We start from the raw sequence: 72089 nt of genomic DNA, 5'->3' as shown, positions 1-72089 counted from the left end.
AGATCAGCGTGCACACACACTCAGATCAGCGCGCACACAGATCAGCGCACACACACAGATCAGCACGTGCACACACAGAGCAGCACGCACACACTCAGATCAGAGCGCGTGCACACACAGATCAGTGTGCACGCACACTCAGATCAGCGCGCACACATTCAGATCAGCACGCTCAGACAGATCAGCACACGCACACACTCAGATCAGCACACATGCACACACTCAGATCAGCGCGCACACACTCAGATCAGCGCACGCACACACACTCAGATCAGCGTGCGCACACACATAGATCAGCGCGCGCACACTCAGATCAGCATGTGCACACACAGATCAGCGCGAGCACCCACTCAGCTCAGCACGTGCACACACCTAGATCAGCGTGTGTGCACACACACAGATCAACGCACACACAGATCAGCACGCACACACACTCAGATCAGCACGTGCACACACACTCAGATCAGTGTGTGCGCACACACAGATCAGCGCACACACACACAGATCAGCACATGCACACACACACACACTCAGCTCAGTGCACACACACTCAGATCAGAGCGCACACACACAGATCAGCGTACACACACACACAGATCAGCCGCACACACTCTGCTCAGCTCGCACACACAGATCAGCGCGCACACACTCAGTTCAGCGCATGCACACACTCAGATCAGCGTGCACACACACTCAGATCAGCATGTGCACACTCAGATCAGCATACGCACACACACTCAGATCAGTGCACACACACCCAGATCAGCGTACACACACACACACTCAGATCGACGCGCAAATACACACTCAGACCAGCGTGTGCACACACACATCAGCGCACACACACACTCAGCTCAGTGCGCACACACACTCAGATCAGCGCGCGTGCACACACTCAGATCAGGGCGCGCGCACACACTCAGATCAGTGCGCACACACCCAGATCAGCATGCGCACACACTCAGATCAGCGTGTGCACACACTCAGATCAGCGTGCACACACACAGATCAGCGTACACACACACACTGAGATCAGCGTGCGCACACACACAGATCAACGCGCACACACACACTCAGATCAGCGTATGCACATACACATCAGCACGCACACACACAGATCAGCGCGCACACACACAGATCAGCGTGCACACACATTCAGATCAGCGCACACACACACACTCAGATCAGCGTGCGCACACACACAGATCAGCCGCACACACTCTGCTCAGCTCGCACACACAGATCAGCGCGCACACACTCAGTTCAGCGCATGCACACACTCAGATCAGCGTGCACACACACTCAGATCAGCATGTGCACACTCAGATCAGCATACGCACACACACTCAGATCAGTGCACACACACCCAGATCAGCGTACACACACACACACTCAGATCGACGCGCAAACACACACTCAGACCAGCGTGTGCACACACACATCAGCGCACACACACACTCAGCTCAGTGCGCACACACACTCAGATCAGCGCGCGTGCACACACTCAGATCAGGGCGCGCGCACACACTCAGATCAGTGCGCACACACCCAGATCAGCATGCACACACACTCAGATCAGCGTGTGCACACACTCAGATCAGCGTGCACACACACAGATCAGCGTACACACACACACTGAGATCAGCGTGCGCACACACACAGATCAACGCGCACACACACACTCAGATCAGCGTATGCACATACACATCAGCACGCACACACACAGATCAGCGCGCACACACACAGATCAGCGTGCACACACATTCAGATCAGCGCACACACACACACTCAGATCAGCGTGCGCACACACACAGATCAGCCGCACACACTCTGCTCAGCTCGCACACACAGATCAGCGCGCACACACTCAGTTCAGCGCATGCACACACTCAGATCAGCGTGCACACACACTCAGATCAGCATGTGCACACTCAGATCAGCATACGCACACACACTCAGATCAGTGCACACACACCCAGATCAGCGTACACACACACACACTCAGATCGACGCGCAAACACACACTCAGACCAGCGTGTGCACACACACATCAGCGCACACACACACTCAGCTCAGTGCGCACACACACTCAGATCAGCGCGCGTGCACACACTCAGATCAGGGCGCGCGCACACACTCAGATCAGTGCGCACACACCCAGATCAGCGTGCACACACACTCAGATCAGCGTGTGCACACACTCAGATCAGCGTGCACACACACAGATCAGCGTACACACACACACTGAGATCAGCGTGCGCACATACACAGATCAACGCGCACACACACACTCAGATCAGCGTATGCACATACACATCAGCACGCACACACACAGATCAGCGCGCACACACACAGATCAGCGTGCACACATTCAGATCAGCGCACACACACACACTCAGATCAGCGTGCGCACACACACAGATCAGCCGCACACACTCTGCTCAGCTCGCACACACAGATCAGCGCGCACACACTCAGTTCAGCGCACGCACACACTCAGATCAGCGTGCACACACACTCAGATCAGCACGCACACACTCAGTTCAGCGCACGCACACACTCAGATCAGCGTGCACACACACTCAGATCAGCATGTGCACACTCAGATCAGCATACGCACACACACTCAGATCAGTGCACACACACCCAGATCAGCGCACGCACACACACTCAGATCAGCGTGCGCACACACATAGATCAGCGCGCGCACACTCAGATCAGCATGTGCACACACAGATCAGCGCGAGCACCCACTCAGCTCAGCACGTGCACACACCTAGATCAGCGTGTGTGCACACACACAGATCAACGCACACACAGATCAGCATGCACACACACTCAGATCAGCACGTGCACACACACTCAGATCAGTGTGTGCGCACACACAGATCAGCGCACACACACACAGATCAGCACATGCACACACACACACACTCAGCTCAGTGCACACACACTCAGATCAGAGCGCACACACACAGATCAGCGTACACACACACACAGATCAGCCGCACACACTCTGCTCAGCTCGCACACACAGATCAGCGCGCACACACTCAGTTCAGCGCATGCACACACTCAGATCAGCGTGCACACACACTCAGATCAGCATGTGCACACTCAGATCAGCATACGCACACACACTCAGATCAGTGCACACACACCCAGATCAGCGTACACACACACACACTCAGATCGACGCGCAAATACACACTCAGACCAGCGTGTGCACACACACATCAGCGCACACACACTCAGCTCAGTGCGCACACACACTCAGATCAGCGCGCGTGCACACACTCAGATCAGGGCGCGCGCACACACTCAGATCAGTGCGCACACACCCAGATCAGCATGCGCACACACTCAGATCAGCGTGTGCACACACTCAGATCAGCGTGCACACACACAGATCAGCGTACACACACACACTGAGATCAGCGTGCGCACACACACAGATCAACGTGCACACACACACTCAGATCAGCGTATGCACATACACATCAGCACGCACACACACAGATCAGCGCGCACACACACAGATCAGCGTGCACACACATTCAGATCAGCGCACACACACACACTCAGATCAGCGTGCGCACACACACAGATCAGCCGCACACACTCTGCTCAGCTCGCACACACAGATCAGCGCGCACACACTCAGTTCAGCGCATGCACACACTCAGATCAGCGTGCACACACACTCAGATCAGCATGTGCACACTCAGATCAGCATACGCACACACACTCAGATCAGTGCACACACACCCAGATCAGCGTACACACACACACAGTCAGATCGACGCGCAAACACACACTCAGACCAGCGTGTGCACACACACATCAGCGCACACACACACTCAGCTCAGTGCGCACACACACTCAGATCAGCGCGCGTGCACACACTCAGATCAGGGCGCGCGCACACACTCAGATCAGTGCGCACACACCTAGATCAGCATGCACACACACTCAGATCAGCGTGTGCACACACTCAGATCAGCGTGCACACACACAGATCAGCGTACACACACACACTGAGATCAGCGTGCGCACACACACAGATCAACGCGCACACACACACTCAGATCAGCGTATGCACATACACATCAGCACGCACACACACAGATCAGCGCGCACACACACAGATCAGCGTGCACACACATTCAGATCAGCGCACACACACACACTCAGATCAGCGTGCGCACACACACAGATCAGCCGCACACACTCTGCTCAGCTCGCACACACAGATCAGCGCGCACACACTCAGTTCAGCGCATGCACACACTCAGATCAGCGTGCACACACACTCAGATCAGCATGTGCACACTCAGATCAGCATACGCACACACACTCAGATCAGTGCACACACACCCAGATCAGCGTACACACACACACACTCAGATCGACGCGCAAACACACACTCAGACCAGCGTGTGCACACACACATCAGCGCACACACACACTCAGCTCAGTGCGCACACACACTCAGATCAGCGCGCGTGCACACACTCAGATCAGGGCGCGCGCACACACTCAGATCAGTGCGCACACACCCAGATCAGCGTGCACACACACTCAGATCAGCGTGTGCACACACTCAGATCAGCGTGCACACACACAGATCAGCGTACACACACACACTGAGATCAGCGTGCGCACATACACAGATCAACGCGCACACACACACTCAGATCAGCGTATGCACATACACATCAGCATGCACACACACAGATCAGCGCGCACACACACAGATCAGCGTGCACACATTCAGATCAGCGCACACACACACACTCAGATCAGCGTGCGCACACACACAGATCAGCCGCACACACTCTGCTCAGCTCGCACACACAGATCAGCGCGCACACACTCAGTTCAGCGCACGCACACACTCAGATCAGCGTGCACACACACTCAGATCAGCACGCACACACTCAGTTCAGCGCACGCACACACTCAGATCAGCGTGCACACACACTCAGATCAGCATGTGCACACTCAGATCAGCATACGCACACACACTCAGATCAGTGCACACACACCCAGATCAGCGCACGCACACACACTCAGATCAGCGTGCGCACACACATAGATCAGCGCGCGCACACTCAGATCAGCATGTGCACACACAGATCAGCGCGAGCACCCACTCAGCTCAGCACGTGCACACACCTAGATCAGCGTGTGTGCACACACACAGATCAACGCACACACAGATCAGCACGCACACACACTCAGATCAGCACGTGCACACACACTCAGATCAGTGTGTGCGCACACACAGATCAGCGCACACACACACAGATCAGCACATGCACACACACACACACTCAGCTCAGTGCACACACACTCAGACCAGAGCGCACACACACAGATCAGCGTACACACACACACAGATCAGCCGCACACACTCTGCTCAGCTCGCACACACAGATCAGCGCGCACACACTCAGTTCAGCGCATGCACACACTCAGATCAGCGTGCACACACACTCAGATCAGCATGTGCACACTCAGATCAGCATACGCACACACACTCAGATCAGTGCACACACACCCAGATCAGCGTACACACACACACACTCAGATCGACGCGCAAATACACACTCAGACCAGCGTGTGCACACACACATCAGCGCACACACACACTCAGCTCAGTGCGCACACACACTCAGATCAGCGCGCGTGCACACACTCAGATCAGGGCGCGCGCACACACTCAGATCAGTGCGCACACACCCAGATCAGCATGCGCACACACTCAGATCAGCGTGTGCACACACTCAGATCAGCGTGCACACACACAGATCAGCGTACACACACACACTGAGATCAGCGTGCGCACACACACAGATCAACGTGCACACACACACTCAGATCAGCGTATGCACATACACATCAGCACGCACACACACACATCAGCGCACACACACACTCAGCTCAGTGCGCACACACACTCAGATCAGCGCGCGTGCACACACTCAGATCAGGGCGCGCGCACACACTCAGATCAGTGCGCACACACCCAGATCAGCATGCGCACACACTCAGATCAGCGTGTGCACACACATTCAGATCAGCGCACACACACACACTCAGATCAGCGTGCGCACACACACAGATCAGCCGCACACACTCTGCTCAGCTCGCACACACAGATCAGCGCGCACACACTCAGTTCAGCGCATGCACACACTCAGATCAGCGTGCACACACACTCAGATCAGCATGTGCACACTCAGATCAGCATACGCACACACACTCAGATCAGTGCACACACACCCAGATCAGCGTACACACACACACACTCAGATCGACGCGCAAACACACACTCAGACCAGCGTGTGCACACACACATCAGCGCACACACACACTCAGCTCAGTGCGCACACACACTCAGATCAGCGCGCGTGCACACACTCAGATCAGGGCGCGCGCACACACTCAGATCAGTGCGCACACACCCAGATCAGCATGCACACACACTCAGATCAGCGTGTGCACACACTCAGATCAGCGTGCACACACACAGATCAGCGTACACACACACACTGAGATCAGCGTGCGCACACACACAGATCAACGCGCACACACACACTCAGATCAGCGTATGCACATACACATCAGCACGCACACACAAAGATCAGCGCGCACACACACAGATCAGCGTGCACACACATTCAGATCAGCGCACACACACACACTCAGATCAGCGTGCGCACACACACAGATCAGCCGCACACACTCTGCTCAGCTCGCACACACAGATCAGCGCGCACACACTCAGTTCAGCGCATGCACACACTCAGATCAGCGTGCACACACACTCAGATCAGCATGTGCACACTCAGATCAGCATACGCACACACACTCAGATCAGTGCACACACACCCAGATCAGCGTACACACACACACACTCAGATCGACGCGCAAACACACACTCAGACCAGCGTGTGCACACACACATCAGCGCACACACACACTCAGCTCAGTGCGCACACACACTCAGATCAGCGCGCGTGCACACACTCAGATCAGGGCGCGCGCACACACTCAGATCAGTGCGCACACACCCAGATCAGCGTGCACACACACTCAGATCAGCGTGTGCACACACTCAGATCAGCGTGCACACACACAGATCAGCGTACACACACACACTGAGATCAGCGTGCGCACATACACAGATCAACGCGCACACACACACTCAGATCAGCGTATGCACATACACATCAGCACGCACACACACAGATCAGCGCGCACACACACAGATCAGCGTGCACACATTCAGATCAGCGCACACACACACACTCAGATCAGCGTGCGCACACACACAGATCAGCCGCACACACTCTGCTCAGCTCGCACACACAGATCAGCGCGCACACACTCAGTTCAGCGCACGCACACACTCAGATCAGCGTGCACACACACTCAGATCAGCACGCACACACTCAGTTCAGCGCACGCACACACTCAGATCAGCGTGCACACACACTCAGATCAGCATGTGCACACTCAGATCAGCATACGCACACACACTCAGATCAGTGCACACACACCCAGATCAGCGTACACACACACACTCAGATCAACGCGCAAACACACACTCAGACCAGCGTGTGCACACACACATCAGCGCACACACACACTCAGCTCAGTGCGCACACACACTCAGATCAGCGCGCGTGCACACACTCAGATCAGGGCGCGCGCACACACTCAGATCAGCGCGCACACACTCAGATCAGCGTGCACACACGCACTCAGATCAGCCTGCGCACACACACTCAGATCAGTGTGCGCACACACAGATCAGCATGCGCACACACTCAGATCAGCGTGTGCACACACTCAGATCAGCGTGCACGCACCCAGATCAGCGTACACACACACACTGAGATCAGCGTGCGCACACACACAGATCAACGCGCACACACACACTCAGATCAGTGTATGCACATACACATCAGCACGCACACACACAGATCAGCCCGCACACACACAGATCAGCGTGCACACACATTCAGATCAGTGCACACACAGACTCTCAGATCAGCGTGCTCACATACACTCAGCTCATTGCACACACACTCAGATCAGCGTGCACGCACACACTCAGATCAGCGCGCACACATTCAGATCAGCGTGCGCACACTCTCAAATCAGCACACGCACACACTCAGATCAGTGTGCGCACACACTCAGATCAGCACGCTCACACACTCAGATCAGCGTGCACACAGATCAGCGCGCACACAGATCAGCGCGCACACACACAGATCAGCGAGCACACATACAGATCAGCACACGCACACACACTCATATCAGCATGCGCACACATACAGATCAGCGTGCACACAGTTCAGCACACGCAAACACAGATCAGCTCATGCCCACACACTCAGAGCAACGTGCACACACACTCAGATCATTGTGCGCACACACACAGATCAGCACATGCACACACACACTCAGCTCAGTGCACACACACTCAGATCAGAGCGCACACACACAGATCAGCATGCACGCACACACTCAGATCAGCGCGCACACATTCAGATCAGCGTGCGCACACACTCAGATCAGCACGCGCACACACACACTCAGATCAGCGTATGCACATACACATCAGCACGCACACACACAGATCAGCGCGCACACACAGATCAGCGTGCACACACATTCAGATCAGCGCACACACAGACTCAGATCAGCGTGCTCACATACACTCAGCTCAGCACGTGCACGCACACTCAGATCAGCGCGCACACAGATCAGCGCGTGCACACACAGAGCAGCAAGCACACACTCAGATCAGAGCGCGTGCACACACAGATCAGTGTGCACGCACACACTCAGATCAGCGCGCACACATTCAGATCAGCACGCTCACACAGATCAGCACACGCACACACTCAGATCAGCACACATGCACACACTCAAATCAGCGCGCACACACACTCAGATCAGCGCACGCGCACACACTCAGATCAGCGTGCGCACACACATAGATCAGCGCACGTACACTCAGATCAGCGTGTGCACACACAGATCAGCGCGAGCACCCACTCCGCTCAGCACGTGCACACACACAGATCAGCGCGCACACACACTCAGCTCAGCACGTGCACACACACTCAGATCAGTGTGCGCACACACAGATCAGCGCACACACACAGATCAGCACATGCACACACACACACTCAGCTCAGTGCACACACACTCAGATCAGTGCGCACACACCCAGATCAGCGTGCACACACGCACTCAGATCAGCGTGCACACATTCAGATCAGCGTGTGCACACTCTCAAATCAGCACACACACACTCAGATCAGTGTGCGCACACACTCAGATCAGCACGCGCACACACTCAGATCAGCGTGCACACAGATCAGCGCGCACACACACAGATCAGCGAGCACACACACAGATCAGCACACGCACACACACTCAGATCAGCGTGCACACACACTCAGAGCAACGTGCACACACACTCAGATCAGTGTGCGCACACACACAGATCAGCACATGCACACACACACTCAGAGCAACGTGCACACACACTCAGATCAGTGTGCGCACACACACAGATCAGCACATGCACACACACACTCAGCTCAGTGCACACACACTCAGATCAGAGCGCACACACACAGATCAGCGTGCACGCACACACTCAGATCAGCGCGCACACATTCAGATCAGCGTGCGCACACACTCAGATCAGCACGCGCACACACTCAGATCAGCGTGCACACAGATCAGCGCGCACACACACAGATCAGCGAGCACACATACAGATCAGCACATGCACACACACACTCAGAGCAACGTGCACACACACTCAGATCAGTGTGCGCACACACACAGATCAGCACATGCACACACACACTCAGCTCAGTGCACACACACTCAGATCAGAGCGCACACACACAGATCAGCGTGCACGCACACACTCAGATCAGCGCGCACACATTCAGATCAGCGTGCGCACACACTCAGATCAGCACGCGCACACACTCAGATCAGCGTGCACACAGATCAGCGCGCACACACACAGATCAGCGAGCACACATACAGATCAGCACACGCACACACACTCATATCAGCATGCGCACACATACAGATCAGCGTGCACACAGTTCAGCACACGCAAACACAGATCAGCTCATGCACACACACTCAGAGCAACGTGCACACACACGCAGATCAGCGTGCACGCACACTCAGATCAGCGCGCGCACACTCAGATCAGCTCGCGCACACACACAAATCAGCACACGCACACACACTCAGATCAGCACGCGCTCACCCACTCAGATCAACGCGCGTGCACACACTCAATTCAGCGCGCGCACACACTCAGATCAGCACGCACACTCAGATCAGCACGCACACACTCAGATCAGCGCACACACACACATCAACGCGCACACACACTCAGATCAGCGTGTGCACACACACACTCAGCTCAGTGCGCGCACACACACAGATGAGCGCGTGCGCACACACGCAGATTAGCGTGCACACACCCAGATCAGCGTACACACACACACACTCAGATCAGCGTGCGCACACACACAGATCAACGCGCACACACACACTCAGATCAGCGTATGCACATACACATCAGCACGCAAACACACTCAGATCAGTGCACACACACACAGATCTGCACTCACACACTCAGATCAGTGCGCACACACTCAGATCGGCACGCGCACACACTCAGATCAGCACGTGCGCACACACTCAGATCAGCGCACGCACACACACTCAGATCAGTGCACGTGCACACACAGATCAGCGCGCACACACAGTTCAGCATGCGCACACACTCAATATAGCGTGCGCACACACACAGATCAGCGCGCACACTCTGCTCAGCTCGCACACACAGATCAGCACATACACTCAGATCAGCATGCGCACACACACTCAGATCAGCGCACACACAGGTCAGCGCGCACACACACTCAGAACAGCGCACACACACTCAGAACACCGTGCGCACACACAGATAAGCGCGCACACACAGATCAGCGTGCACACACTCAGATCAGCGCGCACACACAGATCAGCGTGCACACACACTCAGATCAGCGCACACACAGGTCAGCGCGCACACACACTCAGAACAGCGCACACACACTCAGAACACCGTGCGCACACACAGATAAGCGCGCACACACAGATCAGCGTGCACACACTCAGATCAGCGCGCACACACAGATCAGCGTGCACACACACTCAGATCAGCGCACACACACTCAGATCAGTGCGCGCGCCCACACAGATCAGTGCGCACACACTCAGTTCAGCGCGCGCACACTCAGTTCAGCGTGCGCACACACTCAATTTAGCGTGCACACACACTCAGATCAGCGTGCGCACACACACATCAGCGCGCACACACTCTGCTCAGCTCGCACACACAGATCAGCGCACACACACACTCAGATCAGCGCACGCACACACACTCAGAACAGCCTGCACACACACAGATAAGCGCGTACACACAGATCAGCGTGCACACTCAGCTCAGCGCGCACACTCAGCTCAGCGCGCACACACAGATCAGCGTGCACACACACTCAGATCAGCGTGCACACACACTCAGATCAGCGCGCACACACACTCAGATCAGCATGCGCACACACACAGATCAGCGCGCCAACACACTCAATTCAGCGTGCGCACACACTCAATTTAGCGTGCACACACACTCAGATCAGCATGCGCACACACACAGATCAGCGCGCCAACACACTCAATTCAGCGTGCGCACACACTCAATTTAGCGTGCACACACACTCAGATCAGCGTGCGCACACACACATCAGCGCGCACACACTCTGCTCAGCTCGCACACACATATCAGCGCACACACACACTCAGATCAGCGCGCGCACACAGGTCAGCGCGCACACACACTCAGAACAGCCTGCGCACACACAGATAAGCGCGTACACACAGATCAGCGCGCACACACTCAGCTCAGCGCGCACACACAGATCAGCGTGCACACACACTCAGATCAGCGCGCACACACACTCAGATCAGCATGCGCACACACACAGATCAGCGCGCCAACACACTCAATTCAGCGTGCGCACACACTCAATTTAGCGTGCACACACACTCAGATCAGCGTGCGCACACACACATCAGCGCGCACACACTCTGCTCAGCTCGCGCACACAGATCAGCGCACACACACACTCAGATCAGCGCGCGCACACAGATAAGCGCGTACACACAGATCAGCGCGCACACACTCAGCTCAGCGCGCACACACAGATCAGCGTGCACACACACTCAGATCAGCGCGCACACACACTCAGATCAGCATGCGCACACACACTCAGATCAGCATGCGCACACACACAGATCAGCGCGCCAACACACTCAGTTCAGCGTGCGCACACACTCATGTCAGCGCACACACTCAGATCAGTGCACACATGCTCAGATCAGCGCGCGCACACAGATCAGTGTGCACACACACTCAGATCTGCACGCACACACAGCGCGCGCGCGTGCACACTCAGATCAGCGCACGCACACACACTCAGATCAGCGCGCACACACACTCAGATCAGCGCACACACACGCTCAGATCAGTGCGTACACACAGATCATCGTGCACACACATTCAGATCAGCGCGCACACACTCAGATCAGCGCACACACAAGATCAGCGTGCACACACAGACTCAGATCAGTGTGTGCACCCAAAGATCAGCGCGCGCACACTCAGGTCAGCACGCACACACACAAACACAGATCAGCGCGCACACACAGATCAGCGTGCACGCACACTCAGATCAGCGCACACACACTCAGATCAGCGGGCGCACACACAGATCAGCGTGCACACCCATTCAGATCTGCACGCGCACACACATCAGCGTGCAAGCCCACACACTCAGATCAGCGCACACACACACAGATCAGCGTGCACACACACTCAGATCTGCACGCACACACATATCAGCGTGCAAGCACACACACTCAGATCAGCGCACACACACAGATCAGCTTACGCACACCCAGAGACAAGCGTGCACACACACTCATATCAGCATGCGCACACACTCAGATCAGCACCCACACACACACGCTCAGATCAGCGCGCGCACACACTCAGATCAGCGCACACACACGCTCAGATCAGCGCGCACACACAGATCAGCGTGCACACACTCAGATCTGCACGACACACACTCAGATCAGTGCACGCATACACACTCAGATCAGTGCGCACACACAGATCAGCGTGCACACACTCAGATCTGCACGACACACACTCAGATCAGTGCACGCATACACACTCAGATCAGTGCGCACACACAGATCAGCGTGCACACACTCAGATCTGCACGACACACACTCAGATCAGCGCACGCATACACACTCAGATCAGTGCGCACACACAGATCAGCGTGCACACACTCAGATCTGCACGACACACACTCAGATCAGTGCACGCACACACACTCAGATCAGCGTGCACACACTCAGGTCAGCACGCACACACACAGATGAGCATGCGCACACCCAGAGATAAGCGCGCACACACACACAGATCAGCGCGCACACACTCAGATCAGTGCGCACACATACAGATCAGCGCGCACACACTCATTGATCTGCGTGCACACATACTCAGATCAGAGCACACACACACTCAGATCAGCACGCACACACTCAGATCAGCGCGCGCACACACACTCAGATCAGCACGCACACACACTCAGATCAGCGCGCACACACACTCAGATCAGCGCGCACACAGATCAGCATGCACACACACTCATATCAGTGCGCACACACTCATATCAGAATGCGCACACACTCAGATCAGCACCCACACACACTCAGATCAGCTTGCGCACACACTCAGATCAGCACACACACACACGCTCAGATCAGTGCGCACACACAGATCAGCGTGCACACACACTCAGATCTGCACGCACACACACATCAGCGTGCAAGCACACACACTCAGATCAGCACACACACTCACAGATCAGCGTGCACACACTCTCAGATCTGCACGCACACACACATCAGCGTGCAAGCACACACTCAGATCAGCGCACGCACACTCAGGTCAGCGCGCACACACACATATCAGCGTGCGCACACCCAGAAACAAGCGCGCGCACACACTCAGATCAGCGCCGACACACTCAGTTCAGCGTGCGCACACACTCAGGTCAGCTCACACACTCAGATTAGCGTGCACACACACTCATATCAGCATGCGCGCACACTCAGATCAGCACCCACACACACTCAGATCTGCACACACACACGCTCAGATCAGCGTGCGCACACACTCAGATCAGCATGCGCACACGCAGATCAGCACGCACACACTCAGATCAGTGCACGCACACACACTCAGATCAGCGTGCGCACACTCAGGTCAGCACGCACACACACAGATGAGCATGCGCACACCCAGAGATAAGCGCGCACACACACTCAGATCAGCACGCGCACACACACTCAGATCAGCACGCACACACACACAGATCAGTGCGCGCGCACACACACAGATCAGCGCGCACACACTCAGATCAGTGCGCACACATACAGATCAGCGCGCACACACTCATTGATCTGCGTGCACACATACTCAGATCAGAGCACACACACACTCAGATCAGCACGCACACACACACAGATTAGCGCATGCACACACACTCAGATCTGCGCGCGCACACACACTCAGATCAGCGTGCACACACACTCAGATCAGCACGCACACACACTCAGATCAGCACGCACACACACACACAGATCAGCACGTACACACACAGATCAGTGCGCGCGCGCACACACAGATCAGCGCGCACACACTCAGATCAGTGCGCACACATACAGATCAGCGCGCACACACTCATTGATCTGCGTGCACACATACTCAGATCAGAGCACACACACACTCAGATCAGCATACACATACAGATTAGCGCATGCACACACACTCAGATCAGCGCGCGCACACACTCAGATCAGCGTGCACACACACTCAGATCAGCACACACACACACACTCAGATCAGCGCACAAACACCCACACTCAGATCAGCGCACACACAATCAGATCAGCGCACACATACTCAGATTATTGCGCATACACACTCAGATCAGCACGCACACACTCAGATCAGCGCGCACACACACACTCAGATCAGCGTGCACACACACTCAGATCAGCACGCACACACACTCAGATCAGCGCGCAAACACCCACACTCAGATCAGCGCACACACACTCAGATCAGCGCGCACACAGACTCAGATCAGCACGCACACACACAGATCAGCACGCACACACACACAGATCAGTGCACACACACATACAGATCAGCGCGCACACATACTCAGATCAGCGCATACACACACTCCAATCAGCACGTGCACACACACAGATTAGCGCGTGCACCCACTCAGATCAGCACGCACACACTCAGATCAGCGCACACACACATACTCAGATCAGCGTGCACACACAGATCAGTGTGCACACACTCTCAGATCAGCACGCACACACACTCAGATCAGCACACACACACACACTCAGATCAGCACACACACACACACTCAGATCAGCGCACACACACACACTCAGATCAGCGCACACACACACAGATCAGCACGCGCACACACAATCAGATCAGCGCGCACACACACACTCAGATTAGCGCGCGCACACACTCAGATCAGCGCGTGCACACAGATCAGCATGCGCATACTCAGATCAGCGCGTGCACACACAGATCAGCGTGCGCACACTCAGATCAGCGCACACACTCAGATCAGTGCGCACGTACACTCAGATTAGCGCTCACACACACACAGACATGCATGCTGACACACTCAAACACAGAAGCACTGACATTTGCTCAATGTCATTTGCACATGCATGCACTCTCAGACACGGACACTGTCTCACACACACAGACATTGCAAATACACGCACTGTCTCTCTTGCATGCACACAAACGCTCTGTCTCTGTCTCACACACATACACATACGTGTGAACAGGCACACAGAGAGAAGGAAATCTGCCATCATTATGTGGCCTGGCCTCCTTGTGACTCCAGACCCGCTCTGCTGTGGCTGACTGAACTGCCCACCGAGAGCCACGGGGCACTGTTCAAGAAGATGCCATCACTTTTGTAAAGGCAGCTGGTGTGCCATGCCATGCCACTCACGTGGCAGGAAAGGAGCGATAAATATTTCCTGGGTTTTGTATCCGCTGCGTGTGTCGCTCGGTTTCGCTGCCCCCTCCGACCGAGCCGGGAGTGAACGAAGTTCTGTTTTCTCTGCCTTCAGCACAGAGTCACCAAGAGCAGCAGCACAGAGCAGTCGGAGCGAGGCTGAACACACACTACACCATTCCATTTGGATAAAGGGCAAACAGGTCAGCACCGTGGGACCTCCAGCATGGGGGAGGGGGGGGGGGGCTGGACAATCTGTCAGTGTGGGTGGGGGAGTCTGGGTTTGGGTACAGTACCCAGCGGTGGGGTGTAAGATGGGGGCAGTGGGCTGGGGGATTGGGGCTGCTGCTGGGGATGGATGATACAAAGCATGATGGGACTCATGTCCAAACCCGACACTAACACCCTTTCTCCCCCTGCACATTCCCCTACAGATCCCCTGTTGATGGAGACGGTGAATGGGAACCGATTATACGCGACCGGACACAGTTCCTGTACAAGCAAATCCACCGAGCCCTGTCACTCTCACTGTTCACCACCACCTCACAGAGACATCAGCAACTGAGCTGGAGGAAACATTACTCCCACTCCCCTCTCCCAGGGCCGGACATCCCCGAAATGAACCCCCCTGAATCCAGAACTGCACAGGTCCCCCACCCAAACCCCGGGGACCCCCACCCAAACCCCGGGGACCCTCACCCAAACCCCGGGGACCCCCACCCAAACCCCGGGGACCCTCACCCAAACCCCCGGGGACCCTCACCCAAACCCCAGGGACCCCCACCCAAACCCCGGGGACCCTCACCCAAACCCCGGGGACCCTCACCCAAACCCCGGGGACCCTCACCCAAACCCCGGAGACCCCCACCCAAACCCCGGGGACCCCCACCCAAACCCCGGGGACTCTCACCCAAACCCCAGGGACCCCCACCCAAACCCCGGGGACCGCCACCCAAACCCCGGGGACCCTCACCCAAACCCCGGGGACCCTTACCAAACCCCAGGGACTCTCACTCAAACCCCAGGGACCCTCACTCAAACCCCGGGGAGCCCCACCCAAACCCCGGGGACCCTCACCCAAACCCCGGGGACCCCCACCCAAACCCCGGGAACCCTTACCCAAACCCCAGGGACTCTCACTCAAACCCCAGGGACCCTCACTCAAACCCCGGGGACCCCCACCCAAACCCTGGGGACTCTCACCCAAACCCCAGGGACCCTCACCCAAACCCCAGGGACCCTTACCCAAACCCCAGGGACCCTCATCCAAACTCCAGGGACCCTCACTCAAACACAGAGAGCCCCATCTCCCCCCACCCAAACCCCGGGGACCCTCACCCATACACAGAGAGCCCCAGACACCCCCACCCAAACCCTGGGGACCCCCACCCAAACCCTAGGGACCCTCACCCAAACACAGAGAACCCGTCTTCCCCCCAGATTTCAGGGCCTTGAGGGGGGGAGGGGAGCCCCCACACACCCCCACTGTGCGCTCATCCAGCAGCCCAGACACTGGGGAATGCCAGGGGTCAGGAACTGTCCATTCTCCCAAGCCCATTCAGCCCGGAACGATTTCCCACTCCCGTAACTGCCCTCTCCCAATGTAAATGAGTTTGGTTGGAGAGAGTGGATTTCCTAGATTATATATTTTATTTTTAAATATATCGGTGAGTTTTGATTTTCAAATACTTTTTTTTTCCTGTTTCTCTGTCCCCTGCTTTCATTGGCTGATCACAGCCTGATCTCAACACAAGTGGGACATTCTGATGTGAGAGTGTAGCCCGGGTATGTTCAGTGTTACTTTGGGTGTTTTATTCGATATATATATAATATTATATATAGTTATTAAATTGTTTACAACAATAACTGAGGCTGCTGTTGCTTTCATTCATGTTTTGAATGACCTTTGGATTTGTTGCTGAGGGGTGGGGCCTGTTGCTGAGGGAAGGGGCCTGTTGCTGGGGGATGGGGCCTGTTGGTGAGGGGTGGGACCTGTTGCTGAGGGATGGAGTCTGTTGCTGGGGGATGGGGCCTGTTGCTGAGGGGTGGGGCCTGTTGCTGAGGGGTGGGGCCTGTTGCTGAGGGGTGGGGCCTGTTGCTGAGGGGTGGGCCTGTTGCTGAGGGGTGGGGCCTGTTGCTGAGGGGTGGGGCCTGTTGCTGAGGGAAGGGGCCTGTTGCTGGGGGGTGGGGCCTGTTGCTGAGGGGTGTGGCCTGTTGCTGAGGGAAGGGGCCTGTTGCTGAGGGGTGGGGCCTGTTGGTGAGGGAAGGGGCCTGTTGCTGGGGGATGGGGCCTGTTGGTGAGGGATGGGGCCTGTTGCTGAGGGATGGGGCCTGTTGCTGAGGGGTGGGGCCTGTTGCTGAGGGGTGGGGCCTGTTGCTGAGGGATGGGGCCTGTTGCTGAGGGGTGGGGCCTGTTGCTGAGGGGTGGGGCCTGTGTCTGGAGCTCAGCTGAATGCTGTTCACATTGAGGGCTCCACATGGATTCCTCATTGAAGGAGGAAGTGGCAGGGTCTTTAGGATGTTTACGTGTGGGGCACCTGTACGAGAGCTGTAATCACACACTGTGTCATAGGATCTTGTATCCCAGGCCACTGAGCCCCTGGCCCATTCCCCGGGCTGCTCCGGCCTTGCCCCGGCCTTGGGTGTTCCCCTTTGGCCTGCTCCCCAGCTATCGTGCGCTGGGCCCACGCAGTGCTCTGAACGGTTTCTTTATCCTCATTGTGGCAAATGCTTTTCCTTTTACTTTCAAACAGTTCCTGTCTGAAACAAATCCTCTCTGATTCTTCCTTTGTAATGGCCTCCTGGTGACGGTGGACTGGCCATTTGGTCTTGGGTTTATTCACATCTTCCCGCGTGGGTCCCAGATTTACTGCCAACCAAGTTTTGGTGAAGTCTGTAAATGTAGATCTTGTTCTCCCGACTGTCAGAGCCGTATTGTTTGAGTGAACTGGAGGCGCCAGCACCAATCCCCATTGGAACACCATGACCTTTTAACCAGCTTTCTTGCCATTATGTTCCTCGGTATTCCCCATCCCCCAATTACCTGAGTCCACATAGAACATAGAACAATACAGCCCAGAACAGGCCCTTCGGCCCACGATGTTGTGACGAACATTTGTCCTAGCTTAAGCACCCATCCATGTACCTATCCAATTGCCGCTTAAAGGTCACCAAAGATTCTGACTCTACCACTCCCACAGGCAGCGCATTCCATGCCCCCACCACTCTCTGGGTAAAGAACCCACCCCTGACATCTCCCCTATACCTTCCACCCTTCACCTTAAATTTATGTCCCCTTGTAACACTCTGTTGTACCCGGGGAAAAAGTTTCTGACTGTCCACTCTATCTATTCCTTTGATCATCTTATAAACCTCTATCAAGTCACCCCTCATCCTTCGCCGTTCCAATGAGAAAAGGCCTAGTACTCTCAACCTATCCTCGTACGACCTATTCTCCATTCCAGGCAACATCCTGGTAAATCTCCTCTGCACCCTCTCCAAAGCTTCCACATCTTTCCTAAAGTGGAATCTGCACACATCTTCCAACCTTCATCACGAGTCCGCTCAAAAATCCTTCTGAAAGTCTAAATACGTGTCCCCCTTGCCTACACTTGCTACAACTTTCAAGAAGATAATCAGCTTGGTCAAGAGTGACCTCTTTAGAAGTCCAGGTTGGTTATTCTGCCTCATGCGTACAAATTCGTATTGTCAAAACTTTAATGCTTCAATTCACATTTCCTGTGCCGTTTACCCAGGTCAGTTCCTGTTACTGCCTGCCTCACTTCTTTTTTCACAAATTAGAAATCTCCAGGTACCCGAGTCCAGATCCTATTTTTATGCGCATTAAAATAACTGCTTGTGTTGACCCCTTGGGGATGTAGGGTACACACTCATGCTCCAGTGTAAAACAAATCCCAATACCCTCTGCTTCCCATTCCTCAGCCAATTAACTGCCCACGTTTGCATCTTCCTTCGGTACCAGAGGGATCTCCAGTTTTCTGAATCGATCTTACTTGAGACTTTGATTCCCTTTTTTTCCTCGGAGACTCCCTGCAGTGTGGAAACAGGCTATTCGGCCCAACAAGTCCACAACAACCCTCTGCAGACTAACCCACCCATACCCTATTCCAATGTTACTCTACATTTACTCCTGACTAATGCACCTAACCCGCACATCCCTCAACACTATAACATTGGCCAATCTCCCTGACCTGCACTTCTTTCGATTGTGGGAGGAAACCCACGCAGACACGGGGAGAATGTGCAAACTCCACACAGACAGTCGCCCGAGGCTGGAATCGAACCCAGGTCCCTGGTGCAGTGAGGCAGCAGTGCTAATCACTGAGCCACCGTGCTGCCACCATTAAGATGTCAATGCACTATGAACTGCACAACCTCTTGACCCTTTCTGCTCCTTCACTAAACAATGACTGAGGCTGGAGGAACACACTGTCTTGTCTCACGACTCGATGAGTGACAACATGAACCCACTTTCTTCAGTTACTCAAATACCTTGTCTGTCTCGGTGTTTAAGCAGCACTTTCTGCCAGCCAGATTTATTTATAAACACCGTTATTGGTTTATTATCAAAGCAAAACCTATTCAATGAGTTTTATTCTCGGTGTTTCAAATCCACCCGGGATCTCTTTTCCACTTGGGAATCCCGCAGCCTTCGGGACTTCAATCATTTTCAGGCCTGAACGCTTTCTAGTGTGTCTTTACCCCACACCCTGGGGCTGCTGCCACAGTTATCCCATTGTCAGCTCCTAATGGTCCCCATGAGCAGGTATCGACTTCCATCAGGCTGACCTTTACCTGTTCCTTTGGCCAGTTGTTACTCTCTCTTTCTGGGCCCTATCTCTATCTATCATTTATTTCCACCCCCCCACCCCCAACACCCCACCTTCAGCATATATAACCGACCTTTTCTAAGTTACAATCAGTTTTGAAGAAAGCTCACCGAACCCAAAACGTTAACCCTGCTTTCTGCCCACGGATGCTGCCTGACCTGTTGAGTTTTCCCAACAATTTCTGTTTCTGATTTCCAGCATTTGCAGTTTAGATTAGATTAGATTAGATTAGATTACTTACAGTGTGGAAACAGGCCCTTCGGCCCAACAAGTCCACACCGCCCCGCCGAAGCGCAACCCACCCATTCCCCTACATTTACCCCTTACCTAACACTACGGGCAATTTAGCATGGCCAATTCACCTGACCCTGCACATCTTTGGACTGTGGGAGGAAACCGGAGCACCCGGAGGAAACCCACGCAGACACGGGGAGAACGTGCAAACTCCACACAGTCAGTCGCCTGAGGCGGGAATTGAACCCGGGTCTCTGACGCTGTGAGGCAGCAGTGCTAACCACTGTGCCACCGTGCCACAAGAGGTACAGTTCTTTCATTTTGAATTGTGTAAAAACAAATTGAAAGCCTAGTGCACTTAATTCACTCATAAAATCTCTCCCGATGCAAATAAATTCCTATTACACTCCTGGAACTATAACTTTCAGACTGTTACTGTTTGAAAAATACACAGATCCCGAAATCGTGAAACCCTATCTACCCACAGACCAAAACCCACATTCCACTAGTTCAAAATCTAAACTCCCAAATAAATGATATTAAAAGACTGATAAATGGCGCATATTGAATTACGTTGCATCTTTGTTCATTGGCCTCTGGAAAGTTAATGTAACTACTTTTCAGCTGGATGGATTTTCATCATTCTCTGTGATTGGCTGACCAGCTCCTGATTGACCAGTTCAATATCCAGTCGGCTCAGACTGGAGGCCTGTGACCAGTGGAGTGCCACAAGGATCGGTGCTGGGCCCTCTACTTTTTGTCATTTACATAAATGATTTGGATGCGAGCATAAGAGGTTCAGTTAGTAAGTTTGCAGATGACACCAAAATTGGAGGTGTAGTGGACAGCGAAGAGGGTTACCTCAGATTACAACAGGATCTGGACCAGATGGGCCAATGGGCTGAGAAGTGGCAGATGGAGTTTAATTCAGATAAATGCGAGGTGCTGCATTTTGGGAAAGCAAATCTTAGCAGGACTTATACACTTAATGGTAAGGTCCTAGGGAGTGTTGCTGAACAAAGAGACCTTGGAGTGCAGGGTCATAGCTCCTTGAAAGTGGAGTCGCAGGTAGATAGGATAGTGAAGAAGGCGTTTAGTATGCTTTCCTTTATTGGTCAGAGTATTGTGTACAGGAGTTGGGAGGTCATGTTGCAGCTGTACAGGACATTGGTTAGGCCACTGTTGGAATATTGCGTGCAATTCTGGTCTCCTTCCTATCGGAAAGATGTTGTGAAACTTGAAAGGGTTCAGAAAGGATTTACAAGGATGTTGCCAGGGTTGGAGGATCTGAACTACAGGGAGAGACTGAACAGGCTGGGGCTGTTTTCCCTGGAGCGTCGGAGGCTGAGGGGTGACCTTATAGAGGTTTACAAAATCATGAGGGGCATGGATAGGATAAATAGATAAAGTCTTTTCCCTGGGGTGGGGGAGTCCAGAACTAGAGGGCATAGGTTTAGGGTGAGAGGGGCAACCTGTTCACGCAGACGGTGGTACGTGTATGGAATGAGCTGCCAGAGGAAGTGGTGGAGGCTGGTACAATTGCAACATTTAAGAGGCATTTGGATGGGTATATGAATAGGAAGGGTTTGGAGGGATATGGGCCGGGTGCTGGGAGGTGGGACTAGATTGGATTGGGATATCTGGTCGGCATGGATGGGTTGGACCAAAGGGTCTGTTTCCGTGTTGTACATCTCTGTGACTCTATGAGCTGCCAGTCCCATGAGTACAACAACAACATCTGTGTCCCCAGTCATTGAAGGTGTTGTTTGAGCAGTTATTCACCTGCGTTATTGTTCCAGGACAGTTCCCAGCAGCCTTAGACCCTCTGCTTTTTCACTAAAAGGTACCATTCAAATTTCAGATCTCAACTGCAAATCAGTTTCCAACCAAAAGTGAGGAGTTAAAAAAGAAAGTAGTAATGATACCTTTTAAAGCTCTTTATACCTGCAGTACTACGCTGAAGACTAACTGTGTTATACCCAACCTCTTCAAAGCTCTCTCATTATATGATTATGGAGGGAGAGGGACCGAGGGCAGGCAGAAGGGATTTGCTTAATTTGGCGCCATGTGCAGCACAACATGGGCCGAATGGCCTGTTCCTGTCCTGTGTTGCTGAAACATCTTAGGCAGGAACCATGATCCACTGGTCTCCATCAATTACCCCAATCAAGTGAAGATTAGATTAGATTTCTTACAATAGGGAAACAGGCCCTTCAGCCCAAATTGACCCTCCAGAGAGTAACTCACTCAGACCCATTCCCCTACCCTATGTTTACCCCTGACACTGTGGGCAATTTAGCACGGCCAATTCACCTGGCCACTCGCAGAAAGTGAGGACTGCAGATGCTGGAGATCGGAGCTGAAAAATGTGTTGCTGGAAAAGCGCAGCAGGTCAGGCAGCATCCAGGGAGCAGGAGAATCGCCGTTTCGGGCATGCAATTCACCTGGCCAGCACATCTTTGGACTGTGGGAGGAAACCAGAGCACCCGGAGGAAACCCACGCAGACACGGGGAGAACGTGCAAACTCAACACAGACACTCACCCTGAGGCTGGAATCGAACCCGGGTCCCTGGTGCTGTGATGCACCGTGCCGGCCACTAAAGTTAACCTCAGCCAGTGTGGGAACTGTTTTGACCTCGCTACCGTTCCCTTACCAGTAATTGCTCAAAAGGATGTGGCCTCTGAACATCAAGTAAACCGTACTCCTGTTTGTGATGCTCTTCTGATGTCCTCAGTTTTGTTTTCTGTACAGGTCTGACACAATCCGCTGAGACCCTGCGAAATGGTTCCTCGGAATCTGCTGTGGCAATTGGGAAGTGTCCGTTTGATTGCTCCCACAATACGGCAGGTTTTACAAAACTGTGCCAGGGAAAAGATTAACTTACACACTTCTGGATCTTCCAGATTCCAACACGACGTGGCGTAGCAGTTTTGTGGGCCACCCTTGAACATTTCTCAATGATAGCGAGTTTTGCGAAGATTTGTAGCTCAGGTTGAGGTTCTGGGTGTGGGTTTGCTCGCTGAGCTGGAAGGTTCGTATATGTCGGTATCACCTTCTGCGCCACCATTGGGTCTTCACTTGCAGCTCGATGAGGAGATCTCCATTTGATTGTGAGAATCCCAGTTTTCATACTGGAGCATGATGGACCTCCTGCAGCTTCAAGCGCAGCTTGGTTTGGATGAGGCTACCTTCCTTGACTTTGGTTTGGCTTGCTGAGCCTGGGTCAGAGAAGACGTGCTGGAAACATCCTTCAGATTACCGAAAGACCAAACGCTGTTTCAAATAATCAGCCTCTGCTGCCACTTCATTCTTCAGTGATGAACCCTGTTGAGCCATCTCTCGGGTCACGACACCTGTAGGGACATATCCTGGAACCATTTTCCGTAAGTGTGTGACCTCACCTGGTCTTTCTGTTATCACCAGAGAAGCTGGAATCTTCACACCTGCCAAATCATTCCTGAGGAATAAATCAACTCCATCTACCAGGAAACCAAGAGAGAATATCTCTCTCTCCAGCAAGAGGGCTTGAGTGGCTCCCATATCTCTCAGTATGATTATCGAGTCTACTTACCTCATGTCAGGAATAAGGAGTTGATTATCTTCCGGTAAGAGCTAACTGGTAACAAAGTTGCTGGAGAAGCTCAGCAGGTCAGGCAGCACCTGTGGAGAGAAAACAGGTAACGCTTTAAGTCCAATCACATTTCTTCAGCTCAAGGTGGGAAAGTGAAGTTGAGGGTTAACTAATCAAACATGATCTCTTTGAATGGCAGAACAGATATGATGGACCGAATGGCCTAATGCTGCTCCCTCATAAGCATACACCAGCTCAGCTAGTTGTCCTGCTTTTACAGCCTTCGAGGTTTCTCTGTGAGCTCTTACTAATGAAGGAAGAGTTATTTTGTCAAAAGAAATCTTAAAGTCATAGAGATGTACAGCACGGAAACAGACCCTTCGGTCCAACCCGTCCATGCCGACCAGATATCCCAACCCAATCTAGTCCCACCTGCCAGCACCCGGCCCATATCCCTCCAAACCCTTCCTATTCATATACCCATCCAAATGCCTCTTAAATGTTGCAATTGTACCAGCCTCCACCACATCCTCTGGCAGTTCATTCCATACACGTACCACCCTCTGTGTGACAAAGTTGCCCCTTAGGTCTCTTTTATAGCTTTCCCCTCTCACCCTAAACCTATGCCCTCTAGTTCTGGACTCCCCGAACCCAGGGAAAAGACCTAGCCTATTTATCCTATCCATGCCCCTCATAATTTTGTAAACCTCTATAAGGTCACCCCTCAGCCTCCGACACTCCAGGGAAAACAGACCCAGCCTGTTCAGCCTCTCCCTGTAGCTCAGATCCTCCAACCCTGGCAACATCCTTGTAAATCTTTCCTGAACCCTTTCAAGTTTCACAACATCTTTCCAATAGGAAGGAGACCAGAATTGCACACAATATTCCAACAGTGGCCTAACCAATATCCTCTACAGCCGCAACATGACCTCCCAACTCCAGTACTCAATACTCTGACCAATAAAGGAAAGCATACCAAACGCCTTCTTCACTATCCTATCTACCTGTGACTCCACTTTCAAGGAGTTATGAACCTGCACTCCAAGGTCTCTTTGTTCAGCAACACTCCCTAGGACCTTACCACTAAGTGTATAAGTCCTGCTAAGATTTGTTTTCCCAAAATGCAGCGCCTCACATTTATCTGAATTAAACTCCATCTGCCACTTCTCAGCCCATTGGCCCATCTGGTCCAGATCCTGTTGTAATCTGAGGTAACCTTCTTCGCTGTCCTTGTAGCACTGATCCTTGTGGCACTCCACTGGTCACAGGCCTCCAGTCTGAAAAACAACCCTCCACCACCACCCTCTGTCTCCTACCTTTGAGCCAGTTCTGTATCCAAATGGCTAGTTCTCCCTGTATTCCATGAGATCTAACCTTGCTAATCAGTCACCCATGGGGAACCTTGTCGAACGCCTTACTGAAATCCATATAGATCACATCTACCGCTCTGCCCTCATCAATCCTCTTTGTTACTTCTTCAAAAAACTCAATCAAGTTTGTGAGACAGGATTTCCCACGCACAATACCATGTTGACTATCCCTAATCAGTCCTCGCCTTTCCAAATACATGTATGTCCTGTCCCTCAGGATTCCTTCCAACAACTTGCCCTCCGAAGAACAATTTCCCTAAGGACCTCTGTGGTTCTGTTTGCCGAGCTGGGAATTTGTGTTGCAGACGTTTCGTCCCCTGTCTAGGTGACATCCTCAGTGCTTGGGAGCCTCCTGTGAAGCGCTTCTGTGATGTTTCCTCCGGCATTTATAGTGGTTTGTCTCTGCCGCTTCCGGTTGTCAGTTCCAGCTGCCCGCTCCAGTGGCCGCTATATCCCTAAGAATCCTTGAAAGTGGAGTCGCAGGTAGATCGGATAGTGAAGAAGGCGTTTGGTATGCTTTCCTTTATTGGTCAGAGTATTGAGTACGGGAGTTGGGAGGTCATGTTGCGGCTGTACAGGACATTGGTTAGGCCACTTTTGGAATATTGTGTGCAATTCTGGTCTCCTTCCTATCGGAAAGATGTTGTGAAACTTGAAAAGATTTACAAGGATGTTGCCAGGTTGGAGGGTTTGAGCTACAGGGAGAGGCTGAACAGGCTGGGGCTGTTTTCCCTGCAGCGTTAGAGGCTGAGGGGTGAACTTATAGAGGTTTATAAAATTATGAGGGGCATGGATAGGGTAAATTGACAAAGTCTTTTCCCTGTAGTGGGGGAGTCCAGAACTAGAGGGCATAGGCTTAGGGTGAGAGGGGAAAGATATAAAAGAGACCTAAGGGGCAACTTTTTCACGCAGAGGATGGTACTGTATGGAATGAGCTGCCAGAGGATGTGGAGGCTGGTACAATTGCAGCATTTAACCTAGAACATTACAGCGCAGTACAGGCCCTTCGGCCCTCGATGTTGCGCCGCCCTGTCATACTAATCTGAAGCCCATCCCACCTACACTATTCCATGTACGTCCATTTGCCTGTCGATGACGACTTAAATGCACTTAAACTTGGTGAATCTACTACCGTTGCAGGCAAAGCATTCCATACCCTTACTACTCTCTGAGTGAAGAAACTACCTCTGACATCTGTCTTATACCTATCTCCCCTCACTTTAAAGTTGTGTCCCCTCGTGTTTGCCGTCCCCATACTTGGAAAAAGGCTCTCCCTGTCCACCCTATCTAACCCTCTGATTATCTTGTATGTCCCTATTAAGTCACCTCTCAACCTTCTTCTCTCTAACAAGAACAGCCTCAAGTCCCTCAGCCTTTCCTCGTAAGACCTTCCCTCCATACCAGCCAACATCCTAGTAAATCTCCTCTGCACCCTTTCCAAAACTTCCACATCCTTCTTATAATGCTGTGACCAGAACTGTACACAATACTCCAAGTGCGGCTGCACCAGAGTTTTGTACAGCTGTAGCATAACCTCCTGGTTCCAGAACGCGATCCCTCTATTAATAAAAGCTAAAACACTGTATGCCTTCTTAACAACCCTGTCAACCTGGGTGGCAACTTTCAGGGATCTGTGTACCTGGACACCGAGATCTCTCTGCTCATCTACACTACCAAGAATCTTACCATTAGTCCTTAACTTTGCATTCCGATTACTCCGACCAAAGTGTATCACCTCACACTTGTCCGCATTAAACTCCATTTGCCACCTCTCAGCCCAGCTCTGCAGCTTATCTATGTCTCTCTGTAATCTACAACATTCTTCGTCACTATCCACAACTCCACCGACCTTAGTGTCGTCCACAAATTTACTAACCCACCCTCTACACCCTCATCCAGGTCGTTTATAAAAATGACGAACAGCAGTGGACCCAACACCGACCCTTGCGATACACCACTGGTAACTGGACTCCAGGATGAACATGTTCCATCAACCACCACCCTCTGCCTTCTTTCAGCAAGCCCATTACTGATCCAAACTGCTACATCACCCACAATCCCATTCCTCCGCATTTTGTACAATAGCCTACTGTGGGGAACCTTATCGAATGCATTGCTGAAATCCATATACACCACATCAACCGGTTTACTCTCATCTACCTGTTTGGTCACTTTGTCAAAAAACTCAATAAGATTCGTCAGGTACGACCTACCCTTCACAAAACCGTGCTGACTGTCCCTGGTCAGATTATTCTTTTCTAGATGGTTATAAATCCTATCTCTTATAACCTTTTCCAACACTTTACCAACAACTGAAGTAAGGCTCACTGGTCTATAATTACCAGGGTTGTCTCTACTCCCCTTCTTGAACAGGGGAACCACATTTGCTATCCTCCAGTCCTCAGGCATTATTCCTGTAGACAATGACAATTTAAAGATCAATGCCAAAGGCTCGGCAATCTCCTCCCTGGCTTCCCGGAGGATCCTAGGATAAATCCCATCCGGCCCATGGGACTTATCTATTTTCACACTCTGCAGTATTTCTAATACCTCTTCCTTGTGAACCTCAATCTCTTCTCGTCTACATGCAAGTATCTCTGTATCTTCCTCACCAACATTTTCATTTTCTATAGTGAACACTGTCGAAAAATATTTATTTAGTGCTTCCCCTATCTCCTCTGACTCCACACACAACTTCCCACTATCATCCTTGATTGGCCCTAATTTAACTCTCGTCATTCTTTTATTCCTGACATACCTATGGAAAGCCTTAGGGTTAACCCTGATCCTATCCACCAACAACTTCTCATGTCCCCTCATGGCTCTTCTGAACTCTCGTTTTAGGTCTTTCCTGACTTCCTTGTAACCCTCAAGCGCCCTAACTGAGGTTTCACATTTTGTCCGAACATCAGCTGCCTTCTTCTTGACCAGGGATTCCACTTCCTTAGTAAACCACGGCTCCCGCATTCTATGTCTTCCTCCCTGCCTGACAGGTACATACTTATCTCGGACACACAGGAGCTTTTCCTTGAATAAGCTCCACATTTTTAATGTGCTCATCCCCTGCAGTTTCCTTCCCCATGCTACGCTTCCTAAATCTTGCCTAATCGCATCGTGATTTCCCTTCCCTCAGCTGTAACGCTTGCTCGGTGGAGTACACCTATCCCTTTCCATCACGAAAGTAAACCTAACAGAGGCATTTGGATGGGTATGTGAATAGGAAGGGTTTGGAGGGATATGGGCCGGGTGCTGGCAGGTGGGACTAGATTGGGTTGGGATATCTGGTCGGCGTGGACGGGTTGGTCTGTTTCCCTGCTGTACATCTCTGTGATCCTATGGCTGTAATTGGGGAAAGGCTTCGGAGTACTGGCCCCAGGATTGTTCTGAAGGTTAACGTGCAGATTCACCTGGCAGTTAAGAAGGCAAATGAAATGTTAACATTCATTTCAAGAGAGTGAAAATACAAGACCAGAGATGTACTGCTGAGGCTGTGTAAGGCTCTGGTCCGACTGCATTTGGAACGTCCTGAGCAGTTTTGGGTCCCGTATCTAAGGAAGCATGCTGGACTTGGAGAGGGGCCCAGAGGCAGTTTATAGGAATGATCCCAACGATGAAGGACTTGTCATCTGAGGAGCAGTTCAGAATTCTGGGTCTGTCCTTGATGTAGTTTGGCAGGATCAGGGAGAGGAATATGGTTTAAACTTCAATAATACAGAGAGACCTGGATTTGCAGAAGACGTTTCCACTGGTAGAAGAGACTAGGGCACAGACTCAAGAGTGAAGGGACGACCCTTTAGAATAGACCTGATGGACCAACTGGCCTAATTCTGCTCCTCTGTTTATGGTCTTATTATAAGGTCAGAGGTCGGGGTCTACGCTGATGTTTGCAAAATGTTCAGCACCATGCGTGACTCCTCAAATACTGAAGCAGTCCATATTCAAATAGGACAGGATCTGGACAATATCCAAGCTTGGGCTGACAAGTCAGAAGTAACATCAGCATTATACAAATACAAGGCAGTGACCATCTCCAACGAGGAACAATCTAACCACCTCTCCTTGACATTCAATAATGTGACCATCACTGAATCCCCCACTGTCAATATCCTGGGGGGGTTACCATTGACCAGAAAGTCAACTGGATTCACCACATAAACCTAGTGGCTACAAGAGCAGGTCAGAGGCTAGGGATACTGCGGCAAGTAACTCATCTCCTGACACCCCATCAACAAGGCACAAGTCCGGAGTGTGATGGATTATTCCCCACTTGCTCTGGATGGGGGCAGCTCCAACAACACTCAAGAAGCTCAACATCATCCAGGACCAAGCAAGCAACTTGAATGGCACCACATCCACAACCACCCACTCCCTCCACCACTGACTCTCAGCAACAGCAGTGTGTACTATTGTTATGGACCAGGCTAGACCTCCTCAATGTGTTTTAAGGAGGTGGCCGAGACCCTAACTTGTGTTATTTTAAAGGTAGGTGTGAAGTGGATGTTCCAGGTGTGATGCAGCTGGTCAAACCACTCGGCTTTAAGCAAAACAGAATTTATTTAAACACAATAGTTGAAACATGAACAAAAGAAAATGGAATTTAAAGTAACTTAACCATTGGGAAACTTAGCTGACCTGATACAGTAACTATTACTAATTAACTGTTCCAATTCAGTAACATCCCTTAAACACACCCCTTGGCAAAAAAGGTAAATTCAAGCACAGGTTCTGACAGGCAGGACGGAACAACATCTGGAGAGACATTTCAGAAGAAGGTCCGAGGAGTTTGTTACTGAAGCTTGCAGTTCCCCTGGACTCTCACATCCTGTGACTGCTACAGCTAAAGCAAACAGGAGAGAACATGGACTGGGAGAACTGGCCACTCCCCTTCCAGTGTTAAACCAGACACTTCGGCCCCTCTGCCTTTATGACCTCTCTGCAAAAAACACAAAGACATAATAATCTTTTTTAAAGTGACAGCATCGTCACACCTCCCCCCTAAAAAGAATTAACCTTCAATATACAAAGATGACTTCATTTTAAACCCCTTAATCTTTCTCTGTTAGTACACTGCAACACATATATATTACGTTGGCTCTAAGATGCAAACAATGACTACTACATTCTATCTCAGTCTGTTCACTCCCGCCACTGAACACTTCCCTGTTTCTCTTCATCCTTCAACCCATTCCCCTATTACTCTACATTTCCCCCTGACTAATGCACCTAACCTACATCCCTGAACGCTGTGGGCAATTTAGCATGACCAATTCACCTGACCTGCACATCTTTGGACTGTGGGAGGAAACCGGAGCACCCGGAGGAAACCCACGCAGACACGGGGAGAACGTGCAAACTCCACGCAGAGAATCGCCCGAGGCTGGAATCGAACTTGGGACCCTTGGTGCTGTGAGGCAGCAGTGCTAACCACTGAGCCACCGTATGAACATGTGGCTAAAGAGATTGTGCTGGAGAGAGGGCTTTAGATTTTTGGATCATTGAGACAGCTTTTAGAGTAAATGGGACCCGCAAGCTGGACAGATTGTATTTGAACTCGAGCGGGTCCTATATCCTTGCTGGGAGGTTTGCTACTGCTATTGGGAGATTTTAAACTGATTTGACAGGGGAATGGGGCACAGAGTAGATATAAACTCAGGCAAAGGTCCAATCAGATATAGAAGGAGTACTCGGAGAGTTCAGCAGGCAGAGGAGACAGAGGCAGGCTAAAGCAAAAGGAGGACTGGAAGACTCAATTGTATTTATTTGAATGCAAGGAGCCTGACTGGTCAATGTCATTTGTGGGCGGCACGGTGGCACAGTGGTTAGCACTGCTGCCTCACAGCGCCAGAGACCCGGGTGGAATTCCAGCCTCAGGGCAACTGTCTGTGTGCAGTTTGCACATTCTCCCCGTGTCTGCGTGGGTTTCCTCCGGGTGCTCTGGTTCCCTCCCACAGTCCAAAGATGTGCAGGCCAGGTGAATTGGCCGTGCTAAATTGACCTTAGTGTTCAGGGATGTGTGGGTTAGGTCCATTGGTCAGGGGTAAATGGTGAGCAATAAGATTGGGGAATGGGTCTGGATGGGATACTGTGCCTAAGATCAGTGTGGACTTGTTGGGCCGAAGGGCCTGTTTCCACACTGTAGGGATTGTATGACTGTTTGAAGGGGGGGAAGGGCTTGATGCTCCACATTCCAGTGTAATAGAAGTTTCCGGCATGACGGGGGAGGGGAGGGAGGAGTGGAGGGGTGTCAGAGAGTGGGGGCTTTGTGTTAAAGAAAAGCTATGACTGCAATACTGTGGCAGCGAACAAAACTCTAGAATGGGATGGTGCCTTCCTGGTGCCAGGGTCAGGGATGTCTCCGAGTGGTTGCTGAAGGGGGGAGGGTGAACAGCCCGCAACGTCATGGATTAAATCATGTAAGGGTCTTCAAATGAGACCATCTGAGTGGAGTTTAGAAACACAAAAGGGGGATTTTCTGGGATGATATACAGGCCTCCCAGAAGGGTGACAGAGGAGCAGATACAGAGACTAATCACAGAGAGGTGTGACAGGAATAGGGGTACACTCATACGGAATTTCATTAACTGTTGGACTGGGGTGGACAAAGTTAAAAGTCACACAACACCAGGTTACAGTCCAACAGGTTTAATTGGAAACACTAGCTTTAGGAGGGCTGCTCCATCATCGGGTGGTTCCAAAAGCTAGTGCTTCCAAATATACCCTGTTGGACTGTAACCTGGTGTTGTGTGATTCTTAACATTAACTAAGATCATGTGAAAGGGATGGATTTTTATAAGTACATCAGGAGAGCTTTTTGTGCCAATGCATAGATAATCCAACTAGAGACGGGGCACAGCTAGACCGAACCGTAGGGAATGAATCCGGTCAAGTGGTTGAAGGGATGGGGATAAGGATGGTGGAGAAATTCAGTCTCTAAGGCCAATTTCATTATCGAGTCACAGGGATGTACAGCACGGAAACAGACCCTTCGGTCCAACCCATCAATGCCAACCAGATATCCCAACCCAAGGCTGGAATCGAACCTGGGTCCCTGGCACTGTGCGGCATCAGTGCCAACCACTGAGCCAACATTTAATATCTCACTGGTCACAGGACTAAGTGCCAGATGATTGGAGGATAGCGAATGTGGTTCCTGTGTTCAAGAAGGGCAGCAAGGATAGGCCAGGTAATTACAGAGCAGTTGGTCTGATGTTAGTGATGGAGAAATTATTGGAATATATTCTGAGGGACAGGATTACTCAATACTTGGAAAGACAGGAATTGATCTGGGACAGATAGTCAGCACGGATTTGTTAGAGGAAGGTCCTGTCTGAATAATTTAATCGAGTTATTTGAAAAGGTGACTAAATATATTGTTGAGGCTGCTGTAGTTGATGTGGGTTACATGGACTTCAGTCAGGCCTTTGACAAGGTCCCACATGGAAGGCTGTTCCAAAAGGAAAGAGCCCGTGGGATCCAGGTCAAGTTGGCAAATTGGATCCCAAACTGGCTGTGACCAGGAGGCTGAGGGTGATGGTGGAGAGATGTGTTTCTGATTGGAAGCCTGTGACCAGCAGTATACCACAGGGATGTTGCTGGGATCCTTGCTGTTTGTTATGTACGTTGACAACTTGGATGTGAATGTAGAAGTTATAATTAGTGAGTTTGCAGATGGCATGAAATTGGAGGTGTTGTTGATAGTGAGGAGCATGGTCTCAGGCTACAGTCTGATATCAGTTAGCCAGTAAATTGGGCAGAGCAATGGCAGATGGAACGTAATCCTGAGAAGTATGAAGTGATGCATTTTGGGAGGTGTTAAGAGAAGGACATGCACAATGAATGGTAGGTCAATAGACAATAGGTGCAGGAGTCGGCCATTCTGCCCTTCGAGCCTGCACCACCATTCAATATGACCATGGCTGATCATTCCTAATCAGTATCCTGTTCCTGCCTTATCTCCATAACCCTTGATTCCACTATCCTTGAGAGCTCTGTCCAACTCTTTCTTAAATGAATCCAGAGACTGGGCCTCCACTGCCCTCTGGGGCAGAGCATTCCGCACAACCACCACTCTCTGGGTGAAGAGGTTTCTCCTCATCCCTGTCCTAAATGGTCTACCCCATATTTTTAAGCTGTGTCCTCTGGTTCGGGGAGTACTGAGGAACAAAGGGACCTTGGTGTGCAAGTCCATAGCTTCCCAAAGGTGTCAGTACAGGTCGATAGAGGGATGAAGAAGGCATATGGAATACTTGCCTTCAATAGCCAGGACATAGAATATAGGAGCAGGCAAGTCTTGTTACAACTTTATAAAACATTGGTTAAGCCACAGATGGAATACTGTGGACAGTTTTGGTCACCAGACTATCAGGAAGAAGTGAACTGAAGAGGGAACAGGGGAGATTCACCACAATGTTGCCTGGGGTAAGATGTCTGTTATGTGGAGAGATTGGATAGACTGGGCATTTTTTTCCCTTGGAGCAGAGGGGGAATTTGATTGAGTTATATACAAAATTATGTCTACACAAAATAGACGGGGTGGATTGTGAGGATGTGTTCCCATGGCAGCCGTGTCTAAGATTGGAGAGCAGAAGTTTAAAATGAGGAGTAAGTGATTTAGAGGAGATCTGAGAAATAGTTTTTTTTTTAACCCAGAGGGCGATGGAAATATGGAGGGCACTGAGACAGTGATGGAGACGGGTGATCTCACAAGATTTAAAAGCTTCTCGCTCCTTAAAATGCCAGGACCTAGTCAGCTGTACACCAAGTGCAAGTAAGTGGGGTTAGTGTCGTCTGGTACTGAACAAAAGACCTGCAGATGCTGGAAATCAGAAACAAAATCAGAAATTGCTGGGAAAACTCTTTGTCCAGAATGACAGAAGATTCTGAAGGAGGCTCCCAAGACGTTAACTCTTGCACTCTCTCCTCACAGATGCTGCCAGACCTGCTGAGTTTTCCCAGCAACCTCTGAATCCATTCAGTGTTTGTGAGTCAGCAGGAACACAGTGGGCCGAAGGGCCTCTTTCTGTGCTGTATGACTCCAGTCCACTAATGAACTCTTTCAGAACCATGAGCGTACACTACAGGACGTGACAGTCGCATATCAAAAATAAATTAAAGAGGATACCACCATTTCTGACACAGTCTCACCAACTCAAAGAGTGACAAACAAATGCTCCAGGCTCATTCCCCAGCACATGGGGGAAACCGAGATCTCTCAGATCGATATAGTTTCTCGTTCACACTGCGCCTGGGTTGGAGGTTGCTGGCACGATCACATGACTGGCCATCAGAAGGGAACATTACACAACCATCATCCATTAAAAGGAAGCTGATGCAGCGAGTTCCTCTTTCCATTTCTTGGCAAACGAAGAGGGGTGAGGCAGAATGCTGCTCTCTGTGAGGATCCTGGTCTGTCTGTTACTGTACACGCAGCAAGGTAGGCTCTCACCTTTAATGGCGCGGTGTGGCGATGGTGGGGGATGGGGGGGGGGGGGCATTGGGGTGGGCGTGTGAGGGAACGCTAACCGAACTCTCTCTCCCCCCAGGCTGGGAACTGAGGGGTGGCAGCCTGAGGCAGCTGAGCAGAGCCGGACAGCCTAGGCCCAAATCTCAGACCGCAGGCTGCGGTTCATGGCCTACGTTTATTGATCTTTATTCATTCATGGGATGTGGGCATCGCCGAGAGGGCCAGCATTTCCTGCCCCTCCCTGATGACCCTTGAACTGATTTGTTCTCTGGGCCATTTCAGAGGCCGATTAAGAGTTAGCCACGTTGCTGTGGGGCTGGAGTCACATGTCGGCCAGACCAGATAGGGATGGCAGATTTCCTTCCCTAAAGGACATCAGTCAGGGCGGCACGGTGGCTCAGTGGTTAGCACTGCTGCCTCACAGCACCAGGGACCCGGGTTCGATTCCAGCCTCGGGCGACTGACTGTGTGGAGTTTGCACATTCTCCCCGTGTCTGTGTGGGTTCCCTCCGGGTGCTCCGGTTTCCCCCCACAGCTCAGGCAGATTGGCCACGCTGAAGTGTCCAGGGGTGTATAGGCTGGGTGAGTTAGACATGGGAAATACAGGGATAGGGCGAGGGGGATGTGCCTGGGTGGAATGCTCCCTGGAGGGTCAGTGTGGATTTGTTGGGCCGAATGGCCTGTTTCCACCCTGTAGGGGTTCGATAAATAGGTTTCTGGAGCAATCGATGATGGTTGCCACGGTCACCATCACAGAGAGTAGCTTTCAATTCCAGATTTATTCACTGAGTTTAAATTCTGCCGGCTGCCTACCCATCCCTAACTGCTGCATGGTTTCCGGGGGACATCATGTGCTTCCTTTCTATAGCACCCCCCCCCCCCCTCCGTCACAGACGTGACTTGAGGGAGAGAGGCAGCAAGGTGGGAATCTTACACCTTCCTGCCTGACACCCCTGAAAGATAGCGGGAGGATACCCACAGAGAGAGAGGTCACAGAGAGAGAGGTCACAGAGAGAGAGGCCACAGAGAGAGAGGTCACAGAGAGAGGTCACAGAGAGAGAGGTCACAGAGAGAGGTCACAGAGAGAGGTCACAGAGAGTGAGGTCACAGAGAGAGAGGTCACAGAGAGAGAGGTCACAGAGAGAGGTCACAGAGAGAGAGGTCACAGAGAGAGAGGTCACAGAGAGAGAGGCCACAGAGAGAGGTCACAGAGAGAGAGGCCACAGAGAGAGAGGTCACAGAGAGAGGTCACAGAGAGAGGTCACAGAGAGAGAGGTCACAGAGAGAGGTCACAGAGAGAGAGGTCACAGAGAGAGGTCACAGAGAGAGGTCACAGAGAGAGAGGTCACAGAGAGGTCACAGAGAGAGAGGTCACAGAGAGAGGCCACAGAGAGAGAGGCCACAGAGAGAGAGGTCACAGAGAGAAAGGCCACAGAGAGAGAGGTCACAGAGAGAGAGGTCACAGAGAGAGGCCACAGAGAGAGAGGTCACAGAGAGAGAGGTCACAGAGAGAGAGGTCACAGAGAGAGGTCACAGAGAGAGAGGTCACAGAGAGAGAGGTCACAGAGAGAGGTCACAGAGAGAGAGGTCAGAGAGAGAGGTCACAGAGAGAGGCCACAGAGAGAGAGGTCAGAGAGAGAGGTCACAGAGAGAGGCCACAGAGAGAGAGGTCACAGAGAGAGAGGTCACAGAGAGAGAGGTCACAGAGAGAGAGGCCACAGAGAGAGAGGTCACAGAGAGAGGTCACAGAGAGAGAGGTCACAGAGAGAGAGGTCACAGAGAGAGAGGCCACAGAGAGAGAGGTCACAGAGAGAGGTCACAGAGAGAGAGGTCACAGAGAGAGGTCACAGAGAGAGAGGTCACAGAGAGAGAGGTCACAGAGAGGTCACAGAGAGAGAGGTCAGAGAGAGAGGTCACAGAGAGAGGCCACAGAGAGAGAGGTCACAGAGAGAGAGGTCACAGAGAGAGGCCACAGAGAGAGAGGCCACAGAGAGAGAGGTCACAGAGAGAAAGGCCACAGAGAGAGAGGTCACAGAGAGAGAGGTCACAGAGAGAGAGGTCACAGAGAGAGAGGTCACAGAGAGAGGTCACAGAGAGAGAGGTCACAGAGAGAGAGGTCACAGAGAGAGAGGTCACAGAGAGAGAGGCCACAGAGAGAGGTCACAGAGAGAGAGGTCACAGAGAGAGGCCACAGAGAGAGAGGCCACAGAGAGAGGTCACAGAGAGAGAGGTCACAGAGAGAGAGGTCACAGAGAGAGAGGCCACAGAGAGAGAGGCCACAGAGAGAGGTCACAGAGAGAGAGGCCACAGAGAGAGAGGTCACAGAGAGAGAGGTCACAGAGAGAGGTCACAGAGAGAGAGGTCACAGAGAGAGAGGTCACAGAGAGAGGTCACAGAGAGAGAGGCCACAGAGAGAGAGGTCACAGAGAGAGAGGCCACAGAGAGAGAGGTCACAGAGAGAGAGGTCACAGAGAGAGGTCACAGAGAGAGAGGTCACAGAGAGAGAGGTCACAGAGAGAGAGGTCACAGAGAGAGGTCACAGAGAGAGAGGCCACAGAGAGAGAAGTCACAGAGAGAGAGGTCACAGAGAGAGAGGCCACAGAGAGAGAGGTCACAGAGAGAGAGGCCACAGAGAGAGAGGTCACAGAGAGAGAGGTCACAAAGAGAGAGGCCACAGAGAGAGAGGTCACAGAGAGAGGTCACAGAGAGAGGTCACAGAGAGAGAGGCCACAGAGAGAGGTTACAGAGAGAGAGGTCACAAAGATAGAGGCCACAGAGAGAGAGGTCACAGAGAGAGGCCACAGAGAGAGGTCACAGAGAGAGAGGTCACAGAGAGAGGTCACAGAGAGAGGCCACAGAGAGAGAGGTCAGAGAGAGAGGTCACAGAGAGAGGCCACAGAGAGAGAGGTCAGAGAGAGAGGTCACAGAGAGAGGCCACAGAGAGAGAGGTCACAGAGAGAGAGGTCACAGAGAGAGAGGTCACAGAGAGAGAGGCCACAGAGAGAGAGGTCACAGAGAGAGGTCACAGAGAGAGAGGTCACAGAGAGAGAGGTCACAGAGAGAGAGGCCACAGAGAGAGAGGTCACAGAGAGAGGTCACAGAGAGAGAGGTCACAGAGAGAGGTCACAGAGAGAGAGGTCACAGAGAGAGAGGTCACAGAGAGGTCACAGAGAGAGAGGTCAGAGAGAGAGGTCACAGAGAGAGGCCACAGAGAGAGAGGTCACAGAGAGAGAGGTCACAGAGAGAGGCCACAGAGAGAGAGGCCACAGAGAGAGAGGTCACAGAGAGAAAGGCCACAGAGAGAGAGGTCACAGAGAGAGAGGTCACAGAGAGAGAGGTCACAGAGAGAGAGGTCACAGAGAGAGGTCACAGAGAGAGAGGTCACAGAGAGAGAGGTCACAGAGAGAGAGGTCATAGAGAGAGAGGCCACAGAGAGAGGTCACAGAGAGAGAGGTCACAGAGAGAGAGGCCACAGAGAGAGGTCACAGAGAGAGAGGTCACAGAGAGAGAGGTCACAGAGAGAGAGGCCACAGAGAGAGAGGCCACAGAGAGAGGTCACAGAGAGAGAGGCCACAGAGAGAGAGGTCACAGAGAGAGAGGTCACAGAGAGAGGTCACAGAGAGAGAGGTCACAGAGAGAGAGGTCACAGAGAGAGGTCACAGAGAGAGAGGCCACAGAGAGAGAGGTCACAGAGAGAGAGGCCACAGAGAGAGAGGTCACAGAGAGAGAGGTCACAGAGAGAGGTCACAGAGAGAGAGGTCACAGAGAGAGAGGTCACAGAGAGAGAGGTCACAGAGAGAGGTCACAGAGAGAGAGGCCACAGAGAGAGAAGTCACAGAGAGAGAGGTCACAGAGAGAGAGGCCACAGAGAGAGAGGTCACAGAGAGAGAGGCCACAGAGAGAGAGGTCACAGAGAGAGAGGTCACAAAGAGAGAGGCCACAGAGAGAGAGGTCACAGAGAGAGGTCACAGAGAGAGGTCACAGAGAGAGAGGCCACAGAGAGAGGTTACAGAGAGAGAGGTCACAAAGATAGAGGCCACAGAGAGAGAGGTCACAGAGAGAGGCCACAGAGAGAGGTCACAGAGAGAGAGGTCACAGAGAGAGGTCACAGAGAGAGGCCACAGAGAGAGAGGTCACAGAGAGAGAGGTCACAGAGAGAGAGGTCACAAAGAGAGAGGCCACAGAGAGAGAGGTCACAGAGAGAGGTCACAGAGAGAGGTCACAGAGAGAGAGGCCACAGAGAGAGAGGTCACAGAGAGAGGTCACAGAGAGAGGCCACAGAGAGAGGTCACAGAGAGAGAGGTCACAGAGAGAGAGGTCACAGAGAGAGGTCACAGAGAGAGAGGTCACAGAGAGAGAGGTCACAGAGACAACTTGGATGTAAATGTGTGTTCGGACGATGGAGGGAGGCGTCAATGTGGACAGTGTGCAACAGCAGCTGCCTGGACAATGTGAGGCACAGGCTCCTCAGGGAGGTCAGAGATCAGCTCTTTATTTTAAAAAAGGTCTGGGGCCAAGTAGGATTTGGACCCAGGCCTCCTGGCTTTGAGGCAGTGACACTACCACTGCACCACAAGCACTCTGTTATTGGCCAGACCAAACCCCCTCAAAAGATATTGAGAAGATAGCTGAGACCCCGTTGTTTCCTGATGTTTAAAGGTAAAGGTAAGCGGTTGTGTTCTGGAAGCAATTGGATTGGTCAAACTGCAGCAACAACACACTGTATTCCTGCTCTGGAGTTAAAGTTCAACGGAAGAAACAAGAAATCAGAATAACTTAATTCTATTGGAAAACTTAACAGAATGGTAGATTAATTCACTACTAACAGCAACTGTTCCTGTTATGGACCAGGCCAGACCCCCTCAAAATATTTGAAGAAGGTAGCCTCGACCTGAGGTTTTTTCTTATTTTAAAGGTAGATGTGACGCGGGTGTTCCAGGTGGGATGCAGCTGGTCAAAACACTCGGCTTTAAGCAAAATGGAATTTGATTAGATTCTCTACGGTGTGAAAACAGGCCATTCAGCCCCACGTACCCTCTGAGGAGTAACCCACCCAGGTCCATTTCCCTCTGACTAATGCACCTGACACTACAGGGCAATTTAGCACGGCCAATCCACCCTGACCTGCATATCTTTTGGACTGTGGGAGGAAACCCACGCAGACACAGTGAGAACGTGCAAACTCCACACAGACAGTCGCCCGAGGCTGGAATCGAACCCAGGACCCTGGCGCTGTGAACTGCAGTGCTAACCTCTGAGCCGCCGTGCCACCCCCTACAGTTGAAACTACAGTTTAAACACATTCAAAAGCGTAATTAGGTGTGGCTAATACTGGGGCGGTGGTTAACACAGCTTTCAGGCTGTCAAATACTTTCTGACAGTCTGCCATCCACTGACATTTCCTGCCTTTCTTCAGTAATCCAGTGAGTGAAGCTGCTAACATTCGGCACGAATTTCCGATAAAGCACACTCAATCCCAGGAACCGTGGTGCTGGACTCTTTGTTGATGGTGTGGGAAACTCTCCAATAACCTTGGTTTTCACATTCCGTGGGACCATCTGTCCATGTCTGACAGGAAGGTGACTTGGCCTTTGCCAAATTCACACTTACTCAGGTTTATCACCCAAGCCTGGCTTCCGAAGTTGATCAAACAAGTCTGATAAATGTTGCAAATGATCTTTCCACGTGTGACTAAAAATCACCAGGTCGTTGATGTATACCACGCAATTGGGTAAACCAGCAATGATCTTATTGGTTAGGCTTTGAAATGTGGCTGGCACATTTTTCATACCAAATGGCATGACTTCAAACTGATATGGTCCATTCGGTGTTATGGAAGATAAAATTGCCTTCACTCTTTCAGAAAATAAGTACCCGCCAGTTTCCTCAGAGTAAATCCAACTTAGAAATATAAGTTGCTTGTCCCACCTTTTCAATACTGTCTTCCAAACGTGAAATCAGATATGGATTAGACTTTGTAACTGCATTGACTTTGCGCTAGTCCACACATAACCGTTGGGTACCATCTGGCTTTGGCACCATGACTATGGGTGAGCCCCAGTCACTGTAACTCACTTCGATTATGTCGTCTTGGAGCATGTGCTGTATCACCTTCTGAACCTGGGCCAACTTTAGAAGGTTAAGTCTATAAGGATGTTGCTTAATTGAAACAGCATTTCCTACATCTACGTCATGCATAATTAGATTCGTACTGCCCAGCTGAGTCCACCTTATTTTCCCATGTGATAGCACTAACTCTTTCAGGTCATTTCGATTTTTCTGTGAAAGTTAACTCAATAATTTATGCTAATTTTTGAGAACTTCCTCATTGTCCAATTTAACTTGAGGAATGTCCAATTCAGAATCCTCTGAACTTGGTTCTTTCCTTTGTGTTGTAACCAATAACACAGCCTCCTCTTGCTTCCCTCCCCTCTCAAAGTACCTTCTGAGCATATTCACATGACACACTCTGTGAGATTTCTTCCTGTCTGGAGTCCTTATCAAGTGGTTCACCTCCCTCAATTTCCTTTTGATTTGATACGGTCCACTAAACCTTGCTTTTAAAGGCTAACCTGTTACTGGAACTAACACTAACACTTTATCTCCATTAGCAAATGGTGAATTTTTGATTTCTTGTCTGCTTCCTGTTTCATCATATACTGTGATATTTTTAAATGCTGTATAGCCAACTCCCCTGCTCTATTTAACTGTTTCCTAAAATTTGACACATAGTCCAAATACGTGGTTTCTGAATTCTCACTTTCTCCTTATTCTGTATTCTTTGATTTCTCCTCCTGTTTCAACTAGTGACTTTGTGACCTCGTTACCACACAGTCAGGAAACATCCCAGGATATGTTTCCTGTAATACCTCAGTTGCCTAATTTTCTACTGGCTTTTCAACCACACGAGGCAGCATTCCTACCTGTGATCCAGCTATATCGTTAGAGAGGACAAGTTGTATTCCTGGAGCCAAGAGTTCTTCCAATACTGCTATCATGACATCTCCACTTTTCACTGAACACTTTAACCTCACTCCAAATAATTGAATACTTCTTGTCTCACCGTGAATTCCACATACTAGCACGTTTTCTGGCAGTAGTCTTTCTGAGTTACCAATCTCCTCATCTCTCAACATCAAAGATTGACATGATCCCATATCTAGATAAAACCAAGGACTGCAGATGCTGGAAACCAGAGTCTAGATTAGAGTGGTGCTGGAAAAGCACAGCTTCCTGCCTCTATTCCTGATGATGCGCTTTTGCCCGCAACGTCGATTTTCCTGCTCCTCGGATGCTGCCTGACCTGCTGTGCTTTTCTAGCACCACTCTAATCTCGGATCATGATCCCGTATCTCTTAATACTGTAACCTCTTTACCTGCTGCTCCGGCCTATGTGAGTAAACTTCACCTTCACAAATAAATACTTTAAGAAGATCAGGCACTTCCTCCCTCACTAACCTCTGACCAGGTGGTACATCCTGGTGCAGCTTTCTAGCCTCTACTGTGCTTTCTGTTACAACTCCACCAAAATTCCCTGGCTTGTCCCGTTTTCCAGCATCTGGCTTCCAAGTGCTCTCCCTAACCCACCAACACTGTGATTTCACGGGGCCTACTTTATTGCAGTGAAAACACTGGAGTTTGTTTACCTCCTCTGTCCCCTTCATGGGTTTCCTTGTCTTTATCTTCACTGAGCTCTACCTTTCCCTTAGTGTGTGAGGATTTCTCTTTCCCCCGGCCTCTATCCCTCCCGGTTTGAAATTGATGGTGGAAGCCAAACTTTGATAAATGGGCCAACTCAAAACCATCAGCCCCTTCAGCTGCTGATCTTGCGGTTTTAAATCTCTGCCCTTCCACATGAGTCCTCACTACTTCAGGAAGTGAAGTTTTGAACTTCTCCAAAATAATTGTCTCTCTAAGAGCGTCATAGGTTTGTTCTATTTTTAATGCCCTAATCCGCCTATCAACATTACTTTGTTCGGCCCTTTCAAACTCACCATGTGTTTGAGCAGGGTCCCTCCTTCTGGTACAAGCTCATATCCATTTGAGATGGCTTTCTCCACCCCCTCATACTCCACAGATACCTCCTCCGATAGTGATGCAAATACCTCACTAGGTCCACCTACCAGCTTTGTCTGGATCAACCAAACCCACGTGGTCACTGGCCACTGCATTTGTTTAGCCACCTTCTCAAGTGAGATGTAAAAGGTTGCTGTATCCTTCTCCTCGAATTGAGGCAAAGCTTGGATTTATTTAAAGAAATCCCCTCCAGGCCTTTGGCTGCCATGCGTTTGCTCCTCCTTACTCTCTCACTCACTAAGCCCACCTTCTACCTTCATCTCCATCCTTTTAAGGTGACTTTCCAGTCTAAGTGCCAATTTATGAAGTTCAAACTCTCTCTCCTTCTCCCTTTCCTCTCTCTCTCTCTGTTTCCTGTCTCTCTCTCTCCGTTTCCTGTCTCTCTCTCTCCATTTCCTGTCTCTCTCTCTCTGTTTCCTGTCTCTCTCTCTCCATTTCCTGTCTCTCTCTCTGTTTCCTGTCTCTCTCTCTCCGTTTCCTGTCTCTTTCTCCGTTTCCTGTCTCTCTCTCTCCGTTTCCTGTCTCTCCCTCTCTCCATTTCCTGTCTCTCTCTCTCTGTTTCCTGTCTCTCTCTCTCTCCGTTTCCTGTCTCTCTTTCTCCGTTTCCTCCCCCTCTCCCTTTCTTTTCCTTTTCATTCTGCCAGGGCATTTCATCCCTTTTCTCTTTCCCCTGCTGTTAATTGTAACTCAAACAGTTTCAGTTCTTCCTCTGCTGCCTCTAACCCAAGCTGCTTCATGTTCCATTGAGATTTAGCTATTCCCAAAGATTCTCAAAGATTCCGACCGCATTTCCAGCAAATTTAAATGTCGAGTTGCAGCTGTTATTCTCTCTCCTTTTCTCACTGACGTAGGCAATCCCAACTCCAACCTGTCTGCCAATTCCAGCGGCTTTGCCTTGGTCACCTTTCGTAAAGCCCCCAGAGTCACTTCTTCCACCCCCAGAAAACTCTTTGTGACTGAAACAGCCATCTACTGCACCAAACACTGTTTAAACCACCCGAATTCAAAACCTGGAACAAAAGACACTAACACCTACCACTCCAACAACCCTAATCCCAAATTGGAACTATAAAGTAAATCCTGGACGAGCCCCCAGTCTGATATAGACCAGGCCAGAACCCCCTCAAAACATTTTCAGAAGGTAGCCCGGACCCTAATGTAGATGTGTAGTGGATAATCCAGGAGCGATACAAATGGTCAAACCTCTTGGCTTTAGGCAAAACAGAATTTATTTAATTACGAGCGAAAGGAAACAGAATTTACAATAACACCTATTTGAAAACCCAACCGACTCAATATAGCAACTTAACCAAGGAGCTGTTCCAATTACCGCAACATCCCATTAACACACTCCTTGGCAGAAGGTAAATTCAAACACACGTTCTAAAAGGCAGGAGGGAACAATATCCAAAGAGATTTCTGACAGAAAGCCGGTCAGGAATCATCTGCTGAAGCTTGGAATCTTTCATCTCATTGCTACAGCTAAAAGAAACTAAAAAAAAACTGAACTGGGAGAACGGACCACTCCCCTGCCATTGTTAAACTAGATTCTTGGACCAGACATTTCAGCACCTCTGCCTTTACAACCTCCCTTGAAAACAAACAACAAAATAATCTTGTTAAGGTGATAGTAACATCCCATAAATACACCCTTGACAAATGCAAATTCAATAAAATAGATTTGTCTCACATCCAATTCCTTCAGCAGGAAGAGAAACCCCCAGCTTTTCGCTGTGACAGAGCAAGGAATAAGATCTTCCACCTTCTAGGCCTGAGTAGCAGCTGCTACTGAAAAACTGAAACAAAAAGTCCTGGTTCTGTAGGAGCTTGACTCCACCCCTTCAGGCTGCTTCTATTGTTCCAATTTGTTACAAAGAAAGGCTGGAAAGGATGGGGCTTTTTTCACTGGAGCACAGGAGGTTGACCTCATAGAAGCTTATAAAATCATGAGGGGCATAGATAGGGTCAATGGTGATTGTCCTTTCCCCAGGATGGCGGATTTCAAAATATAGAATGTAGGGAAATAGATGGTGAAATCTTGAAAAATGTCCATATTACAGAGGAGGAAGTGTTGGATGTCTTGAAATGCATTAAAGTGGATAAATCCCCAGGACCTGATCAGGTGTACCTGAGAACTCTGTGGGAAGCTTTGGAAGTGATTGCTGGGCCTCTTACTGAGATATTTGTATCATCGATAGTCACAGGTGAGGTGCCAGAAGACTGGAGGTTGGCTAACCTGGTGCTACTGTCTAAGAAGGGTGGTAAGGACAAGCCAGGGAACTATAGACCAGTGAGCCTGATGACAGTGGTGGGCAAGTTGTTGGAGGGAATCCTGAGGGACAGGATGTACATGCATTTGGAAAGGCAAGGACTGATTAGGGATAGTCAACATGGCTTTGTGCTCGGGAAATCATGTCTCACAAATTTGATTGAGTTTTTTGAAGAAGTAACAAAGAGGATTGATGAGGGAAGAGCAGTGGATGTGAGCTATATGGACTTCAGTAAGGCATTCGACAAGGTTCCCCATGGGAGATTGGTTAGCAAGGTTAGATCTCATGGAATACAGGGAGAACTAGCCATGTGGATACAGAACTGGCTCAAAGGTAGAAGACAGAGGGTGGTGGTGGAGGGTTGTTTTTCAGACTGGAGGCCTGTGACCAGTGGAGTGCCACAAGGATCGGTGCTGGGCCCTTTACTTTTTGTCATTTACATAAATGATTTGGATGCGAGCATAAGGAGGTACAGTTAGTAAGTTTGCAGATGACACCAAAATTGGAGGTGTAGTGGACAGCGAAGAGGGTTACCTCAGATTACAACGGGATCTGGACCAGATGGGTCAATGGGCTGAGAAGTGGCAGATGGAGTTTAATTCAGATAAATGCGAGGTGCTGTATTTTGGAAAAGCAAATCTCAGCAGGACTTATACACTTAATGGTAAGGTCCTAGGGAGTGTTGCTGAACAAAGAGACCTTGGAGTGCAGGTTCATAGCTCCTTGAAAGTGGAGTTGCAGGTAGATAGGATAGTGAAGAAGGCGTTTGGTATGCTTTCCTTTATTGGTCAGAGTATTGAGTACAGGAGTTCAAAGTCTGTGAAAAGATTTGTAGCTCGGGTGCTCGTTGTTGTGGTTGTGTTCGCCGAGCTGGGAATTTGTGTTGCAGACTCCAACCACTATAAATGGCGGAGGAAACATCACAGAAGCGCTTCACAGGAGGCTCCCAAGCACTGAGGATGTCACCTAGACAGGGGACGAAACGTCTGCAACACAAATTCCCAGCTCGGGGAACAGAACCACAATATTGAGTACAGGGGTTGGGAGGTCATGTTGCGGCTGTACAGGACATTGGTTAGGCCACTGTTGGAATATTGTGTGCAATTCTGGTCTCCTTCCTATCGGGAAGATGTTGTGAAACTTGAAAGGGTTCAGAAAAGATTTACAAGGCTGCTGCCAGGGTTGGAGGATCTGAGCTACAGGGAGAGGCTGAACAGGCTGGGGCTGTTTTCCCTGGAGGGTCAGAGGCTGAGGGGTGACCTTATAGAGGTTTATAAAATCATGAGAGGCATGGATAGGGTAAATCGACAAAGTCTTTTCCCGGGGGTGGGGGAGTCCAGAACTAGAGGGCATAGGTTTAGGATGAGAGGGGAAAGATATAAAAGAGACCTAAGGGGCAACTTTTTCACCCAGAGGGTGATACGTGTATGGAATGAGCTGCCAGAGAATGTGGTGGAGGCTGGTACAATTATAACATTTAAGAGGCATTTGGATGGGTATATGAATAGGAAGGGTTTGGAGGGATATGGGCCGGGTGCTGGCAGGTGGGACTAGATTGGGTTGGGATATCTGGTCGGCATGGACAGGTTGGACCGAAGGATCTGTTTCCGTGCTGTACATCTCTCTGAGTCTCAGAGGGCACTTTTCAAAGGTGAGAGGAGGGAGATTTAAAACAAAGGAGAGAGGCAATGTTTTACAGAGAGAGTCGAATTGTTTGTGTGTGGACTGCACTTCCCAAGAAGTAGTGGATGTAGGTACAGTTGCAACATTTAAAAGACATTTTGATAAGTCCATGTGTAGGAAAGCTTTGGAGAGGTATGGCCCAGAGGCAGGCTGGTGGGACTAGTTTAGCTTGGGATAATGGTCAGCATGGGCTGGTTGGACCGAAGGGTCTGTTTCTGTGCTGTCTGACTCCATGATTCTATGACAGTTTCAAATACACAGGAAGGTAAACTGTGGGAGATCAGTCAGGAGGGCATTGGAATTTTCATGTCTGGCATAGCCCTGAATCATGATTTTAGCAGCCAATCAGCTGAGCAGGAGTGAAGTCAGGTGATGGTGGAAGTAGGAGGGTCTTAGAGATGGTGTATATATGAGACTGGAACCTCATCTGGGGACCAGTGTCTTCTATATCCAGCCATAAGCTCACAGGCATCACTGGCCAAAGTTTATTGCCCAATCCCTAATTACCCTCAACTAGAGCGTGGACAGACTGAGTCAAGGTCAGAGTGGTGCTGGAAAAGCACAGCAGGTCAGGCAGCATCCGAGGAGCAGCAAAACCAACGTTTCGGGCAAAAGCCCTTCATCGGGAATGAGATCTCTCCACTGCTAGAGGCTCCCTGCCTCCTTTTCTTGCTCCTCGGATGCTGCCTGACCTGCTGTGCTTTTCCAGCACCACTCTGACCTTGACTCTAATCTCCAGCATCTGCAGTCCTCACTTTCATCTTGTGAACAGACTGACTCCACCTCAGAAAAGACACAGGATGGCGTTAGAAGCTGGGGGATGGAGTCGGCACTGAGTATCACGTTTCAGTCTTCCTGATCTCTAACGTCGGCGCAAACCTCACTCTTACACACCCGGGGGCGCGCGGTGACAGAAAGGTAAATATTACTGACCTCAGGCTGAAATCTTGCAGGGTCCGGTCACACAGCTGTTTGTCAGCTACAGAGCGGGATTTCTGAGTTCTGGAAAATATCCACTTTCATGGGGCTTTCATTAATCAGACAGGACAGTGAGCTGCCAGATGGGCAGTGTACCCTCTCCTTCTGTCCTGAGACAGACAGCTGCTACTGCGTGTCCCACCTCACCATCACCCAGCTGGATTGCTCCCTCTAACCCACAGACTGCACTGATGAAGACTTCTTCAGATAATCCCTCCTCTTGAATGTTTCCACACCATTTCTGCGCAGTGAGTGATTGAACAGCAGGCCAGCGTTCAGCACAACGGATACAGCTGGCTTTGCAACTGGCCTTTAAGAGAGGTCATCTTTAAGTTATCCATGTGCTGTGTGTATACAATGCTGTGATTGTGTGCCAATGGTTGTTCACACCGAAAGCAATCACCTCACTGCATCGTCGCTTTAAATGTGTTTTATTGCTTTAATAAAGCTCCCTCAGCCCCCTTCCCCTCCACATTCCTGATGAAGGGTTCATGCTCCCTGGATGCTGCCGGACCTGCTGTGCTTTTTCCAGCTCCGCACTGACTGTCCAGCATCTGCAGTCCTCACTTTCTCCTGAAATTTAACTGGATTCACTGCATAATCAGGTCAGAGACTCGGGAATACTGCAGGGAGTAACTCCCCTCCTGACACCCGAAAGTCTATCCACCATCTACAGGACACAAGTCAGGAGGGTGAGGGAATACTCCCCACTTGCCCTGGATGGGGGCAGCTCCAACAACACTCAAGAAGCTCAACACCATCCAGGATAAAGCAGCCCCCCCCCCTGCTTGATTGGCACCGCATTCACAAACATCCACTCCCCTCCCCACCGACACTCAGTAGCAGCAGTGTGTACCATCTACAAGGTACCCTGCAGAAATCAACCAAAGACCCTCAGACAGCACCTTCCAAACCCACGACCACTTCCATCTAGAAGGACAAGGGCAGCAGATCCATGGGAACACCACCCCCCCTGCCAGTTCCCCACCAAGCTCCTCACCACCCTGACTTGGGAAATATATCCCTGTTCCTTCACTGTCGCTGGGCCCAAATCCTGGAATTCCCTCCCTAAAGGCATTGTGGGACAACCCACAGCAGATGGACTGCAGGGGTTCAGGAAGGCAGCTCAAGGGGGCAACTAGGGACGGGCAATAAAAGCTGGGCCCAGCCAGTGACACCCATGTCGCACAAGTGAATTTTTTAAAAAAAATGAATGAACCTGCAAGCGTTTATCGAGCCCTGGTGCGTGACTGATCATTAGTCGGACATGAAGCCAGCCGTAGTTGAATAGTCAGGAAGTGAAACTGCAGTGCACCCTACATCAGACAAGTGCTTCCTGTTTTCCAGTCAGGTGCTTTTATATCGTGCCAACCTTCTACTGCCACCTGCCCTACACCCCTCCCCCCAGTGTCTTCCTCATCTTAACATGAAAGTCAGGCCACTTGGTGTATTTTCTCAAATGTTATCCCTTTCCCAAAAAGACAGCAATGAGCAGAAATCTCCCCCCCACCCCCACAGTGGGTTGAACTTGGATGGTGCCTATCCCCCTCAGGAAGGAAGTCTTTGAGAAGTATTTCGGCAAACTGCCCCCCCCCCCCCCCCACCTCCCTCCCCCTGCCCCACTGTGGGAGGTGGACCCATCCCGGTCAGAGGCTGACCCCTGGCAGCGAGGGGTTCGAGCTGGTGAGACAGAGTGAGCCCACGACCTCCAGAGTTCATCCCCTCAGGATGGGCTGGAGCCATGCCCAACGCTCTCGTACAAGAGGACGCAGTGGGGGTCTAACCACAAGCCTTTGCTTTCCCCTTTATCACTCCACCCTTCAGGGTCTCTGCCTGTATTCCTAATGTTGGGCTTTTGCCCGAAACATCGATTTTCCTGCTCCTCGGATGCTGCCTGACCTGCTGTGCTTTTCCAGCACCACTCTAATCTAGACTCTGGTTTCCAGCATCTGCAGTCATTGTTTTTACCTTTCTCCTTTCAAGGTCAGGGGGACCTGAGATGTCAGATCAAGCAGGAAGAATTAATGATAGTAGCCGTGCTAAACGAGAGCGTGAAGATTACGTGTGAGTACCGGTGCCAGCTCAAACACCAGCCGGCAAACCTGACTTCCTCGCCACCACTTCCTGTCCAGTTCACAGTGCGACTCTACAAGGACCGTCAGGAATGCACTGTCTACCGTATCTCAGGCCAGGCAGTTGAACCCCGTGTCAGGGTGGACTGGGAGCTGACAGTGAATCACACAGACCACAGCGGTGTCTATTACTGCACAGACTCCACCAGAACAACATCAGGGACATTGCTCCAAGTGAAACGTAAGGAGCAGAGGGAGGGATACTGTTCTTATTAAATCCAGTTGGTTTTATATCCTCCACAGTAACATCCCTCAAAGAAGGTTGTGCGGTTCTGGTCACCTCCCCCTCCTCTAATTCCAATGAGCACAGACCCAACCTACTCCCCATAAGGGGATCATTGAATCCCCACAGTATGGGATCAGGCCATTCAGCCCATCAAGTACACACCAACCTTCCGATCCCACCCATCCCCATAACCCAGCATTCTCCATGACCAATGCACATCCCTGTGCACTATGGGACAAGTCAGCACGGCCAATCCACCCTGACCTGCACACCTCTGGACTGAGGGAGGAAACGGGAGCATCCGGAGGAAGCTCACACAGACAGGGGGAGAATGTGCAAACTCCACACAGACAGCCGCCCGAGGCTGGAATCGAACCCGTGTCCCTGGTGCTGTGAGGCAGCAGTGCTAACCACTGAGTCACCGTGGCACTACTGTTACTGGCATCACAGTTTTAGCCCTCACTGTCACCCCTCTCTGATACCCCTGACCATTTTACCCCTCACCGTTCCTCCTCCCTGTTATACGTCCTCCTGTTATACCGAGGACAGTAACCTCTCACTGTTCCACCCCTCACTGTTACCCCTCTCTGTTATCTTTCACTGTTTTACCCCACAAATGGTCAGAGAGTCACCCAGCACAGAAACAGACCCTTCGGCCCAACCACTCTATGCCGAACATAATCCCAAATTAAGCTAGTCCCACCTGCCTGCTCCTGGCCCACATCTCTCCAAACCTTTCCCACTCGTGTCCTTATCCAAGTATCTTTTAAACGTTGTAACTACATCTACCACTTCTCAGGAAATTCATTCCACACGTGAATCACACTCTGTGTAAAACATTTTCCCCTCATACCTTTTCTAAATCTCTCTCCTCTCACCTTAAAAATGTGCCCCCGGATCTTGAAATCCCCCGTCCGAGGGAAGAGACACCTACCATTATATGTACCCCTCATAATTTTATAAATCTCTGTAAGGTCACCCGCCAACCTCCCACGCTCCAATGAAAAAAGTCCCAGCCTATTCCAGTTGCTCTATATGGCTCAAACCTTCCATTCCTGGCAACAGCCTGGTAAATCTCTTCTGAACCCTTTCCAGCTTAATAATATCCTTCCCCTTACAGGGCGACCAGAACTGGGCACAGTTCTTCAGAAGAGGCCTTAACACAACGTCTCAACTCCCTACACTCAAAAGGATTGAACAATGAAGGCAAGCATGCCATAAACCTTTTTAACCCTCCTGTCTATATATCACACACACTTCAAAGGATTATGTACCTGAACCCCTATCTCAAGCCGATCTAATAATTGTGTAAGTCCTGCCCCTATTTGTTTTAGTAAAATGTACTACCTCGCATTGATCCAAATTAAACGCCATCTGCCCCTCCTCAGCCCATTGACCCCATTGACCAAGATCTCTTTAGATCGCCCTCTTCACTGTCCACAGTATCACTAATTTTGGCTAAAAGTCACACAACACCAGGTTATAGTCCAACAGGTTTATTTGGAAGAACTAGCTTTCGGAGCGACGCTCCTTCATCAGGTGGTTGACTTGATAAAGGAGCGTCGCTCCGAAAGCTAGTTCTTCCAATTAAACCTGTTGGACTATAACCTGGTGTTGTGTGATTTTTAACTTTGTCCACCCCAGTCCAACACCGGCATCTCCGAATCATGGCCACCAATTTTGGTGTCATCCGCAAACTTACTCACCCAACCTTCCATATTCTCATCCAAATAATTCATATAAATGACAAACAAAAGTGGACCCAGCACCGATCCCTGTGGAACACCATTGGTCACAGGCCTCCGATCTGAAAAACAACCCTCCACCATTACTCTCGGTCTCTCCTGTCATTGAAGCCAATTTTGTGTCCAGTTGGCGAGTGCTGGCAAATGGGACTAGATTAGGTTGGGATATCTGGTCGGCATGGACGAGTTGGACTGAAGGATCTGCATCTGTGCTGTACATCTCTCTGACTCTGTGTCTCAAGCTCCCCCTGAATCCCATGCGACCTAACTTTACTAGTTAGTCTACCATACAGAACCTTGCTGATGGTTTTGCTAACATCCAAGTAAACAAAGTCTATTGCTCTGTCCTCATCAAATCTTCTTGGTAGCTTCCTCAAAAAAAAACTCCACCTCTTCAAAGAAGATTGATTCTAACTGCTGCAGTCCCTCTCCTTTACCTCAGTTTCCATCCTTGTATAATCTCCTGCAGTGAGTTCCCGCATCAGGACATGACCAGCAGACGGTGACCGTGACACTCTCTGAACCTCACGCTGCCTGCTGTCATTACTGTGTTTGTTCTCCCAATCCCAGATGCTGTTTATATGGAGAAGTCTTTCACCCTGCAGTACATCCTCGGGACCATTTGCATCATCCTGGCGTTGTACAGTGTGGCTGCTACATCGGTGGTTCTCGTCAAAAGGAAGGTTAGTGTCTGACAGGAATCACAACTCCCATTTGGAATGTCCTGAATTAGAGAGACTGGGATTATCCCAGGATTAGCGAAACTGGGAAAATTGGATCGTCCCAGGTTTAGGGAGAGATTGGGAGACTGAGATTATCCCAGGATTAGAGAGAAGACATTTGGCTCCCTTGTCTTTGTCGCTCAGACCTTTGAGTGTAGGAGTTGGGATGTCACGTTGAGGTTGTACATTGATGAGGCCTCTTCTGGAACACTGTGTCCGGTTCTGGTCGCCTAGATACAGGAAGAATGTTATTAAAGATGGAGAGATTTACCGGACCTTGCCAGGTTTGGAAAGCTGAAGTTACAAAGAAAAGCTGACTGGACTGGGACTTTTTTCACTGGAGCATAGGAGGTTGAGAGGTGACCTGACAGAGGTTTACAAAATAATCAGAGGTATAGACTGAATGGTAGATGCCTTTCCCCTAGGATGGGGGGGATTTCAAAACTCGGGACACATTTTGAGGGTGAGAGAGATTTAAAGAAGATATGAGGGGCAAATGTTTTACACAGAGTGTGGTTCACGTGTGAAATGAACTTCCAGAGAAAGGGGTGGCCGCAGGTACAGTTACAATGTTTAAAAGATATTTGGAAAAGGACATGAGAAGGAAAGGTTTGGAGGGATATGGGCCAGGAGCAGGCAGGTGGGACGATTTTAGTTTGGGATTACGATTAGTATGGACTGGATGGACCGAAGGGACTGTTTCCATGCTGTATAAGTCTGTGACTCCAAGACTCTGTGACTGTGATTATCCTAGGATTAGTGTAACTGGGTATCTGGGATTATCCCAGGACTGGACAGACTGAGAAACTTGGATTATCCCAAAATTAGAGGCAGTCGAGTTGGATATGGGTTAAGGTTTTGGGAGACCATCCAGTGGGTTGGATAACAAGCTCTGAACGTCTGTCATGTGGAACCTACTGGAACGTGGATCTGCAGTAGATCACGGAGATCAATCGAGAAAGTGAGGGGATCTGGAGAGGCAGCAGCAAACTGCGCCTTCCAGAGAAAACTGACACACGCCCGAGGGAGGAAGGGCTGAATGGTCAGACCCTGTAGAAGGGAAGAGAGTGAAGCTCAGACATCTTCTTTCTATTTCAGACATGTGCCCGGTGTAAAGCTCACCCGGTGAAAGCTGCTGATCTGAACCCAGTGCCACAGGCTCAGGTAAGTGCGGAGGGTCATGTGTACCAGAAACACCACCCCCACAACCCCAATCCATTGGCCATATTGTGGATCACGACACCCTGCCCTGGAGGGAGAAATCGGGAGGATTTGCGGATGGCACATCTGAGCCTGGGTCAACCAGAATGCATCACAGCAGCGCTGCAAAACTACTGGAACTTTCTTTTCCAACTGTGACTGGCTTTCCCTTCTCAGAAAGCATGTCTGAAGAAAGATTTATGTTTCCAATAACATAGATCAGAGGCCATTCAGCCCTTCAGTCCTCCTGCGCCATTCATATATGGCCACACATTGACTTTGCCTCAATTTCCCACACTCTCCCTACCTGATTCCTGGAGATTGGAAATCTGTCGATCCCTGCCTTAAATCTGTTCAGCAATGGAGCATCCTCTTGTGGGGGGGGGGGGGAATAGAATTCCAATCGGGTGATACTCTCTGTGTGAAGAACTTTCTCTTCACCTGACTGCGCCATTTAACATGTGCCCATGTTTAACATATCCTGGTCCCAGGAGAAAGTGAGGACTGCAGATGCTGGCGATCAGAGCTGAAAATGTGTTGCTGGAAAAGCGCAGCAGGTCAGGCAGCATCCAGGGAACAGGAGAATCGACGTTTCGGGCATAAGCCTTCCTGAAGAAGGGCTTATGCCCGAAACGTCGATTCTCCTGTTCCCTGGATGCTGCCTGACCTGCTGCGCTTTTCCAGCAACACATTTTCATATCCTGGTCCCAACCCCACTTTCCTGCCTGCTACACATACCCCTTTATCCTGCTTTTCATCAGAAACCTCTCCATTTCTTTCATGAATCTGTTGATTGATTCTGTCTCCACTGCACTCTGGGGCAGTGAGTTCCATAGATTCACAATCCTCTGGGAGAAGTAGCTTCCCCTCAGCTCCGTTTCGAACCTATCTCCTCTCGCTCTATATCTATGTTCGAGACTGTCGCACACTGGTTTCACATAATGAATACTTTTCACCTTGTTACATACTTGAATCGTTCTTCATCTTGTTAAACAGCCCAACATAATGAATGCTTTTCCACTTTGTTAACCCATTACCCTTGCCTCCAGCACCCCATTGCTAACTGTAAGTTCTTATCTGATCTGAGTCATGCTCAGCTGAACCTCTTGTTTCACAAAACTCAGAACTTAACTCTTTCCCGGCTTGCTTGTACCCTATACACATTCTCAGCAGAAGAAAAGCTGTCTTAGATCATTGAGGAGAACTCCCCTGCTCGAGTGGAAAATGTGTCGAGGGGGGTGTTCGATATCTGGGTGGCAGGGTGGGCAGTTACAGGGCCTCATTTTGAAGGTGCTGTTTCTGATAGTGTGGCACTCCCTCTGTGCTGATGGGAGGCAGTAAATAAATCAGCCCTGCTCTGCCCTCCTTTTCTTATTATCAGAAGCCCATGAGAAAAACAGAACCAAACATTTCAGCCACCTTTATCAGCAGCACGAACCAAAGCCATGGAGTGGAATGGGGGAAGATCAGGTCACCAACACGCCTGACTGGCACATTACAGTTTGTGATCCATACTCCCCAGGAAGAATTGTACTTTATAATCAATATTTTACAATCCTCATAGTGATCATTAAAGACTAAATTGAAAACCAAGTGATTTAATGAGAGGACAAGGCCACTCTAAAATGGAAAAATGAAAATATTTCACTGTTTGAGGATTAAGTAAAGCAAACACTCAAAATAAGCAAAATGTTTTGGGTAATTACTTCTACGTCGCATTTAAACCAAAGCAAAACTCCAACTGGTAGAGGCTGGTACAGTTACAACAATGGGCAGCAAGGTGGCACAGTGGTTAGCACTGTTGCCTCACAGCGCCAGGGACCCGGGTTCAATTCCCGCCTCAGGCAACTGTCTGTGTGGAGTTTGCACATTCTCCCCGTGTCTGCGTGGGTTTCCTCCGGGTGCTCCGGTTTCCTCCTACAGTCCAAAAATGTGCAGGTCAGGGTGGATTGGCCATGCTACATTGCCCGTAGTGTAGGTGAAGGGGTAAATGTAGGGGAATGGGTCTGGGGGGGGGGGTTACTCTTCAGAGGGTCAGTGTGGATTTGTTGGGCCGAAGGGCCTGTTTCCACACTGTAAGGAATCTAATCAAAAAAAAAAATTTACAGGTGTCTGAACGGGTACATGAATAGGCGGGGTTTAAAGGGATGTGGGCCAACTGCTGGCAAATGGGACTAGATTAATTTAGGATCTGTGGTTAGCATGGAGGAGATGGACCGACAGGTCTGACTCCATGCTGTTTGAGTCTATGACTCTATTTAAAGGCAAATCCCGAAGTCAACATTTTTTTTTCCATTATTCCCTGCACTCCCCTCCTCCTCCCCCACTCCCCCAGCTCGCAGAAAGTCTCTGGCTGTTTCTCAGCTTCTAACAGAGTATTCTCGCCACTAACTTCAAACTTGGTCATAGCTGCATTGGAAGCCCAGGGAGGGTGGTTCCAGACTGAAAACAATTCCTGGGCAATGATTTGATACAAATTCAAAAACACTCGCTTCCTGTTACCCCTGATCCACAGCAATTCTTGGCAGATTTCCTTTCTCTCTCTCTCTCTCTCTCTCTCTCTTCTGTCTTTAAGCTGAACAGTTTTCACATTGAGGGCGACTGGAGATTTTTCTTTTCCCCTCTCGCTCCAAGCTAATCAAATCTTCCAGCCTCTCCTCCCTCAGAAATGCTATCTTCAAACCGAGTCTGAGCTCTCGTTCATGTTGGTGCTTTGAACAGTGAAGTTAGTATTTTCTCTGCTTAATGTGCAGGCCTGGCTGAAGTTTATCTCTTTTACTCAATCCAGGGAGCTGTAACTGTTTCTAGCTGAACAGTTCACTTCTGTCTTCAAAACATACAAAACTATGTCATATAAAGGAACCTCATTAACCTCCATAACTCACCTTCTTGGCAATGTGGCAGTCTTGGGATATTCCAAACAGAAACTTGAACGGATTATCTTTCACCTTCCAAATCCCTTTGATTCAGGGACTGACCTGAATAGTTTGTATCTCTATCAAAATTAATTCTCTCCAGGCTGTCTCCTTACACCTGTTTATAAAGCTTTCTGGTTTAGCACTGATTTTGAATTTGTTATAAGGATAACTGTCAACATCTCGTCTCCACAGAGACATTTCAGAGCAATCACTTGTTGCATGGTTTTCTGTCAGTATGGACAACCCTGTGAATTAATTATCGGAAGGTCATTTACCAGTTTCTCAGTCCCATGTTTTTGTTTAAACTTACCTTACTGTTTAAGACTTGCATACCTGAAGCTGAAAGTTGTTCCCCTGAAGCATGTATGTTAGGATTGAAGAAAGTTCCACAGGATTTACGGTGTGGAATTTGTACTAAAGTTAATTTGCCTTTACTGAGCTGCACACGGGTTCCATGTTAAAAGAATCATGAAAAATATTCCTGACCTCAGATTTCCCTGTTTTCCAGAAACCACTGAACTCTGAATCGCAGCAAAATGCCAGAACAGAGAGCACAGGGGCACCTCCAACTGAGGATGCCTACATGGTAAGGTACCATTCACAGGAGTACTACAGTTTGAGGCATGTTGTGTACACAGTAACAGAGGCTAGGAGTGTGCAGTGGGGCAGGCTGAGTGAGTTGGCAAATGCGTGGATGAATGTGAAGTTATGCACTTTGAGTGCAAAAGCAGGAAGGCAGATTATTATTTGAAAGGCTGTAAATTGAGAGGGTGGGATCTTCAATGAGACCTGGGTGTTCTTGCACACCAGTCACTGAAAGGAAGTGTGCAGAGGCACGGTGGCGAGCACTGCTGCCTCACAGCGCCAGGGACACGGGTTCGATTCCAGCCTCGGGCGACTGTCTGCGTGGAGTTTGCACATTCTCCCCGTGTCTGCGTGGGTTTCCGCCCACAATCCAAAGATGTGCAGGTTAGGGTGGATTGGCCAGGCTAAATTGCCCCTTGGTGTGCAGGCTCGATGGGTTAGCCATGGGGAAAATGCAAGGTTATGGGCTCGGGAAAGTCTGGGTAGGAGAGTTAATGTGGATCCAATAGGCTGAATGGCCTGCATCCACACTGTAGGGAATTCTATGATAGAGTAGGCAGTAAAGCAGGTAAACTGTATGTTGGTCTTCAGAGTAAGAGGATTCAGGACAGCAGCGGGGATATCTCGCTGCAGTTGTACAGGGCCTCAGTGAGCCCACAGCCAGAGTATTGTTCCCAGTTTTGGTTTCCTGAGCCGAGGGAGGATGTTCCTGCTACAGAGGGAGTGCCGCAAAAGTTTATCAATTCGATTCCTGGGATGGCAAGATTGAAGTATGAGGAGAGATTGAGTCAGTTCGGACTGTATTCACTAGACCATAGAAGAATGAGGAGATCTAACAGAACGAGACAGGTGGGATGCAGGAAGTCTGCTCCCGATGGTGCGGGAGTCTCCTGGTTACGGGTCATAGTTTAAGGATAAAGGGTGAATGTTTCAGGACTTAGATGAGGAGAAAAGCCTCCACACAGCAGAGTGGTGAGCCTGTGTCCTTACCTGTCACAAAATATCGTTAAGGTCTAAACATGGCAAGCGATGAAGAAGGACAAAGGTGTGGCTGCGGTGTCTGAAAGGATCAATTTAAAACTCACACAACGCCAGGTTATAGACCAACAGGATTATTTGGAAGCACTAGCTTTCGGAGCATCGCTCCTTCATCAGGAGTGTCAGTATTTACAGGGGGATCCCCGAGGGGAGGGGGGAGTGTGTCAGTATTTACAGGGGCGTCCCCGAGGGGAGGGGGGAGTGTGTCAGTATTTACAGGGGGGTCCCCGAGGGGAGGAGGGGGGAGTGTGTCAGTATTTACAGGGGGGTCCCCGAGGGGAGGGGGGAGTGTGTCAGTATTTACAGGGGGGTCCCCGAGGGGAGGGGGGGAGTGTGTCAGTATTTACAGGGGCGTCCCCGAGGGGAGGGGGTAGTGTGTCAGTATTTACAGGGGGGTCCCCGAGGGGAGGAGGGGGGAGTGTGTCAGTATTTACAGGGGGGTCCCCGAGGGGAGGGGGGAGTGTGTCAGTATTTACAGGGGGATCCCCGAGGGGAGGGGGGAGTGTGTCAGTATTTACAGGGGCGTCCCCGAGGGGAGGGGGGAGTGTGTCAGTATTTACAGGGGGGTCCCCGGGGGGGCGGGGGGAGTGTGTCAGTATTTACAGGGGGATCCCCGGGGGGAGGGGGGAGTGTGTCAGTATTTACAGGGGGATCCCCGGGGGGAGGGGGGAGTGTGTCAGTATTTACAGGGGGGTCCCCGAGGGGAGGAGGGGGGAGTGTGTCAGTATTTACAGGGGGATCCCCGGGGGGAGGGGGGAGTGTGTCAGTATTTACAGGGGGATCCCCGAGGGGAGGGGGGAGTGTGTCAGTATTTACAGGGGGATCCCCGGGGGGAGGGGGGAGTGTGTCAGTATTTACAGGGGGATCCCCGGGGGGGGGGGGGGAGTGTGTCAGTATTTACAGGGGGATCCCCGAGGGGAGGGGGGAGTGTGTCAGTATTTACAGGGGGATCCCCGGGGGGAGGGGGGAGTGTGTCAGTATTTACAGGGGGATCCCCGGGGGGGGGGGGAGGGGGGAGGGGGGAGTGTGTCAGTATTTACAGGGGGATCCCCGCGGGGTTGGGGGAGTGTGTCAGTATTTACAGGGGGATCCCCGAGGGGAGGGGGGAGTGTGTCAGTATTTACAGGAAGATCCCCGGGGGGAGGGGGGAGTGTGTCAGTATATACAGGGGGGTCCCCGAGGGGAGGGGGGAGTGTGTCAGTATTTACAGGGGGTCCCCGAGGGGAGGGGGGAGTGTGTCAGTGTTTACAGGGGGGTCCCCGGGGGGATGGGGGAGTGTGTCAGTATTTACAGTTGGGTCCCCGGGGGGAGGGGGGAGTGTGTCAGTATTTACAGGGGGGTCCCCGAGGGGAGGGGGGAGTGTGTCAGTATTTACAGGGGGATCCCCGAGGGGAGGGGGGAGTGTGTCAGTATTTACAGGGGGGTCCCCGAGGGGAGGGGGGAGTGTGTCAGTATTTACAGGGGGATCCCCGGGGGGATGGGGGAGTGTGTCAGTATTTACAGGGGGATCCCCGGGGGGAGGGGGGAGTGTGTCAGTATTTACAGGAAGATCCCCGGGGGGAGGGGGGAGTGTGTCAGTATTTACAGGGGGGTCCCCGAGGGGAGGGGGGAGTGTGTCAGTATTTACAGGGGGTCCCCGAGGGGAGGGGGGAGTGTGTCAGTGTTTACAGGGGGGTCCCCGGGGGGATGGGGGAGTGTGTCAGTATTTACAGTTGGGTCCCCGGGGGGAGGGGGGAGTGTGTCAGTATTTACAGGGGGGTCCCCGAGGGGAGGGGGGAGTGTGTCAGTATTTACAGGGGGATCCCCGAGGGGAGGGGGGAGTGTGTCAGTATTTACAGGGGGGTCCCCGAGGGGAGGGGGGAGTGTGTCAGTATTTACAGGGGGATCCCCGAGGGGAGGGGGGAGTGTGTCAGTATTTACAGGGGGGTCCCCGAGGGGAGGGGGGAGTGTGTCAGTATTTACAGGGGGATCCCCGGGGGGATGGGGGAGTGTGTCAGTATTTACAGGGGGATCCCCGAGGGGAGGGGGGAGTGTGTCAGTATTTACAGGGGGATCCCCGAGGGGAGGGGGGAGTGTGTCAGTATTTACAGGGGGGTCCCCGAGGGGAGGGGGGAGTGTGTCAGTATTTACAGGGGGGTCCCCGAGGGGAGGGGGGAGTGTGTCAGTATTTACAGGGGGATCCCCGAGGGGAGGGGGGAGTGTGTCAGTATTTACAGGGGGATCCCCGAGGGGAGGGGGGAGTGTGTCAGTATTTACAGGGGGATCCCCGAGGGGAGGGGGGAGTGTGTCAGTATTTACAGGGGGATCCCGAGGGGGAGGGGGGAGTGTGTCAGTATTTACAGGGGGATCCCCGGGGGGAGGGGGAAGTGTGTCAGTATTTACAGGGGGGTTCCCGAGGGGGGGGGGAGGGGGGAGTGTGTCAGTATTTACAGGGGGATCCCTGGGGGGAGGGGGAAGTGTGTCAGTATTTACAGGGGGATCCCCGGGGGGAGGGGGGAGTGTGTCAGTATTTACAGGGGGGTCCCTGGGGGGAGGGGGAAGTGTGTCAGTATTTACAGGGGGATCCCCGGGGGGAGGGGGAAGTGTGTCAGTATTTACAGAGGGGTCCCCGGGGGGAGGGGGGAGTGTGTCAGTATTTACAGGGGGGTCCCCGAGGGGAGGGGGGGAGTGTGTCAGTATTTACAGGGGGATCCCCGGGGGGGAGGGGGAGTGTGTCAGTATTTACAGGGGGATCCCCGGGGGGGGGGGGGGGGGAGTGTGTCAGTATTTACAGGGGGATCCCCGAGGGGAGGGGGGAGTGTGTCAGTATTTACAGGGGGGTCCCCGGGGGGGGGAGGGGGAAGTGTGTCAGTATTTACAGGGGGGTCCCCGGGGGGGAGGGGGAGTGTGTCAGTATTTACAGGGGGGTCCCCGAGGGGAGGGGGGAGTGTGTCAGTATTTACAGGGGGATCCCCGGGGGGAGGGGGGAGTGTGTCAGTATTTACAGGGGGGTCCCCGGGGGGGGGGGAGGGGGAAGTGTGTCAGTATTTACAGGGGGGTCCCCGGGGGGGGGGGAGGGGGAAGTGTGTCAGTATTTACAGGGGGGTCCCCGAGGGGAGGGGGGAGTGTGTCAGTATTTACAGGGGGGTCCCCGGGGGGAGGGGGGAGTGTGTCAGTATTTACAGGGGGGTCCCCGAGGGGAGGGGGGAGTGTGTCAGTATTTACAGGGGGGTCCCCGGGGGGAGGGGGGAGTGTGTCAGTATTTACAGGGGGGTCCCCGGGGGGAGGGGGGAGTGTGTCAGTATTTACAGGGGGGTCCCCGAGGGGAGGGGGGAGTGTGTCAGTATTTACAGGGGGGTCCCCGGGGTGGGGGAGGGGGAAGTGTGTCAGTATTTACAGGGGGATCCCCGGGGGGAGGGGGGAGTGTGTCAGTATTTACAGGGGGGTCCCCGGGGGGGGGGGAGGGGGAAGTGTGTCAGTATTTACAGGGGGGTCCCCGAGGGGAGGGGGGAGTGTGTCAGTATTTACAGGGGGGTCCCCGAGGGGAGGGGGGAGTGTGTCAGTATTTACAGGGGGGTCCCCGAGGGGAGGGGGGAGTGTGTCAGTATATACAGGGGGTCCCCGAGGGGAGGGGGGAGTGTGTCAGTATTTACAGGGGGATCCCCGGGGGGAGGGGGCAGTGTGTCAGTATTTACAGGGGGATCCCCGGGGGGAGGGGGGAGTGTGTCAGTATTTACAGGGGGGTCCCCGGGGGGAGGGGGGAGTGTGTCAGTATTTACAGGGGGGTCCCCGAGGGGAGGAGGGGGGAGTGTGTCAGTATTTACAGGGGGATCCCCGGGGGGAGGGGGGAGTGTGTCAGTATTTACAGGGGGATCCCCGAGGGGAGGGGGGAGTGTGTCAGTATTTACAGGGGGATCCCCGGGGGGAGGGGGAGTGTGTCAGTATTTACAGGGGGGTTCCCGAGGTGGGGGGGAGGGGGGAGTGTGTCAGTATTTACAGGGGGGTCCCCGAGGGGAGGGGGAGTGTGTCAGTATTTACAGGGGGGTCCCCGGGGGGGGGGGAGGGGGAGTGTGTCAGTATTTACAGGGGGATCCCCGGGGGGGGGAGGGGGGAGTGTGTCAGTATATACAGGGGGGGTCCCCGAGGGGAGGGGGGAGTGTGTCAGTATTTACAGGGGGGTCCCCGGGGGGAGGGGGGAGTGTGTCAGTATTTACAGGGGGGTCCCCGGGGGGAGGGGGGAGTGTGTCAGTATTTACAGAGAGTGTCCCCGGGGGGGGGGGGGGGAGTGTGTCAGTATATACAGGGGGATCCCCGAGGGGAGGGGGGAGTGTGTCAGTATATACAGGGGGGTCCCCGGGGGGAGGGGGGAATGTGTCAGTATTTACAGGGGGGTCCCCGGGGGGAGGGGGGAGTGTGTCAGTATTTACAGAGAGTGTCCCGGGGGGGGGGGGGGGAGTGTGTCAGTATATACAGGGGTGTTCCCGAGGGGAGGGGGGAGTGTGTCAGTATATACAGGGGGGTCCCCGGGGGGAGGGGGGAGTGTGTCAGTATTTACAGGGGGATCCCCGGGGGGAGGGGGGAGTGTGTCAGTATTTACAGGGGGATCCCCGGGGGGAGGGGGGAGTGTGTCAGTATTTACAGGGGGGTCCCCGAGGGGAGGGGGAGTGTGTCAGTATTTACAGGGGGGTCCCCGAGGGGAGGGGGGAGTGTGTCAGTATTTACAGGGGGGTTCCCGAGGGGGGGGGGAGGGGGGAGTGTGTCGGTATTTACAGGGGGATCCCCGGGGGGATGGGGGAGTGTGTCAGTATTTACAGGGGGGTCCCCGAGGGGAGGGGGGAGTGTGTCAGTATTTACAGGGGGATCCCCGGGGGGATGGGGGAGTGTGTCAGTATTTACAGGGGGGTCCCCGAGGGGAGGGGGGGAGTGTGTCAGTATTTACAGGGGTGTTCCCGAGGGGGAGGGGGGAGTGTGTCAGTATTTACAGGGGGATCCCCGGGGGGATGGGGGAGTGTGTCAGTATTTACAGGGGGGTCCCCGAGGGGAGGGGGGAGTGTGTCAGTATTTACAGGGGGGTCCCCGAGGGGTTGGGGGAGTGTGTCAGTATTTACAGGGGGGTCCCCGAGGGGAGGGGGGAGTGTGTCAGTATTTACAGGGGGGTCCCCGGGGGGTTGGGGGAGTGTGTCAGTATTTACAGGGGGGTCCCCGAGGGTAGGGGGGAGTGTGTCAGTATTTACAGGGGGGTCCCCGGGGGGTTGGGGGAGTGTGTCAGTATTTACAGGGGGGTCCCCGGGGGGTTGGGGGAGTGTGTCAGTATTTACAGGGGGGTCCCCGGGGGGTTGGGGGAGTGTGTCAGTATTTACAGGGGGGTCCCCGGGGGGTTGGGGGAGTGTGTCAGTATTTACAGTGGGGTCCCCGAGGGGAGGGGGGAGTGTGTCAGTATTTACAGGGGGGTCCCCGAGGGGAGGGGGGAGTGTGTCAGTATTTACAGTGGGGTCCCCGAGGGGAGGGGGGAGTGTGTCAGTATTTACAGGGGGATCCCCGGGGGGAGGGGGGAGTGTGTCAGTATTTACAGGGGGATCCCCGAGGGGAGGGGGGAGTGTTTCAGTATTTACAGGGGGGTCCCCGAGGGGAGGGGGGGAGTGTGTCAGTATTTACAGGGGGGTCCCCGGGGGGGGGGAGTGTGTCAGTATTTACAGGGGGGTCCCCGGGGGGAGGGGGGAGTGTGTCAGTATTTACAGGGGGGTCCCCGGGGGTAGGGGGGAGTGTGTCAGTATTTACAGGGGGGTCCCCGGGGGGAGGGGGGAGTGTGTCAGTATTTACAGGGGGATCCCCGAGGGGAGGGGGGAGTGTGTCAGTATTTACAGGGGGGATCCCCGAGGGGAGGGGGGGAGTGTGTCAGTATTTACAGGGGGTCCCCGGGGGGGAGGGGGAGTGTGTCAGTATTTACAGGGGGATCCCCGAGGGGAGGGGGGAGTGTGTCAGTATTTACAGGGGGATCCCCGAGGGGAGGGGGGAGTGTGTCAGTATTCACAGGGGGGTCCCCGGGGGGGAGGGGGGAGTGTGTCAGTATTTACAGGGGGATCCCGGTGGGGGAGGGGGGAGTGTGTCAGTATTTACAGGGGGATCCCCGAGGGGAGGGGGGAGTGTGTCAGTATTCACAGGGGGGTCCCCGGGGGGGAGGGGGAGTGTGTCAGTATTTACAGGGGGGTCCCTGAGGGGAGGGGGGAGTGTGTCAGTATTTACAGGGGGGTCCCCGGGGGGAGGGGGGAGTGTGTCAGTATTTACAGGGGGATCCCCGAGGGGAGGGGGGAGTGTGTCAGTATTCACAGGGGGGTCCCCGGGGGGGAGGGGGAGTGTGTCAGTATTTACAGGGGGGTCCCTGAGGGGAGGGGGGAGTGTGTCAGTATTCACAGGGGGGTCCCCGGGGGGGAGGGGGGAGTGTGTCAGTATTTACAGGGGGGTCCCCGGGGGGAGGGGGAGTGTGTCAGTATTTACAGGGGGATCCCGGTGGGGGAGGGGGGGAGTGTGTCAGTATTTACAGGGGGATCCCCGAGGGGAGGGGGGGAGTGTGTCAGTATTTACAGGGGGATCCCCGAGGGGAGGGGGGAGTGTGTCAGTATTTACAGGGGGATCCCCGAGGGGAGGGGGGAGTGTGTCAGTATTTACAGGGGGATCCCCGAGGGGAGGGGGGAGTGTGTCAGTATTTACAGGGGGATCCCCGAGGGGAGGGGGGGAGTGTGTCAGTATTTACAGGGGGATCCCCGAGGGGAGGGGGGAGTGTGTCAGTATTCACAGGGGGGTCCCCGGGGGGAGGGGGGAGTGTGTCAGTATTCACAGGGGGGTCCCCGGGGGGAGGGGGGAGTGTGTCAGTATTTACAGAGGGGGTCGCCGGGGGGGAGGGGGAGTGTGTCAGTATTTACAGGGGGATCCCCGGGGGGAGGGGGGAGTGTGTCAGTATTTACAGGGGGGGTCCCCGGGGGGAGGGGGGAGTGTGTCAGTATTTACAGGGGGGTCCCTGAGGGGAGGGGGAGTGTGTCAGTATTTACAGGGGGGTCCCCGAGGGGAGGAGGGGGGAGTGTGTCAGTATTTACAGGGGGGGTCCCCGAGGGGAGGGGGGAGTGTGTCAGTATTTACAGGGGGGTCGCCGGGGGGGAGGGGGAGTGTGTCAGTATTTACAGGGGGATCCCCGGGGGGAGGGGGGAGTGTGTCAGTATTTACAGGGGGGTCCCCGAGGGGAGGAGGGGGGAGTGTGTCAGTATTTACAGGGGGGTCCCCGAGGGGAGGGGGGAGTGTGTCAGTATTTACAGGGGGGTCCCCGGGGGGAGGGGGGAGTGTGTCAGTATTCACAGGGGGGTCCCCGGGGGGAGGGGGGAGTGTGTCAGTATTTACAGAGGGATCCCCGAGGGGAGGGGGGAGTGTGTCAGTATTTACAGGGGGGTCCCCGGGGGGGAGGGGGAGTGTGTCAGTATTTACAGGGGGATCCCCGAGGGGAGGGGGGAGTGTGTCAGTATTTACAGGGGGGTCCCCGGGGGGGAGGGGGAGTGTGTCAGTATTTACAGGGGGATCCCCGAGGGGAGGGGGGAGTGTGTCAGTATTTACAGGGGGATCCCCGGGGGGAGGGGGGAGTGTGTCAGTATTTACAGAGGGATCCCCGAGGGGAGGGGGGAGTGTGTCAGTATTTACAGGGGGGTCCCCGGGGGGGAGGGGGAGTGTGTCAGTATTTACAGGGGGATCCCCGAGGGGAGGGGGGAGTGTGTCAGTATTTACAGGGGGATCCCCGAGGGGAGGGGGGAGTGTGTCAGTATTTACAGGGGGATCCCCGAGGGGGGGGGAGGGGGGAGTGTGTCAGTATTTACAGGGGGATCCCCGGTGGGGGGTGGGGGGGGTTGTCAGTATTCACAGGGGGGTCCCGGTGGGGGAGGGGGAGGGGTGCGAGGATCGGGTGTGAGTGGGAGTGTGTGCTGTGTCAGTGTTCAGGGTGCCCACTGTATAATGTGAGCCAGCAGAGCCCCTGGTTCTCTCGTACTGAGTGGTGCCGTGTTCTGTCAGGCTCCCTCTGTTCCACGTGCACACGCGTTCCGTCTGGAGGCTGCTCTCCGCTGACCCTGCAACGAGGTGAAGCGGGAATCCGAGCTTCCTGATGGGTGGCAGCCAGACGGACATTTGTAAGGATTCCCTCAGGCCCTTGCTCATGGTGCTGGGTTTAACGTGTACAGGTATCCGCGCCCTGGTCCCTCCGAAGATAGGCTGCCCGGTCTGTAATCTCATTCTCCCTTTTCTTGTGATTTAATCCTCCCTTTTGTTCTCTAATTATTACTCATCCATTTGGCACTTGTTCACCCGAGTGTTTGCGGCAAGATGAAGTGACAGTTTGTCCTCTGTCTGTGTAGGCTCTGCAGAAACATGAGGTATCTGTGTACAGCTCCCTCGACGACGACAGATCCAAGGCCCAAGCCTCATCTCGGAGATATAAAGCATCAACGGTTTGTCTAACTTTCTCTCCCTGAGTCATCACTGTCAGTCATCTTGCACTCATCAGGACTGTCACAAGAATACCAAAATTGAAACTCTCCCACTAATTTACACCCTGCAAAGTCAACTCTTAATGGCTGTTGGAAAAAGCAACAAGTCTCCATGTGCTCATCGATAATTCAAACAAGGTGCTGGGCTTAGTGTCATAAAGTCATAGAGATGTACAGCAGGGAAACAGACCCTTCGGTCCAACCCGTCCATGCCGACCAGATATCCCAACCCAATCTAGTCCCACCTACCAGCACCCGGCCCATATCCCTCCAAACCCTTCCTATTCATATACCCATCCAAATGCCTCTTAAATGTTTGAAAGTCCACTGCTTGGTCAGACAGCTGTGCAGGTTCACTGATCCTTTTTTTATTTAACCTACCACATGGTCCTTGCTCACTCTCTCTCTCTCTCTCTCTCTTCCTCTTTTCAGCACCGTTGTTTTGATCTTCTTTTCCAAAGTTTCAAAACAGCGCCACAGCTTATAAAACGGTAATTCCTACTCCAGGAATTCAAGGAAGTCAGCTCCAACTCTGAAAATATCTCAGCAAAAAATAAAAAGGAGCAGCTCTTCCAACCATGATTTTTTTCCTGCCCTCCATCTTGGATTACCCAGAATCCTTGGTGAACACACATTCGCTTGTACAGGGTGGGTCACAGTATGTCAATGTATCATTGCAAACAAGTGAAAATAGTTCATTACCTCTGTATTCAGTCACTTGTTGTCTCTAAACGAAAGATAGTCACTTCCCGTACCTTCTTCTCAATTAAACTAGAGCTTGAGGACCCTCTAGACCACAGAACAGTACAGCCCTTCAGCCCACCGTGTCTGTAGGCCACTGGCTACTATAGTTGTCAGTTGCTTTCTCCAAGGCAATGCCTCAGCCAATCAGAATGGACTTGACAACCATTCTCTCCTGAGGTGGTATCGAAGTTATTTTTGCATTGCGTCCTGAGGGGTGCGAGACAGAATGTTCCGGTGACATTATCTCTCTTCCCAACCACATTAAGGTTCTCGCTGACTGTGCTGAAACGTTCCCAGTTCACATCAGTTTCAGGATAAGGGGCTCCCTTACAGGGCCAGTCGTCATTGGGGTATGTCTTCATTATGGGAGACCCAGTGGTCCCAATGGTTGAATGCAGGAGGGCATGCCAGCAGCAGTACCTGGCATACCTGATGATGAGGTGTCAACCTGGTAAAGCCACCAATCAGGACAACTTGCATGCCAAACAGATAAGCAGAGCCAAGCGGTCCCACAACCAACGGGTCAGATCTAAGCTCTGCAGTCCTGCCACATCCAGTCGTGAATGGGGTGATGGACGATTAAGCAACTCACTGGAACAGGGGGCTCCACAAGTATTCCCATCCTCAATGATGGAGGAGCCCAGCACATTGGGGCAAAAGGTAAGGCTGAAGCTCTCACAGCGATCTTCAGCCAGCAGTGTCCATCTCGGCCTCCTCCAGTGGTCCCCAGCATCACAGATACCGGTCTCCGGCCAATTTAGTTTGCTCCATGTGATATCCAGAAACGTTTGGAAGCTCTGGAGAGTGCAAAGGCTGTAGCCCCTGGTCAACTCCCCACTTGTCCCTGGATGGGGGGGCAGCTCCAACAACACTCAAGAAGCTCGACACCATCCAGGAGAAAGCAGCCCCCCCGCTTGATTGGCCCCACATCCACAAATCCTCACCCACTGACACTCAGTAGCAGCAGTGTGTACCATCTCTAAGATGCACCGCAGAAACTCACCAAAGGTTCTCAGACAGCACTTTCCAAACCCACGACCACTCCCACCTTGAAGGACAAGATATTTGGGAATACTACTCTCTGCAAGTACCCCCTCCGAGCCACTCACCACCCTGACTTGGGAAAAATATCCCTGTTCCTTCACTGTCGCTGGGTCCAAATCCTGGCGTTCCCTCCCTAAGGGCATTGTGGGTCAACCCACAGCAGATGGACTACAGCGGTTCAGGAAGGCAGCTCACCCCCACCTTCTCAAGCGGGCAACTGGGAACGGGCAATAAACGTGGAGCCAGCCAGTGATGCATGAGCGAATACAGAAAGCCCATCCAGTGGACATGTTGAGTGCCTCTCATGAACTGACCAATGGGCTTGTGGCACAGAGGGTCATGAGCACTTCACGTGGGCAATCACCTCTAGCTCTGATCAGCCTGCTGGTCCTGGAGCAGAGGAGAGGGAAGCTGGGGACTTCCTTCCTCCTGACTCCCAGCTGGGAACAGGAGCCTGAGGCCTGTATGGGACCGTTCCCAGTCTCACTGCTCCCTGGGATTGGGATTCGCATCGTCCGCAATGGTCAGCACTCCTTCTCCGGGGAAAAGGCTGTGGGCCCCTCGGGAGTGTTCGCAGCCACGTAGAGCTCTTGGTTGAGTAGTCAGACACTAACTCTGTCTTTCTCTGCTCCTTATTTTCAGGGTGCTCAGAACATGCAGCCTCAGGCTGAGGAAGAGACCTACGAGAGCGTTTACGAGAGTTTCTGAAGTCAGGGCCCCCTTTAGGAAATGGAAGGAGATGCAGCGTCTCCCCTCACCCACCAAGCCCCCTCTCCACCCCAGCCGCCTCCCCTGCGCCCAGGAGTGATCCGGGAGCCCAGGTTGCGGCCCTGACACGCCGTGCTACCCCGGGCCCTGTCACACAGGGCTTCCTCTCCACCCCCTGAGACTGCGGCCCTGACCAGAGACGACCGTGAGGCACAGGCGCAGTGTCTGGGCTGGGCACATGTTCCAGTAACCCTCGTGACCAAATTCCACTGATCATAGGATTAGAATGGTGCAGAGGAGGCTGCTCCAGCTCTCTGAAGGAGCATCAGGATTTTGTGACTGTCCCGCCTTCTCCCTGTTTTTTCTATCCAAACGACCCAATAATACTAAAGGCCTCAGTTGAATTAGATTAGATTAGATTACTTACAGTGTGGAAACAGGCCCTTCGGCCCAACAAGTCCACACCGACCCGCCGAAGCGTAACCCACCCATACCCCTACATTTACCCCTTTACCTAACACTACGGGCAATTTAGTATGGCCAATTCACCTGACTTGCACATCTTTGGACTGTGGGAGGAAACCGGAGCACCCGGAGGAAACCCACGCAGACACGGGGAGAACGTGCAAACTCCACACAGTCAGTCGCCTGAGGCGGGAATTGAACCCGGGTCTCTGGCGCTGTGAGGCAGCAGTGCTAACCACTGTGCCACCGTGCCGCCCAAAATCTGCCTCCGCAGTATATGCAGACAGCACGTTCCAGTCCTGGACCCCTCACAAAGTGAGAAAGGTTTCTCTCACACCACAGTGGTCTCTTTTGCAAATTCCTTCAGATCTGCGCCACCTCCTCCTCAATCCTTTTATCAACAACCACAGCTTCTCCCCATCCAATCTCACCAGGTCCCTCATGGTTTTGGAAACTTCTATCAAAATCTCCTCTCAGCTTTCGTCTTTCCAAGGAAAACGGTCCGAATCTCTCCAATCGATCCTCACCACTGAAGTTTCTCATTTCTGGGACCACTCTTGTAAACCATTTCTGTACTCCCTGTAATGTGCTCACATCTTTTCAATATTGTGCCCACCCACACAGTACTCCAGCTCAGTGTCTTGTACAAATTCAACACCACCTCCTTGCTCTTGTAATTCTGTTTTAACCTTTATTTTACAGAACTGCACGGTGGCTCAGTGGTTAGCACTGCTGCCTCACAGCACTAGGGTCCCAGGTTCAATGCCAGCCTCAGGCGACTGACTGTGTGGAGTTTGCACATTCTCCCCGTGTCTGCGTGGGTTTCTAGTCTCAGAGGTTAAACTCCATGAGTTTAATGTTTGAGTTGAAGCTACACAGTGTATAGTACTGTTCCCTCTCACAGGGTTTCCTCCCACAGTCCAAAGATGTGCAGGCCAGGTGGATTGGCCGTGCTAAATTGCCCGTAGTGTTTGGTGCATTAGTCAGAGGGAAATGGGTCTGGGTGGGTTACTCTTTGGAGGGTCAGTGTGGACTGGTTGGGCTGAAGGGCCTGTTTCCACACTGTAGGGAATCTAATGTAAACTAAATTGACACAAGTGCACACACAGACACAGGGTCTAGATTAGTGTGGTGCTGGAAAAGCACAGCAGGTCAGACAGCATCCGAGGAGCAGGAAAATCGACGTTTTGGGCAAAATACTGTATTCCTGATGAAGGGCTTTTGCCCGAAACGCCGATTTTACTGCTCCTCGGATGCTGCCTGACCTGCTGTGCTTTTCCAGCACCACACTCTCGGCTCAGTCCTTTTTTT

At 52.0% G+C, this 72089-nt stretch overlaps 1 protein-coding gene and 1 long non-coding RNA gene across 2 annotated transcripts in view; both read left to right on the top strand.

The window, feature by feature from the left end:
* Window positions 1-18119, top strand: part of LOC148141456 (uncharacterized) — a 41826-nt gene extending 23707 nt beyond the window's left edge. The window contains exons 3-4 of the long non-coding RNA XR_015752580.1: window positions 16369-16456; window positions 16688-18119. This is a non-coding gene — a long non-coding RNA (uncharacterized LOC148141456). The remainder of the gene's footprint in view (window positions 1-16368; window positions 16457-16687) is intronic.
* Window positions 18120-35636: 17517 nt separating this feature from the next.
* On the top strand, window positions 35637-70868 carry LOC148141455 (uncharacterized). Its single transcript, XM_087978396.1, has 7 exons — window positions 35637-35713; window positions 50734-51063; window positions 53424-53536; window positions 54674-54739; window positions 58202-58279; window positions 67686-67778; window positions 70248-70868. The coding sequence occupies exons 1-7, from the start codon at window positions 35662-35664 to the stop codon at window positions 70311-70313; spliced, it is 798 nt and encodes a 265-aa protein (XP_087834522.1). The 5' UTR covers window positions 35637-35661; the 3' UTR covers window positions 70314-70868.
* Window positions 70869-72089: the final 1221 nt, after the last annotated feature.

The sequence above is a fragment of the Chiloscyllium plagiosum genome, unplaced genomic scaffold (genome assembly GCF_037043375.1).
Source record: "Chiloscyllium plagiosum isolate Xiang-an unplaced genomic scaffold, Cpla_swu_hap1 HiC_scaffold_33, whole genome shotgun sequence".
In the NCBI taxonomy this organism is placed as follows: domain Eukaryota; kingdom Metazoa; phylum Chordata; class Chondrichthyes; order Orectolobiformes; family Hemiscylliidae; genus Chiloscyllium; species Chiloscyllium plagiosum.
The sequence above is the reverse complement of the archived record's forward strand: the minus strand, read 5'-3'. Positions and strand labels throughout refer to the sequence as shown.

Bases quoted from the DNA above. Each gene is read 5' to 3' on its own strand.
- LOC148141455 (XM_087978396.1), top strand. From the start codon at position 35,662: ATGCTGCTCTCTGTGAGGATCCTGGTCTGTCTGTTACTGTACACGCAG. The intron at 35,714-50,733 runs GTAGGCTCTCAC...TCTCCTTTCAAG, and splicing joins GTTACTGTACACGCAGCAAG to GTCAGGGGGACCTGAGATGT. The intron at 53,537-54,673 runs GTTAGTGTCTGA...TTTCTATTTCAG, and splicing joins TGGTTCTCGTCAAAAGGAAG to ACATGTGCCCGGTGTAAAGC.